The sequence below is a fragment of the Lactuca sativa genome, chromosome 4 (assembly GCF_002870075.4).
Source record: "Lactuca sativa cultivar Salinas chromosome 4, Lsat_Salinas_v11, whole genome shotgun sequence".
NCBI classification, from domain to species: domain Eukaryota; kingdom Viridiplantae; phylum Streptophyta; class Magnoliopsida; order Asterales; family Asteraceae; genus Lactuca; species Lactuca sativa.
The window spans coordinates 178,575,782-178,647,870 of record NC_056626.2 but is presented as its reverse complement, the minus strand read 5'-3'; the positions used below and the strand labels follow the sequence as shown (position 1 = coordinate 178,647,870).

Sequence of the window (72,089 nt, the reverse complement as noted above, 5' to 3'; positions counted from 1 at the left end):
TATGATAACTCACATGGGAAAAATGACTATACGTTGTTTTGCACAAAAACACATCTCTTCAAGCTCTTTTATAAACGAATAAAATTACATATCATTAATTTTAGTATGGTAAAATACTTGTACTTTTGGTCTCGGAATGCTTAAGACTATAGTTCAATTTTATGGAAAATATAAGGTTTCCCAGGATAAACACAATTACTTTACAAGCAAACAGTTTACGATTCAGTTTTATAGAAAATATAGGATTTTCTGGAAACAAATCCGATTACTTACAGCTCATTTAGGACCCAAATTTGCTGATTCTATGATTCCATAGTTTATATAACTAGTATACACTAAGTAATCATAGGAGGAACTAATATGGGTCACATTACTTATATGAATTGTTTACGTTAATTTTATGAATTCAAAGCGTCATATTTCTTATTTTAAACATAAGAAACTTATATATTTTGGTCTTAAGGCCTAATTTTACATTCCATTTTATTAAGAAAATATAGGAATTTCTGGAAGAACACAATATGTGTTAGGATTATCGCCTCTTTCATCGCAACTGGTAACAGTAAATCAAGTAAGATACGTCGTAAAACCCGAACCAAGTAAAGTTTGGACACCAATATTCTGTTTTGGTAACGGAACACTTTTACAATACCTATTTCTACTCACTACCATAAAAACATCACAGGGATGTTGGCTGAAACATTGAAAATTGTACAGCAAAATATGAAAATTATATGTGTATATAAATAGATAGAATACAATTAGAAACAACCATAGTTACTTACAAACTCTTTTCTCACCATGCAACAACATAATGCCTTCACAAGGAAGTAACTAGCTAACCAACGAAACACCAATCCTACAAATAGACTCTGCTACTTTTCAATCCGCGATCACAGCTGCCGTGACAGCCGTCATGGCACAATTCCACACTAACAACACAAACGGAGAGGGAAATGGTGTCGACAATCCTAATTGTAGTAACAACCAAAGGCACCAGCGAGTGACTGTCTACAATTACACTCCAAACCACAAACCTAAGAACAAGAAACGAAAGATCGGGAACAAGAAAAGAGGCAGTCCGACTCAAAGACCGGCCAAAAGACAAACGACAATTTACCTCAGCACCAACAAAACATTATGCTGGAAAACTCCCAAACTGCAACAAGTGTAACTACCATCATAAAGGAGTCTTCCAAGTGTTGTATTGCAATAGGTGCAACAAGAAGGGGTACACCGCCCGCTTCTGTAGGACACCGGCTCAACACATCTCATCAACCACCAATGCCGGTATAAGTCAAGTATGACATACATGTGGTGAAACAGGACATTCCAAGAGAGATTATCCAATAGAGAGGAACGATGGAGGAGAGGTAGGAGCTTAAGAACAAGACATGAAGAAGCAACAAGGAACCCTACTGGGATTTTTGGTACATTTCCAAACAATAATATTTAAATACCGAATTTTCACTAGAACTGGTGCCAATTAAATCATAATCATAAATTACTCCCTCATTCAAACAAATCACATTATTCATATAAAAACTAAGGATCCTTGAAGGTGAGTTGTGATGGCTTAGTATATACATTTGGGTCATTTATAATTAAAATTTTAAGGCTTAGAGTGCGTGATTCCACCTTATTTCCAGCTCCTTGTCTAGTTGTGGATTTAGGGCAGAGTCACTCAGTCGACTGTCTTCTCAATCTTAATTATACAAGACTTGTATAGACCAAGCGATTATAGATGGGCCTAGTAGGGATTATATTATGAAATTTCATCATTATCAATTATCAGAGCACTCGTACTACTAGTACTCGCTTAACAAGGTACAAAATGTTAGCAGTAGTAATAACAAGGATAAAACTGAAAGCACTAAAAACATACAAATAAAAATCACTATCGTTCTAACAAACACTCTTTCCAGTTCGATTTCACACCTAAGAAGTTCTGATGTCGTCATTAAACATGAATTGACTTGGTCCTCACTATACCAATTTCATGTGCTACGAAAAGACCCTTCACCTTAACCGAACGACTAGTAAAACCCTCTTCAAATGATACCGACAAACCCGAGACAAATCTCCAAATTGTCTCTCGCTTCAACCATGTGAGGAGTACCATACCTTTTGTAACCTTCTCGAAGTACCCCTAGCAGACCTTTCGAGAATGTCACTCGTATGGTAGGACAAGTTCAAGCACAGAGGCTAGGGAAAATACGGTTAACCTATCACTACAAAGTATATACGCGAGGGTGGTATACAATTAAGATTCTACGGACTTAGGATGTGTGTTTCCGCTTTACCTCCTGTTCCTTGTCTGATTGTGAATTTAGGGTAGAGTCACCCATCCAACTGTCTTATCAATCTTAATTATATACGTCTTGCATACACGATGCTACAATAGATGAACCAGGTACGAATTCTACCATGAACTTCATGACGAAGCTGCCCGTTACTACGAGTGGACATGCTACCGTTCGGATGAACGTATACAAGTAAGTTGAACCCATACACTCTTTGTAACAACGTAAATTTCCAAACCAAAATTTTCAATTTAAAAACAAATTTATTCCAATAATAAAATCACAAAATGTCACAATGTCAAATCATTAAAACTCATATCCAAAAACTGTATATAAAACTCCAGGATCCTCTCAATCATAACTTAATCTCTGATGTGTGTACAATCAAGTCGGCGCCTTCCCGTGATCCTGAGAAGTAACTGAAACACATAACACATAACACAGTAAGCACAAAGCTTAGTGATTTTCCCAAAATACCACACACAGCTCAATAGCCACTCAAGGCTATAACTCAATAAGACCCTCCGGTCAATGTGTCTCAGTGAGACCCTCCGACCCCAAGTCAATAAGCTCATAAAAATAATACTCAACATAAATCACAAAGACATAATGCAGAATATTAAGAGACACATGTAAGCACAATAAATAGCCCAGTCACACAAAGATACCACTGATGGTAAGTATAGTGAGAAGACTCGCCTCGTAAGCTAGCAAGTAAAAGTCTCGTACTCAAAAATATCGAACTACCATCCGCCTAACACATTGGATAATTGTCTCTAATTAATACTCTACTCGTACTCAACTACACTAAAGGTTGTTCTCTCATTCTCACTAACTCTTGAATGGGTAAAAGACCATTTTACCCCTCCATGGTCTCCATTACTTACGTTAACCAAACCCTAAAGAAAACAGAAGTCAAACTCGAGTCAACAGTCCAGGTTTGACCTGACTCACCGAGTGCACTCATGTGACTAGTTGAGTCCACTCGTTCTTCATAAGTCTAACGAAGGTTTAGCTCATCGAGTTAACCCCTAACTCGTCGAGCTATCGCATGGTCCAGCCCATCGGGGCAAACCCTAACCGATTCGTCGAGTCATCTCATGGACTCGGCGAGTCTCTCCGATCTGATTCTCATTCAGACGTTTTAAGGCAGATCTATCATGCCACATACTAGATCTACCATCCTAAAGCTCGATTGTCATGTAAAGCGTCGATCTTTACGGTCATGCATGGTGGTTTTTTCTCCCATCCACCAATACATGTTCTCACAAGGTCTTAAACACCATACTCCTTGTATGGATGAATAAAGTTGGGACCTTTGGGCTCTAGGGACCTCACAAGGTCCAGATCTGAGGTCTAAACCTCTAATAGTTAGTATGCTCTAAGCCCCCAAATAAAATGAGATGAAAACCCTAATTTCTCAACTCATAGGATCTAACCAAATAATAGGGAACGATTCAAGATTTTTACCTTCCTCTTGAAGCTATAGACGAAATGGCCTGAACCCCAACAGCTCCTTCTTGTTCTGTGCTGAACAAACTCATCTTCCTCTTCAAAGATGCACTAAAATCCTTCAATGTTAGCTTGGATACTCCCTTAGCTCACTACACTCGATTAGGGTTTCACACAGAAAGGTTAAGCAGTTGATGAGACTTAAATGAGGCTATAAGTGCCCTTATATAGGCCCCAAACCCAGGGATTTAGAGTTTCACTGCCCATCGTCTACTCGACGAGTCGACTCTCTGACTCGTCGAGTAGATCATTAATCCCATATGGCACAACGCGACTCTACTCGACGAGTTGTAGCACCAAATCGTCGAGTTGCTCAACAGTCCTCAAAATAAATAAATAAACAATATACCTGGAAGTGCGAATGTTGGAATTCTCCCCCACTAGAATCAGACTTCGCCCTTGAAATCATGCTCTGGAAATAGCTCTGGGTACTCCTGTCGCATCTCAGATTTCGGCTCCTAATTCAACTTGGACCCTCTCCCGATGTTGCCACTGGACCTAAACCAAGGACACCTCTTTGTTTCTCAGAACCTTCACCTTTTGATCCAAGATCGCAATCGGCCTCTCAATATAATTCAGGCTTGCATCCACCTGAATGTCCTCTAAGGGCACCATCGCCATCTCATCGGCTACACACTTCCTGAACTGAGGCACGTGGAAGGTGTTATGGATCTGACTCAACTATGTAGGTAGCTCTGACCGATATGCTACCTTACCCACTCTGGTGGCAACTCTGAAAGGACCGATGTATCGGGGCCCCAGCTTACCCTGTTTCCTGAATCCCATCACCCCTTTCCAAGGGGATACCTTCAGGAGTACAAAATCTCTGACCTAAAACTCCAGCTCGGATCGTCGCATGTCTGCATAACTCTTCTTACGACTTTGGGTCGTCAGTAACCTTTGTATGACCTGTTGAATCTGCTCAGTCATCTTCCGCACTATCATAGTGCCACCCATCACTCGCTGCCTTACCTCTCCCTAACAAATGGGAGTCTGATACCTTCTCCAAAAAAGAAGCTCAAAAGGAGGCATACCAATACTTGAATGATGGTTGTTGTTGTAAGAAAACTCAACCAAGGGAAAATAAGTGTCCCAACTTCCTCCAAAGTCCATACCACATGCATACAGCATGTCCTTAAGCGTCTGAACCGTCTGCTCGCTCTGCCCGTCTGTCTACGGATGGTATGTGGTACTAAAATGCAACCGGGTAACCAACTCCTCATGAAATTTCTTCCAGAACCTGGAAGTAAAGCGCACGTCTCGAACTGACACTATCGAGGTTGGTACTCCATGCCGAGCTACCACCTCTCTCACATAAATCTCGGCCAGTCTCTCTGCAGAAGAACTCTCACTGATAGCGAGAAAGTGAACGCTCTTCGTCAGCCGGTCCACAATCACCCAAATCGCGTCAACTCCACGCGCAGTCCTCGGTAACTTGGTGATAAAGTCCATAAAAATCTATTCCAACTTCCACTGGGGGATCTCCAGATGTTATAATGGACCTTGTGAATGTTGGTGCTCTGCCTTGACCCGGCGGCAGATCAAGCACCTCTCAACTACTCAGGCAACATCCCTCTTCATACAAGGCCACCAGTAATCCCTCTTTAGGTCCAAATACATCTTAGTGGCCCCGGGATGGATCAAGAATCTCGATCTATGTGCCTCCTCCATTAGTATACGCCGAGCTCCACCTATATAGGGCAACCAAATTCGCCCTCAGAAAGTAATAAGCCCACGACTGTCCGTCACAAACTCATACACCTAACCAATCACCCGCTCCCTCTTGCGGTTCTTTGGTCTCACGACCTCTACCTAGGCCTCTCGAATGACATCTAAGACTGGAGTCATCATCGTCATCCTCATACACACATCTCAAATCGGAGCACTCTCGGCTCAGGGCGTCGGCTACCATATTAGCTTTGCCCGGATGACACAAGATCTCGCACTCATAGTCTTTCACCACATCCAACCATCTCCTATGTCGCATGTTTAGGTTGGGCTGATCCATGAGATACCTTAGGCTCTTGCGGTCTGTGTATATGGTATACCGAACCCCGTACAAATAGTGGCGCCAGATCTTGAGGGCAAACACCATCGCCACCAGCTCTAGATCGTGGGTGGGATATCTCGTCTCATGAGGCTTCAATTGCCTTAATGCATACGCTATCACGTGCCCCCTCTGCATCAGCACTGCACCCATCCCTGAAATAGACACATCACAATAGACTATGAAGTCCTTCACTCCTTATGGAACGGCTAACACCGGAGCTTCGCTCAATCTCTGGCGAAGAGTCTCGAATGATGTCTGCTGCTCAGGCCCCCAAACAAAAGTAATGCCCTTCCGGGTCAATCCGGTGAGAGGAACTGCAATCTTGGAGAAATCTTTGATAAATCTCCAACAGTAGCCGTCCAATCCCAGAAAACTCCTGATCTCGGATGGGGATCTCAGCACCTCCCATCGCATAACTGCCTCAACCTTGGACGGATCGACCAATATCCCATTCTGATTAACGATATGTCCCAGGAACTGGACCTCTCGTAACCAGAAATCACGCTTGGAGAATTTGGCATACAGCCTCTCCGACCTCAATACCCCAAGAACCTCTGGTAGATACTCCTCATGCCACTCTCTGGATCTCGAATACATAAAGATGTCATCGATGAACACGATCACTAATCGGTCCAACATAGGCCTACACACCTGGTTCATCAGATCCATGAACGCTGCCGGTGCGTTGGTGAGCCCAAAAGGCATCACCACGAACTTGTAATGCCCATAACGAGTTCTAAAGGTCGTCTTCTGAATATCCTCCTCACATACTCTCATCTGGTGATATCCAGATCTCAAATCAATCTTGGAAAACCAATATGCCCCCTGTAATTTATCGAACAGATCGTCGATCCTCGGAAGTGGATAACGGTTCTTGACCGTCAGCTTGTTCAACTCCCGGTAATCAATCCACATCCGGTGTGAACCATCCTTTTCTTGACAAAAAGGATCGGCACTCCCTACGGCGAGCTACTCGCCCTGATAAATCCCTTCCCCAGCAGCTCCTGGAGCTATGAGGATAACTCCAACATCTCTGGAGGCGCAAGACGATAAGGTACCTTGGCAATAGGCGCCGCTCCCAGAACCAAATTAATCTGGAACTTTACTTGCCTCTCGGGTGGCATACCCGGTAACTCCTTAGGAAAAACATCCATAAATTCACTCACTATCAGAACCTCGGCAATAGAACTCGGTCTCTTGGTAGCAACCCGCATATCCATCACATACGCTAGAAAACCCATACAACCCTGCTACAAACTCTGCCTCGCCCTAGCAGCAGAGCAGAAAGCTAACCCAGATCTGGTACCCTCGCCATAAACTATAATCACTCCCTCACTAGGATCTCTTATAGTCACCAACTAAAACTCGCAATCGATCACTGCTCCAAAATGGCTCAACCAATCCATTCCCACGATCACACAGACATCCCCCATTGCAATCGGTATCAGATCAATTGGAAACTCGACACCAAATATCTCTAGCACACATCCTCGGAACACATCAGTAGAGAAAACTGCATGCTTGTCTCTTATAGAAACCCTCAGAGGTCGACTCAACGTTTCACATCGGACATAGATGTGATGACTAAAAGCTAAGGACACAAAGGATCGACTCGCACCCGATTCAAATAACACCAAAGTAGGTACATAAATCACAAGAAATTTACCTAAATACAACACAGAATAAGCACAATAAATCTAAAAATAAATAAATCAGGAAGTACATACCAGCCACTACATCAGGTGCTACACGGACCTCCTCTGGTGTCAGCTGAAAAACTCTCCCTCGAGCCCTCAAAACCTCAACCTTCACCGATCGAACATCAATAGCATGCAATACCGCAAGAGTGGAACCCTGGTCTGATCCCTAAACGAGCTGAGGATACTAGGCCTTCCAATGGTCGGTCTGATTGCAGTGAAATCAGACTGAAAATCCCTTGAGGCAATCCTTCGCCATATGCCCCTCCTTGCCACATTTGTAGCAAATCCCCTCCTGGCAAGAGCCCTTAAGACTCTTGCCGCACTTGCCACAAGTACGACCCTTCTGGCCTCCTGATCTCGAATCAGCGGGCTTAGCCCGCTTCGCTGCCGGCTGCGACTGCGCCGCCCTCCGATCTCTCCCCTGAGACTCCACATCCTCCCTGGACTAAGTCTCCAGCTCGATCTCCCTCCTTTTGTCATTTTCCCAAAGATCAGCAAATGTACTATAAGACGATTTCGCCACGAACTCTCGAATATCCCTCCTCAGAATACTCAAATACCGACTCATACGCGCCTGCTCAGTCAACACATGCTCAGGGCAGAACAGTGCCTTCTCGTGAAACATCCGTGTAATCTTAGTCACCGAATCTATCTTCTACTTGAGAGACAGAAACTCATGGGCCAACCATTCCCTCTCCATCGGGGGAACATACTCATCTCATAACATCACAGTAAACCTCTCCCAAGACACTACAGCATGCTCTGCAGGAGTAAAACTGGCCGTCACAAACTTCCACTAGTCCTTCGCTCCCAAGCGAAGCTGCTTCAGCACGAACCGTACCCTCAAATGCTCTGGACATGAACAAGTGTAGAAACACCCCTCGATATCAGAGATCCATCTCATTGCAACAATCGGATCCTGAGTCCCATCAAACTCTGGTGGCTTCGTGTTGTTGAACTCCCGATACAGCAACGAGTCACCTCACTATGGCCTGCCAACAACGACAACTATGGTGGCTACAGCAACAACCGCCTCATAAACTGCTGCATATCGCTCGTCAAATTTCTCGATCAAAGTGGTCTTAATAGACCCAAACATCTCCGAAATAGCCTCTCATATGGCTGCGGCCACCTCGTCGCAAATCATCCTATGAATCTAATCATCGCTAACTCCACTATGGGGTGTGGCGTGTACCTACCATGATGTCTCATTAACACAACACAAAAATCATCTGAGACTCGCTTGAGCATACTCACACTTGACTACTCATCCCTACCTGTTCCTTAGCATCTTAAGGATTCTTACTTGGATTACATACAGACCGGGTGCTTTCACTAGTATGGGCCCAATACTACCTTCCACACCCCACACGTAGTCACCGCAAGTCCTACTCCTAGGATTCTAATTCACAAATACTCTATATACGAATCACAGACTACTCTCTCAGAAGACTCCTATCAAGCTCATCTAAGTATCTCTTCCTAGATTATCTCCTGACTCAGGACTCAGCACATACTCAAGCAAATAATAGATGACACTGATCAAAGCATCTCCTAGGCTAAGGCATCACAAATCAGGAAACTCTAGCCTTAGAATATGAAATACAGAACCTACTCTCTAGCATGCAGTTCTAATAAAATATCTCATAACACAAAGGTAAGGGTATTTTTAGGAAATCACCGTTCGGGCTCTGGCTGATTGTACACACTGCTCCAACTCATTTTCTTTTAAAACTATTTCTTGTATTAGAAAAATCATTTCTTTTGAAATTTTTTCTCAAATCCTCAGTTTGAGTCCAAACACACCCGTAGGTGCATCCGAATCCCTTAACCCAAGGCTCTGATATCAACTTGTAACAATGTAAATTTTTAAACCTAAATTTTCAATTTAAAAAAAACGTTTATTCCAATAATAAAATCAAAGAATGTCACAATTTCAAATCATTAAAACTCATATCCAAAAACTATATATAAAACTCCAGGATCCTCTTAATCATAACTCAATCTATGATGTGTGTACAATCAAGCCGACGCCTTCTCGTGATCCTGAGAAGTACCTGAAACACATAACATATAACACTGTAAGCACAAAGCTTAGTGAGTTCCCCAAAATACCACACACAACTCAATAGCCACTCTAGGCTATAACTCAATAAGACCCTCCGGTCAATGTGTCTCAGTGGGATCCTCCGGCCCCAACTCAATAAGCTCATAAAAATAATACTCAACATAAATCACAAAGACATAATGCAGAATATTCAGATACACATGTAATCACAATAAACAGCTCAGTCACACAAAGATACCACTCATGGTAAGTAAAGTGAGAAGACTCACCTCATAAGCTAGCAAGTAAAAGTGTCGTACTCGGAAATCTCTAACTAGCCTCCACCTAACACATTGGATAATTGTCTCTAATTAATACTCTACTCATACTTAAATACACTAAAGGTTGTTCTCTTATTCTATCTAACTCTTGTAATGGGTAAAAGACCATTTTACCCCTCCATGGTCTCCATTACTTCTGTTGACCAAACCCTAAAGTCAACAAAAGTCAATCTCGAGTCAACAGTCCAAATTTGACTTGACTCGCTGAGTGCAGTCATGTGACTCATCGAGTCCACTCGTTCCTCATAAGGCTCATGAAGGTCTAGCTCATCGATTTAACCCCTAACTCACAGAGCTATCACATGGTCCAGCCCATCGGGACAAACCCTAACCGATTCGACGAGTCAGCTCATGGACTCGGCGAGTCTCTTCGATCTGGTTTTTCATTCAGACGTTTTAAGGAAAATCTATCACTCCAAACACTACATCTACCATCCTAAAGCTCAATTGTCACGTAAAGCTTCGATCTTTATGGTCATGCATGGTGTTTTTGCTCCCATCCACCAATACATGTTCTCACAAGGTGTTAAACACCATACTCCTCGTATGGATGAATAAAGTTGGGACCTTTCGGCTCTAGGGACCTCACAAGGTCCAGATCTGAATTCTAAACCTTTGATACTTAGTATGCTCTAAGCCCCAAAATAAAATGTGATGAAAACCCTAATTTCTCAACTCATAGGATCTAACTGAATAATAGGGAAAGATTCAAGCTTTTTACCTTCCTCTTGAAGCTATAGACGAAATGGCCTGAACCCCAACAACTCCTTCTTGTTCCGTGCTGAACAAACTCATCTTCCTCTTCAAAGATGCACTAAAATCCTTCAATGTTAGCTTGGATACTCCCTTAGCTCACTATACTCGATTAGGGTTTCACAAAGAAAGGTTAAGAAGCTGATGAGCCGCAAATGAGGCTATAAGTGCCCTTATATAGGACCCAAACTCGGGAATTTTGAGTTTCACTGCCCAGCGTCTACTTGGCGAGTCGACTCTTTGACTCGTCGAGTATATCATTAATACCACGTGGCACAATGTGATTCTACTCGACGAGTTGTAGCACCAACTCATCGAGTTGCTCAATAATCCTCAAAATAAATGAATAAACAATATATCTGGAAGTCCGGATGTTACACTCTTTACTAATCAAAACAACAGACAAAATGGTAAAGATCCGCTAGAACATTAAACGGAGATCTAAATTCACTTAGGAACGAGAAGATCAAATGGAACAGAAGTATACACATCTTTCTTCAAACCTTTGATGTCCCACTCAGAATGTAAATTTCGGGACAAAATTCCCTCAAATGGGGGGGCGGGGTAATGTCACAACCGGAAAATTTTGGGACCAACAAGGTCAAAACCCTAACCAAGCACAAGTGAACTCACAACATAACTTGATGTAATGGAGCTTTGAAAACCAAGATAGCATGCTTATACAAGTTCATATGTATATACACTTGTGATAGTCAAGTTATAATGAACCTTTAAAAGGCAAATGAAGTCAACAAGCCATCAAGGACTCAAAAAGTAATAAGTCTATATACATATTATTGTATATTACTTAAGGTTTTTGATTTTTAGAATGTTGGAAAACTATTAAACCAAAATCTCTTGTTTATAGAATGCTAGGACTGAAATCAATCCCATAAAACCTACCATGACCGAAAACACATTCCTAAAGCCCATTAAGGCCGAAATCCTTTCAACTAAGGACCGAAATCTATATCTTGAAGAGTAAACAAGGTGATTTTGGTCATGATAGACCGAAATCCCTTCCATGTTGGCCGAAATCTCCTTTAACAATAAGATAAGGTGCCACGTGATTCACCAATTCAGCTTCCCAATGTGTTATGATACATTTGCCAATGTAACTATCATATCAACCTCCTACCTTTCCTTCCAATTTAAGATACAACATTATAATCATTCTTATTCATTTCTCAGTAAACTTTTCACTCCATATTTGCTCTCAATATCGAATCCATCTCCAATAAAACCAAATACTCTCAATTCTCTCAAATAACTTAAGCTTTACAATCCAGAGAACTCTTCTAAGTTAGACTACAAGTATTGTTGTAAGTTCCTTTCTTTTTATCTAGTAGTTATTCATCACATAAGTTCTTGTTTCATCAAATATTCACATATTAATATGTGTATAAAACCATTAGGATTACGACATCCTTCTCGTATTCTAGCCCGAAGTCACCTTTTTTGTCTCATTACCAAACCACGACTACACACAAGGTGAGTTCATACCCCTACATTTTTTATAACTTTTTCTATGTTTTGATCGCGGGGGGGGGGGGGGGGGATACAAGGAAACGTGTGTAAATATACAAACCATTATTTATAAATATGAGAAACAACATTATTACCAACTAAATAAATATTTACATGCAAACTATGTTAAAACACAATGGTTTTCATTCTCAACTAAACTTATAGTTTAAACTATAATAGGTATAGTTTAAGGAACATTCACATTATTCTATCCTTTTGGGGAAAAGAAATGATTATATAAAAATACGATTATTTTTATATTTTATAAACATAACAAAAAGGGTAACAATTACACACACGAACACTTTCAGTTCAAAAACACATAAACTCGATGGATAATGGTGTGAGTTAGTGTCTTCGTCGTACCTACCAAGGTATACAAGCAAGTCCTGTATTATAACCCGAGTCTACTTCCAGAGAGCATGATAATTGTGTATAGATCTATACGAGATTCATGATCCCGCACCCTGGCTAATAGCTAAAGCTAAACCGGCAGGTTGTGGGTCACAAATATCAAACAGTGCGACGCATGAAGAACGTCGAGGCGGGCAAATCATTCGTTAGCACGATTATGATAACTCACATGGGCAAAACGACTATACGTTGTTTTGCACAAAAACACATCTCTTCAAGCTATTTTATAAACGAATAAAATTACATATCATTAATTTAAGTATGGTAAAATACTTGTACTTTCGGTCTCGGAATGCTTAAGACTACAGTTCAGTTTTATGGAAAATATAGGATTTTTCGAGATAAACACAATTACTTTACAAGCATGCAGTTTAATTCAGTTTTATAGAAAATATAGGATTTTCTGGAATCAAATACAATTACTTATAGCTCGGTTACGACCCTTATTTGTTGATTCTATGATTCCTTAGTTTATATAACTAGTATACACTAAGTAATCATAGGAGGAACTAGTATGGGTCATATTACTTATATGAATTGGTTACGTTAATTATTTGAATTCAAAGCGTCATATTTCATATTTTAAGCATAAGAAACTTATATATTTTAGTCTTAAGGCCTAAGACTACATTCCATTTTATTAAGAAAATATAGGATTTTCTGGAAGAACATAGTAACATTTTGAAAGAACAAGGAACATACTTTCTAAAACAAAATTCTTATGAACTCACCAACTTAAATGTTGACACACTTTCAAAATCACTTGTATTCTCAAGAAAACCAATAGTCAGGTACACGCGCAGGTTTTGTGAAGACGGTGCATAGGAGCGTTACGTCTTAGTTTTTGCTTTATACTTTTGGAGTCAATCAATCTATGCTATGAACATAATGTAAACACTTTATCATCAATATAAAGTTTGTTGTTGCTTTGATTACTATTATACATTTGTTGTGATATTGTACATGATGTCCTCCGCCTCCGAACGTTTCCTCCATTTAGGTTTGGGGGTGTGACCTTTATGCTTCTAATAGGTACGTTCTTAGTGAACTCTTTGTCTAATCTTGTGTTATTTGACTCAAGAGCGATTCGTTCCTTTGTGTCTTGATCTGTTAGTATGGATTTGGGTATGCCCCTTAGTGACTTGGAGTCCGTTGCGGGTTTCTATCACCAATGAACATAGGGTTTCTGCATCCAGAATGTATCGGGGTTGTGTATTGGAGATTTTTGGGGTGCCCTATCCAATTTATTTCATCCTTATCCCTATGGGGGATGTGTGCGTTATAGTGGGTATGGATTGGCGGAGCAGGTTCGGTCTTATAATCAATTGCGAGGGTCAGTGTGTGGTAGTTTGAACTGGTTATCTAAGGAGAGAGTACCACGGTTGGTTCAGGGTTTTGTTCGGGGGCTAGGGCTCGACAATATATTCAGAATGAGTGTGCAGGTTACCTTGCTTATGTGGTTGATACTCGAGTCGGGGAGCAGACTTCGATTTCAGAGGTGCCATTTGTCAGGGAGTTTTCTGATGTTTTTCCGGAGGAGCTACCCAGTGTACCTCCCTAGAGGGAGGTTGGGTTTAGGATTGACTTAGTGCCAGGTTCGACTCCGATTTCCAAGGCACCATACCGCTTGGCACCGCCTGAGATGCAGGAGTTGTCCTCTCAGCTTCAGGAGTTGTTATGCAAGCAGTTCACCGTTGGGAGCACCAATATTGTTCGTCAAGAGTAAAGACAGTTCACACCATATGTGAATTGATTGCTGATAGTTGAACAAGTTAACGGTGAAGAACTGTTATCCCCTTCTGTGGATTAACGACCTCTTTGATCAGTTGTAGGGTGCATCTTGGTTCTCCAAGATCGATCTGAGTTCCTGGTATCATCAGTTGAGAGTGAGAGAGGAGGACGTGGAGAAGACCGCATTTCGGACTCGTTATGGGCATTACGAGTTCACGGTGAAGCCATTTGGACTCACCAATGTGTCTGTCGTGTTTATGGATTTGATGAATCGGTTGTGCAGGTCGATGCTCGACCGATCTGTTATAATTTTCATTGATGATATCCTAGTGTATTCCAAGACCATGGAGCAGAACGATGAGCACCTTCGAGAGCTTTTGGGAGTACTAAGACGGGAATGGCTCTATGAAATGTTCTCGAAGTGTGAGTTTTGGTTACGAGAGGTCCACGTTCCTGGGGCATCTCGTTAACCAGTATGAGATTTTGGTCGATCTGGCTAACATTGAGGTTGTAATGCAAAGGGAGGTTCTGAAATCTCCCTCAGAGATCAGGAGTTTCTTGGGTTTGGAAGGATACTATTAGAGATTTATTCAGGACTTCTCTAAGATCGCGGTGCCCCTTACTCATCAAACGAAGAAGGGAGTGGATTTCCGTTGGGGCCCTGAGTAGCAGATGACATTTGAGACTTCGTGGCGGAGGTTATGTGAGTCCCAGGTGTTGACCCTGCCAGAGGGTGTCGAGGATTTTGTCGTATTTTGTGATGCATCCATAACTGGTATGGGGGCGGTCCTTATGCATAGGGGATGAATGATTGCTTATGTATCGCGTCAGCTGAAGCCACATGAAGCGCTATATCCTACTCATGACCTGGAGTTGGGGGCAGTGGTGTTTGCTCTCAAGATTTGGAGACATTATCTTTATGGGGTCTATTGTAATATTTACATGTATCACAAGAGTTTGAGATATATTATAGATCAGCCGCACCTGAACATGAGGAAATGTAGGTGCTGGGACGTGGTCAAGGATTATGACTGCGAGATCCTTTACCATCTAGGTAAAGCGAATGTTGTAGCAGATGCATTGATCCACAATTCGGCTGGGTCTTCAGTTGGGGAGATGTGTTTGAAGATATCTGTTGATTCTCCGCTTTTGGGTTTGATCAGAGAGGACCAAGCAGAAGGAGTTCGGAAGGGTAACTGGAAACATGAGAGGATTAGGGGTGAGATCGACATGTTTGTCATCGATAGTCAGGGGTTGTTGACCTGATGCGGTTGGGTTTGGGTTCCAGTGTCCGGTGGGATCAGGCAGATAGTGCTAGAGGAGGCTCATAAGTCTTGTTTTTTATATACACTTGGGAGCCACCAAGATGTGTCGGCATTTGAGATTGAGCTACTGGTGGCCGTGTACGAAGAGGGATATAGCCCGATATGTCGAGAGGTGCTTGACATGTAGGACAGTCAAGGTCGAGCTGATGGGTTTTGGTCCTAAGAACATCCTATGTGCTCATACAAACCCTAATGCTTGGATCTAGGTTTCTCTATTGTACATGCAAGTTATCCAAGACTATAAACCCTAATTCTAGCATTTAAGTAATCATATTAACATGAGAATAGGTTTAAGATGTTACCTTGATTGTTATGTAGCAATAACAATCCCAAATCTCCTTGTATTGACTTTAGAATGCTTAGAGTCACAAATGTCACTCCTCTAATGGTTCACAAACACCATAAGCAAGAGGATGAAGAGGAGAGAGGATGGAGGCTGCCCAAAACGTGTTCTAACCCTAGAATAAAGCTTAGCCACGTTTTTAGGTCATAAGGGATGTGTATATATATAGGAGGCTATTAGGGTTATCTAACAAGGAAACACTAAATTAGATGCTTAAGCCCTAAGCAACCCATGGACTCCTTTAATTAAGGCCTTGGACGATTTCCCCATGGGTTTCCCATAGAATTCGTCCACTCCTTAATTTAAGACAATCCATAGCCCATACTGCAATTATCTTATAATTACAATTCCAGTCCCTTAAGTTTAATTAATCTCTTTTAGTCACAAAACTAATTACCAATTAATTCTTGACTAATATTAATTAAACAATATGATTTCTCCTTTAATATATTATTCTCATAATATATTAATAAATCATATTTAATCCTTTCTCTCCATAATTCATCCTATCAAGTTGCTTTGGTGAAGGCAACCCAAAAGGACCATGCACCATCGGGTCAAGTACATACCAAAATAGTTATGGACTTAGACACTAATCCAACAGTCTCCCACTTGGATAAGTCTAATAAATATTCTGCGTATGACTTCAGATCCTGATCTGCAATCATAGCTTTCCAAAGCTGCTGTCAACTTTGATCCTATCAGATACGCGTGTCCTTTAGATAAGGGATCATATATTCCTCCATTCTAGATATCATATAAGACATGATTTCAAATCATTCTCTTTGTACTATTTCTCGAATTCCGATTTATGACGACTGACTAATTGAACAAATCAAATTAGCCCTAGCCCGGCCGAGCATTTATGTTTGTCATCATTAAATCATCGAGGGGCCCAAAGATATCGCTTTTATCCTACTTTGGATAAAACGAACGGATAAACTTTGATTCAATGCTCGCTTGTACTCACTCACCGAATCACACACAACAATATGTTTTATGACACCAAGTTACTGGTGCGTTTACATATTATCAATGTGCAACCGATTTGCAAGATACAACTCACACATCTCGGTTTCAAGAATATAAGATGTTATCGTCTCACCAATCACTCGTGACACAATCCATGGAGTGATCCAAGTGAGCGTGGGTTTGATCCAATGCTCAAATCATATTCATAAGCCCTCATGAACGTTGCAGCAAACATTTGCTTATGTCTAATGCTCTTTAGACAATCCACACACCAATTCACGACAATCTTCATTCATACTTACTTCCAACATATGAACGACTGTGGCCCGTTCGAATAATTCGATTATTCTTAATAAACTCAATTATTCTGGAAGTCAAAACATGCAAAGTGAAACACAAGAATAATACTAATCCCATATGGCCTCAAACCTTTGAGTATAAATAAAACTCCTTTTATTTATCACCATACCGATTACTCATTATTTGTCGTTTCGGGTAATCAACTTCTTACTTGAATTATTACACTTGTCCCATGCTCCTAGCATGCACACAATGTTTACCTATGGTTCTTACTTTGTGAAATAGACCAAATTGAGCACATTTCCAATCATTCTCATTTCACAACTCCAAATCCTTTTTCATAAGTGAAAGAATATCAAATTCTTGCTACTTACAGAATATGTTAGATTCTAATATTCTATGCAACGATCCTTTCGCAATGTCACTGCACCAAAGTCACAAAGACTATTGCCAATGATATTACAAAGTCTTCTATCGGGGATTGTTACAAGACAATTCCTTAGATATGATGTCTCTCACTCAAAGTACATTCCTTTGAACATCCTTTTGCATAAAAGTTTCTAATCTAGTCATAGATTTTTCAATATTCAATTCCCAATATGGATACATTTCCATATTTTCCATATGACAACTTATTCTTAATAGAATCTTATCTATTCATAATAATGTCGATATGGTCCATCCAATATCACACTTCCAACTACTCACAAGCGACCAATCCCCGACGAACTTTGGATTGTCCTTTGATAGTTGTTTAATAATCTTAGTCAAAACCGATTCTAGTCCTTTTTCCCTCTAAATGCGCTAGACATTTGGAAATTTTAGAATGGTCAAATATTATAGCATTTGCAATTGATCCTATACCCGAAGCGTATGGGACACAATACATAAAGATTTGATACTTCATCAATCTTCTGCCATAATATTTTATTTGCTATGTTCTCAAAATTCGAATTGTGAAGAGGGATGTCGTAATCATAATCGAAATTTTGAGAACACACTATGTACCTTTGACTAAATTTATTAACATTTCTCAACCTAAGCCTTTAGATTTGAAATGAAGCATAATATTTTCTCCCTTAATTATAGCAAAACAACTTTACAACCCTTACGACTTTGCAAGGTATAACTCTTGTTTTCTATAATTAATATTGCCAACTTGCAATACATGCCTTAATAATCATACAATCATAACATTTATGCTCCCACTATCATGATGATTATTATAAACATAACACTTATGCTCCGACTAGCTTTGACATGTATTCAGAAACAACTTAACTTTCAGAAAAACAATGCTTATTGAATTTCTTAAGTTCATGTTTCTAATACTTAGTGCTTTGATAGTCTTTTATCAAGGCTTCTTGAACTTATACACCTTTGCCTTAGATAGTTCATATGTGTGTCCAAACAATTGCCAAACCTCACAACTCAAATTATGGAAAGGGATACCGTAACCATAATCGAATTCGAGAATGCAATTTTACAATCACTATCTTCTTAAAATCTTTCTTAGTGAAAGTATTTCCTCACAATCATTTTCATGAAGGAGGAAATATTATGACACTTAGATTTAAACAGTGTATTTGTTCCTATCCATGTGAATTTGTTAAAACCAAAGTTTACGACAAATTCAAACTCATATGGACCGAACTTTCTTAGTCTTGATTTCTTGCCTTATGGTAGCACAGCTGCCCACCATGTCTTCTAAGTAGTTAAGCAGCTCACCTTTTCTTATCAATGTACTTTCCATTGATCAAGGTCCTTGCCTTTTATGCATTCAAATGAGAACTCATAGGGTTCACATGCATAACTAACACAATTGGAACAACACAGAAACAAAATAATGTCAACACGATAGGTTGTAAACCTCAACTCGTGTGCTAGTGATGATCGATAAGGTTTATTTGATTTGTTCTTGAATCCTTTAAAGACCATTAAGACTCCCGATGACTCCTTGACATATATGATTCTCTTGTTAATAAACATTTCTTGACAAACAATTATTCAAGAGTTAGCGTAGTTTTTATCAAAACATTTCATAAATTGGTCCTAGTTGGTCTTTGTCTTATCCAAGACATCACAACTTTTCCATATTTGATGAATGCTATAAACCTTCTTAATACTTATCACTCAATATCACAATCTTAACTCTAAGATATGTTTTGGAACGAAGTATGATTGACTTTCTAATTTAACCATTTCTTCAATTCTTGATTCCTCTTCTTAGACATACAATTGTACTAAGACTCACTTAGAGGATCAATTGAGATATGGTTCTTAATTATTAAGACCTATCATAAAGCATAAAAGCTACTCTCCCTTCTTCTTAGAATGGAGAAACTTTTATCTTTCTGCCTACATGATTCTTCTTATTCGTTTTGCTATTGATTTAAACCTTTTTAATCAATTCCAAATTACACTTAATCTTATAAGTACAATCATATTTACTAAACTTTTAATAAACCATGACGAATATCTTGTTACTCTTATGGTGAACTTGATCAACACACAACTTTGTGTGATCGATCTCCTAGTCCTTCACTTGACACTTTGTCAATGAATTATTCTAATTTCCAAATGTGAAATTTCTCATTCATCATGCAACCAAGTTGCGTGATTCCAAATTTCTGTCTAATTGAAACTTGGGCGAAGAGAAACTCTCCCTATTTGGTAAATTCTCGACTTTCCATAAATAACATAATAAGAACCAAATCCATTATTGCTAATAATAGAAACATTCAAATATCAATTTTTCATATACGCCATTGCAAGGATAAATAAATAATATAAAATCAAATTTTATTTTATTGCGGAAAAATTTGTCCTTACAATGCAATTCATTGAAAAACTATGCTAATACATCTTTCTTAGCAATCTAATTCTAACTCTAAGTAGCAGCTCGAGAATCTAATCTTCAAGTAATGCGATCGAAATCCATTCCTTGTGATTAGATTCATCTTGCTCTTTCATCAAGCTTCCTTTCCTTTCACCGATCCTGCAAAACATTCAAATGCAATCTTATCACATCATGTATTAAGAATCAATGAATAGGAACTTTATGGAGTTAGATAGTGGATTTTACCTGAAGCACAACCATACTCTTTGACTCTCCCATCTTTGGAATCTTCAGGCTCTTAGGGCAGACTTCTATCCAACGCCCTTTCTTTTGGCAGCAAACGCAGGTCGGTTCTCCTAGAACGTCCTCGGAAGTATGGTCGGTTGACTTTCCCAACAAATACACTCCATTGCTTCGCCAAATCATTTCTGATTCAGCAGCAATGAGCATGTAAGTTAGGTCAATGAGGTTGTCGTCATAATCCATCATATAATACTTTCTTTTGAACTCATTATATGATTCAGGAAGTGACTGCAAAACCCAATTCACAGCCAACTCATCTGGGAATGACACACCCAACATTATCAACCTATCAATGTGTGATTTCATCCCTAGGACGTGTGCACACACTGACTTACCATCTTCATGTTTCATTTCCAATAGGGCTTTAGTGATATTGAACCTTTCAATTCTTCAATCTTGTGGGTTAGGGAGAACAATTGGAGGAGGAGGAGGAAGTGAAGCATGATCTCTTGTTCCTCGATCGAATCGTGGAATATCATCTTCATGTGGAATGCTTGTTCCACAGGATTTGGGAAGACCATAGTTGTCGAACATTGACATCTACAAAACGGGAGAAAACGAATTCAAGTTAGTTGATTGATTGAGTCCTTAGTAAATCACCCAAATGAGATACTAAGGCTAGGACCCAACACAATATTCTACAACTCGGGAGAGGGATGTCGTAACCTAATTTGCAGAACATTTGAAGGTAAGTGAATGACGATTCACTAATTTCCACCACGAAAAACGAAGAAGAAATTTAAGTTTTAAATTTATGAAAACTCCTAGATCCTATGAGATTCATTGAACATTTCAATGGCATGTTTAAATCTCGATATGCCCCTCTTGTTTGTGACTGGGATGCCGAAGATCACAAAGCGGGTGTGAATAACCATGCAAACTTACATGGTGCCCTCACATGTTACAGTCACCTATTCGATGTGCCGGTAAACCACACACGCTCCACCGAACTATGACAAACATTGAGTCACCCTTTGCTACCTTTGCTTAGAACCATTTAGTGTGCCGGTAAACCACACACGCTCCACTAACGTCTTCGCAAGGGCACAAAGTGTAATTTCATGGAATTGCATCAATTCACTTTTGCCTAAAGTAACTAACATTGGGAATTAAAAAAATTTTAGTTACTTTAGTAATTCATTATACTTATAATGGAAGGTTTCGTCCTATCCTACCCGTTCGGCTAACGACCCTCCACTAGTCAAGAGTGCGGTGGGTAAGAGTGGATACCAATTCAATCGCCATTTTATAGGCAATTTCGTTAAACACCCCTTATAGACCAGCTTCGTGAATGCGGCCTACTAACAGTAAGACTGACTTTTACTCATACATATATATATAATGTTAGACTTTTAATGTTATATATAGTATAGGGTGTATTTTACACTTTTAAAATATTAGGTGGTCAAATTTAACAATTATACTTTTAATTCAATTAAATTTTAAACCAAAAACTTTATGGATTTATTAAACCTCTTTTAATTATACACCTTAATTAATTAATAAAACCATAAGGGTGTGATTTGAACTTTTTCAAAACAATACTAGGGTTTTAGAATTTAACATTCCTAATTAAACTTTTAATCAACTTTTAAATTCCAAAACTTGAGGGCAAGTTTTGAAACATTTCAAAACATTAGGGTTTCAACTATTTAAATTTCAAAACAACAAAACTTTTGGGTTCAAATTTAAACTATAAAACCTAAAGGGGAAAATATGAAACTTTTCATAACACAAGGATCAAATAAAAATAATCTAAATTAACAAGTAATCACATAATTATCCATATTTGATTTATTTAATGATTTCTTGCAAAACAATTTATCAATTTAATCAAAATGATTCATCAATTATCACATAGGGAAACAAATATTTTATTAATTGATAAATATCTTCAATTAGATCAAGAATATAGTCAAATATATCATAAAATCGGATTTATATTGATCTAATATGATAAGGCAACTACCCTTAAGCAAAAACAGCAAGAAATCCCGGTTTTCCCTCCTTCTGACGAGCCGACTCGCCAAGTCAGGCATGGACTCGTCGAGTCAGCATGGACTCGGTGAGTTCATCTATGGACTCGGCGAGTCCAGCCTCCAGAACCACAAAAATCGAATTTTTCAATCATACAATGCATCAATACACTAGAAACCATTCTAGGCTCTGATACCACTGATGGGTTTTGGTCCTAAGAACATCCTATATGCTCATACAAACCCTAATGCTTGGATCTAGGTTTCTCTATTGTACATGCAAGTTATCCAAGACTATAAACCCTAATTCTAGCATTTAAGTAATCATATTAACATGAGAATAGGTTTAAGATGTTACCTTGATTGTTATGTAGCAATAACAATCCCAAATCTCCTTGTATTGACTTTAGAATGCTTAGAGTCACAAATGTCACTCCTCTAATGGTTCACAAACACCATAAGCAAGAGGATGAAGAGGAGAGAGGATGGAGGCTGCCCAAAACGTGTTCTAACCCTAGAATAAAGCATAGCCACGTTTTTAGGTCATTAGGGATGTATATATAGGAGGCTATTAGGGTTATCTAACAAGGAAACCCTAAATTGGATGCTTAAGCCCTAAGCAACCCATGGACTCCTTTAATTAAGGCCTTGGACGATTTCCCCATGGGTTTCCCATAGAATTCGTCCACTCCTTAATTTAAGACAATCCATAGCCCATATTGCAATTATCTTATAATTACAATTCCAGTCCCTTAAGTTTAATTAATCTCTTTTAGTCACAAAACTAATTACCAATTAATTCTTGACTAATATTAATTAAACAATATGATTTCTCCTTTAATATATTATTCTCATAATATATTAATAAATCATATTTAATCCTTTCTCTCCATAATTCATCTTATCAAGTTGCTTTGGTGAAGGCAACCCAAAAGGACCATGCACCATCGGGTCAAGTACATACCAAAATAGTTATGGACTTAGATACTAATCCAACACGAGCATCATAGGACGCATGAGAAGCTGTAGCCTTTAGCGTTTCCAATGTGGAAGTGGGAACAGATCACCATGGACTTTATTAACAAGTTGTCGAAAACGGCCAAGGGTTTTGACGCTATATGGGTCATCGTGGATCAATTGACCAAGAGTTCCCACTTTTTGGCCATCCAAGAGACCTCTTTGATCGAAAATTCGGCCGGTGTATATGTCCGGGAGATTGTTGCTTGTCATGGAGTCCCGTTCTCCATCTTTTCGGACCGAGATGTTCGGTTCACTTCCTGTTTCTGGCAAAAGTTCCACAAGGACTGGGCACGAGACTACATTTCAGCATTGCTTATCATCCGCAGATCGACGGTCAGAGTGAGCGGACCATCCAAACCCTTGAGAATATGTTGCGGGCTTGTATCATAGATTTTGGTGGGAGTTGGGATACCTACCTACCTCTTGTGGAGTTTTCCTAGAACAACAACTATCACTCCATCATTGGTGGCCCACCTTTTGAGCTCTTGAATGGTCGGAGATGCCATACTCTGATATGTTGGGGAGAGGTTGGTCACAAGGTCATGGGAAGGACCAAAGTGGTCCTTTAGACCATAGAGCTTATTCAACAAAGCAGGTAGAGACTGTAGATAGCTTAGACTCGGCAGAAGAGTTATGTCAACTGACGCTGATCAGAGTTTGAATTTCAGGTCGGCGATATGGTATTACTGCAGGTATCACATTGGAAGGGTGTGATTCACTTCAGGATGAGGGGGAAATTGGGCCCCCTGATATATTGGGTCGTTCCATGTGATCACCAAGGTAGGAAGGGTGGCCTACCGGTTGGATTTGCCGAGTGAGCTCAGTCAGATCCACAACACTTTCCATGTCTCTCATTTGCGAAAGTGTGTGATGGACGGTGAGGCAGTGGTTCCTTTTGGTGATATTCAGGTCGATGAGTCCCTGAATTGTATGGATAGGCTAGTGGTTATAATAGAGAAGAAGATGAAGGTCATGTGCAATAAGTAGATACCTTTGGTAAAGGTTCGGTGGCAACATCGTAGAGGCTCCGAGTGGACCTGGGAGCGGGAGGCTGAGATGCGGGAACATTATCCAAAGTTGTTCGCGACGACCGACTTCGAGGACGAAGTCTACTTCAAGTAGGGGAGAATTGTAACATCCCAAGGTTGAGGTACTTCTAAATTTGACCCTATAATTGAATTATATGGCATTTTGGTCCCTAAGTAAAAGAAATAGTGAATAGGGGCCCAAAGTGGCCTTTTGGTAATTTTGGACTTTAGGGAGTACGCTAAGTGTACGTGTGTACGTTAAGCATACTAGAGTGCGCCTTAGTACGTTGGGCGTACGTGAGGATCATGAAAACCCTAATTTTTAGGGTTTGGTTCATATTTAAACCACATTATAGCCTCACATCTCCTTCTTATTCATCCTCCCTCTGTGAGAATCGACCCCCAAGCAAACCTGTGACAACCATGAAAATTCGAGTCGGTTCTAGATTTGACTAAACTTAGTTACACATATAGGCATGACACATACTAGACTTAGTAACTAGAAGCTAAGTTATAACTTACTAGAAACTTGGAAACAAGTAGAATCGAAGGATAGTGTACATAAATTTCACATTGGTATGTGAATTCTACAACTACTTAACTGTATTGACTATCCATATTCGGGTCATTCTTTGACTTGAACATCTTTGCATGAATCATGTAGACACATCATGCACTTGACCTAATGGTATAAATTAGGTCTGAGTCTCGTAGGAACTTAAGTTAAAGTTGAAATCTAGGGCTAATATACTTGATTCCTCAATTTCGTTTGAATCTCGGAATCACTACATACAATGTCAATAAATCGATAAAAATAAATTACAAACATTATTTCTAACTTGAACAAGATTTAGGAAACACAAAAATAATTTGAAGTCTTAAAGATTCTATTTATTTCAATATCCAAAGATTTACAAACTCTTAAAAACCCTAAATGCCCTAAAAACGTAAATTTATAAAATTTAACTCTAAATTTTTTATAAAAATAGTTATGAACCTTATAATATGATTTTATAATAATTAAAATTATGAAAATGCATTCAAGGAAAATAAAATTTAACTCATTAACATTTACCTTTAATTTATAAATAAAAAAATCAAGATTTTTATGCATAAAAAGTTAGGTAAGTTGCATATTTTATAAATAGTTGATATTTTTATAAAAGATTTAAATTTTATAAATAAAAAAATAGAAAAAGATGGTAATAAACCTCTTAAATTCAGATCTCTCTCCTCTCTCTCTTACTTGAAAATCCTAATATTCTATTTCCCCAAAAATTTAAATCATTTCTCCTTTTCTCCACACTTCACTCTCTCTCACACTCTCTAACATCAACTTCATTCTCTATCTTCTCCACCCTCTAAACCACGAAATTTCCAGAGCATAGGACTCAATAAAACTCCTTAAACTCAAAATCTTCACCATCTTGTGGTGTTCTTGAAGGTAAAATCGATTTCTACTTCACTTTTCCTTCAAGTTTTGTTATTTTTCTTACACTTTCTTCTTTTTCTACTCCATTCTATTGTAAAATCATGAGCACTTGCACCTACTCACGGTTTTGATGATGATGGTGGTAGGATTTCATCCAAAAACAACATTCATGTTGTAGATGGTGAAGTCCCATGACCTAAACCTAAGTCAAAATCAAGGAAATGCACTTTTCTACATGTTTTGGTGGAAAAACACCACATGCATCCAAAGTTTTCTTTCAAAAATGAATTTTGAACATTTCAAACTCATGAATGATCTTCAAACCAACATGCATGTGATGATCTTCAAGCTTAGATGCTAGATTATCAAAGTTTATTGTTAAAAGCGTTCAAATATGTTCATAAAGGATTTATTCTCAAATAAATACCTAAAACTCTTTTCTGATCAAATCCGATTTTTCAAGAATCCCACTAATAAAATAAGATGATCTGTAAATTTTCAAAAAATAATTCATTTTTCTCGAATTATTATAATTATTGCAATAAAGTAGGGTAGCAAATCATATAAAATACTTTCTGAGGTCTATAAATCCTAGGTAAATTCGTGGATGGCCCCTAATGTAAATGATGACATCTCAATGAGTTTCATCGATTTTGGTTACCGTCTGGTATGGTTTTGAATTTTCTTTTTCTTTAATTAAAATAAATCATAAAACCTCTTTAGGGAATATGAAAAGGCTATCGAAGATTTTTTGCAAGTCCTACCTTATGTGTAATACATAGAAAAATATTTTCAGAATTTTTCATAATGCATACTTATTTTTCCCCGATTTTTGTATTTATAATGGACTAATAATAGGAAAATAGTTCTGCTCATTCAAAATTCATGAAAATTTACGAGAAGATCTTATAATATATTAGAACTCTAAATAAAAATTTGGATGATTTTTCTATTCAGTATGCTATTTTTCTTCTATTTTATAAGATTAAATACACTTAAATCCACAAAATCGGATTACAGTATATAAAAACCACCATTGGTATTTTTCCCGGATTATGTACACTGTAAGTGAATTTTAAAAAAGTTTTGGTAATTTACTTTAACTATTTGGTAATTATTCACCAATTAATGATTATTCAAGAGAATAAAACAACGAAAAATAGCAAGACTAAGTGAAAAATATCTTTTATATTTTTCACAGCTTCTATATATATATATATATATATATATATATATATATATATATATATATATATATATATATATATATATATATATATATATATATATATATATATAATAACAGTGTTAAAAAATGTTTGGGCAATTTTGGAAACTGTTTTCTATTTATTTTCATTTTTGTTAGAATAAAAGCACAAAAATCATAAAATCAGGTTAAACTATTTAGAAACTATTTTTATATTTTTCCCAACTTACGCATATTTAATGGCAGTATTATAAAAATTTCGGGAATTTTTATCAGCTGGATGCTATTTTTCACGAATTTATATTGTTATGAAGGGTTAAAAATTTGGAATAATAGTTAATAACATCAGAAATTCAAGAGAAAATTTTTGGAAGACCTCTACTATATTTAGAACGAAAATGTAAAATTTGATGAATTTTGGAAACTATTTGATAATACTTTTAGATTTTTAGGAGTTTAAAACACCTTTAAATGTGTTGAAATACTCTCAATTAATATTACAAAAACTTGGAAAATAATATCTAGAATTATCTTAATCACATGAGTTATAAAATATAACTGTTTCAGAAAAATGTTTGTAACTTATCAATATTAAATTTTGACACAATATTAGCGTAACTCTATTGTAGTAGTAAATATATTAGTGTTAGATTTCGATTAGAAACTCACTAGTATGTACCATTATTGTAGGAATCGGTAGTGGTACAAGTGGAATGTAGTTCAAGGCACCATTTTGCATCATATCAATGCATTGTGAGTATTCACGCATTCCCCGATTTTTGGTTTTTATGTTTTGGGGTGGAAAAGCATGTCCGAAAAACTGTTTATTGCTCGTTGTATTTAAATTGATGTGTATCAAACATGATTGTTATATTTTTCTATGTATGTCTATGCAACTTAAAAAATGAGGCCTTATCGTCTTAAGTCTCTTCCCTTATACTTTACTCCAACCATTAACTCTTTGAGCCAATAGTCATTATAAATAGCGCTAAAAGGAATTGGCAACTCCTCACTCGCCCGATTGCTTGAGTGCATGATACCATATAATCTATGGAACGATAAGCATAAATCTTGATAGGGCATCAGTTATAGGCTTGGTTATGAACTCATTGTTTGCTCATCACATACAAACTCGCTTATTAATTATAGCACTGAACTTTGTTTCTCTTTATAGCAATGAACTTTGTTTCTCATTATAGCAATGAACTTTGTTTCTCATTATAGCAATAAACTTTGTTTCTCATAATAACAACGGACTTTTGTTACTAGAAACTTATTTACTTGTCTTAGTAACGAACTTGTTTGCTCATTGTAGCAATGAAACATGTTTACTCATTTTAATAACGAACTTTATTTCTCATGAGAATATGAACGTTGCATCTCCTTTGAGCAACATACTTCATCTCTCATGATGACAATGAGCTTGGTCTATGCAAACTTATTACTCATTTTTGTAATATATTTCTATTTATGGAAACTTTATTACTCGCTTTAGCAACAAACTTTTATTCATGAAAACTTATTTACTTATGTTAGCAATGAACATTTGTTTATGGAAACTATTATCAATATTCTGATTATCATGATTTCAAACTATATTATGTTATAAACTTGTGAGTACTCACCAACTATTTTTATAGTTGACACTCGTTTTACATGCTTTTTCAGGAATCATCGAGTAAGTGGCACTTAGGGACACTTCACTTTTAAGAGCATTCGCATGTGTTGTATTTCAGTTTACATTGTAATTTCTTTTAAAAATTTGTTCAAACTCATTGTAAATTTGAAATGAGTTTTAATACTATGATTGGTGTTGTCTTTTAACTTTTGCTATGAAACCCTTTATACTGCCACGCCTTGTATTTCCGCTTTAGCGGGGTGTGACAAAACCCCAAGTGAAAGAGTGTATTTTTGGAGCTTTTGGAGTGTTAGAAGTGTTCTTGAAGAAGAAGTAAGTGGTGGAAAGTGCTTGGAGCTTGGGAAGCACCTTCGATATGAGATTTCCTCCTTGTTAGCAAGCTCTAGAAGGTAAAAAATTTGCATCTTAATCACTCCATCTTGTAGATTTAGACATTTCACTTCTTTAAGTCACTTTTTTGTCCCAAAATGGTGATTCTTGAGAATAGCATGTTCTTGACCCATTAAGCCATCCTTTCAGACCTTAGGAAGGGTCTTGAGTCATAAAAATGTAGTCTTGATGGTTGGTGTTGCTTCATGTATTCTTTAAAAGGTCTTAATGCATTAAGATGTTAAGTTAAACACTTAATGGACATGCAAAGTCATAAAGTTGGAAACTTTATGATTCCTTGCAGTATTTTGGCCTTGGATCTGAAAGATAAACGTAAGAGCTTAATGCCTTAAGCTCTTAATGAAGTTTTGAGAAGTCTGGACGTACGCCCTACGTAACCTTAGTATGCAACGCATACGCGGTTAACCCTCCCGTCTGCGGCCAATATTTTAGTATGCATCGCATACGTGTTCTGTGTTGATTTGTTAGTTTTGACCAAATTGACCAAGGGTAATTTAGGAAATTGTGATTATTCTATTACCGGGAAATGTTTGGACATTTAGGACTTAGGTGAAGACGGTATTCGGGGTCAGAGTATTGGTTAGTTTTCTTCGTCGGGATGTAAGGTGAGTCTTCCTCACTGTAATTACGGGTCAAAGGCACCAAGGTCGACCCAATCGATTGTATATCCTGTTACATGATAATATGTTGTTATGATGTAGAGATCTGTTAGATCGGTATCCTGGTATATAGGATGTTAGCATGCAGTAGTGATCCATAAATATGTCTGTTTTTTTTATGCCTATATATATGTTTATCTGTTATGTGTATGTCGACATGTTATGGTTGGTTGGGTTGAGGCGGTCCTGCTTTGTGCTGAAGGCCAAGATACCCAAGGCGGACCGGATAGACTGTAGGCCCATGCGAGGCGGTCTAGTTAGGCAGAACGCCCGACGAGCGGTCCGGATAGGCTGTAGGCCATGAGAGGCGGTCCAGTCATGTCGAAGGCTCTGGAGCGGTCTAGATAGGTTGTAGGCCATGTGAGGCGGTCCAAGCAAGCTGAAGACTTGATTATGTATGTTGTTGTTTGATATGTTGAATGTGGTGGTTCTTTAGGGTAACTCACTAAGCTTTGGCTTACAGTTTTAGTTTATTGTTTCAAGTACTTCTCATGATTGTGGGAAGGCAAAGACGTGACCGTACACATCCTCCGTTTATGGCTTTATGATTGTGGGATACTCTGATGATGATAAACAATTTGGAAACAATGATTTTGTAAACAATTGATAAATATGGGTTGTTTTTAAAAGTTTAAATTTGTTGTGATTTTTTTGACGTTACATCTCTCTATGTCTTTCCCAACATATTCTTGCATTTTTGTGATTTTTTTCATATTGTGGTAACACGTATGCCTTTACACAAGTAGTGTAATTAGTATCCCATCACAATAGTAACCATGATTGCATTATCTTCCACTCACCGTGAAAGATATATCAGGTGCTTACCGATCATATTATCGTTTAAAATAGGGGAACTACTAAGGGGCTGTTTGGCAGGATCTGGATTTTTAAGATCTGGATTTTTAAGAGGTTTGAATTTCTAAGAGGGTCTGAATTTTTAAGATCTAAATTTTAAAATGTTGTTTGGTTGGAACATCTGAATTGTTGTTCTGGAAGATAAAAATGACCATTTTACCCTTTTGTTTAAAAATAATAATAAATATTAATAAAACCACAAAAAATTTAAAGGAAATCAAAACTTTTAATCCACTACATATGTTTACAGCTTTTAAATACAAATTCACCAAAAATTCCAAATTAGGACAATAAAACAAGAAATAATCCGTTACAAACTCAACATATAGATTGTACACTTTTAATGCAGAAAATTACAGAAAAATCCCTTTATAGCTAAAATACCATCCATCCCTTGTTTGATTATTTCTTTTGATTCCTGGAGCAAACTGGCACTCTTTTGAAGCTTCTCCCTCTCTACAGCCATTAATGATGCTTCACCATTCTTTTCAACACAATGTTCCAGTAACCTTCCAACTCAAATTCAGCTGGATCAAAGAAATATAATTTCAATTCAGCCTCATAATCGAGGACAACCTCCAAAAATCTATCCCGACTCTTACCCATTAACTTGTTCCAAGTAACATAATCAGGGTCACATGTGTTTACAATTATCATCAAATTTCATGAAAACAACTTCAAAGTCATATATGAATAACCAAGAACTAGTTCAACCACAAAGGCCAAAAATCGAAACTGGAGGGGCAACATGGGGGACCACTTTGTAGATTATGTATAACATTGGAGAGAAGTGTTTTGCTAAATTGGTGTAACAATCAGCATCAAGTAATTAACTGCAGTTGATTGTGGATGTGATTGTTACTGATTGCATTAAAATCACTACCAAAAACAAACATGATCCAACACATCAAATGCGCAACTGATAGCATAACAATTTCGGTTTTTTATGTTAAAGTTTGAGGGCAAAGAAGAAGAAACAGTGAATTCGAGGGGAAAGAATGAAGAAACAGAAGAAGAAATAAAAGAATACCTTGCTGTTGGCTGCTGCGGTCGGCGGAAGAACGAGACGGAGATGGAGGCGGCGGAGGAAGGCGACGTTGCTGGCTGTAGCGTTGTCGGCAATTAGAGTGGGCGGCAACCTGGCGTCGTCGGATGCTGAGGAGAAAAGACGCGAAGCAAGCAGACGCAGGGGAAGAAAAGAAGAGGTGTTGATCTGTTTAGGGGCAAATAGGGCATCTGAAACGCGCGTCTCTTTTTTTTGTTTTCAGACTTTGTTTATTCTCTGAAAAAATAAGAGGTATTTCTCATTTTAATAGGCCAAAAATAATACACAAACAAATGGTCTGAATATGAAATTTTAAGACATTGCCTCTTAATTATAAAATTAAGAGGTAAACAAACAGGACCTAAGAAGAACATTATGTAGTTATTGGACCTTGTATCCCCCAAAAAACGCATGTTAAATCCACAAATCATTAGATGCAATAATTTTAGTATCAAAGACGATGCAACAATATCACCTCGGGTAAATTGACCTCGCCATGCATTTGGATAATTTTTCTACTCACAATGCATATAGTCAAGACTACATATCAATCCTGGTAGACCATGCATGCTTTGCTTCATGAGTTGCATACAATCTCTTAATGTCACATCTAGTAGGTTTACGTAAGTATACTTTGGCAAAAAATTCTATAACATATGCACAAAAATACTCAACACACTCTCGTGCGGTTCTCCCATATATTTTCAAATACTCATTCGTTGAGTCATAGATAATTCTATAACCTAGATACCTATGTGTCGCCGTACATTTCTGTATACAACTAAAGCACATCCGACCTCTAGCGCCTGGTCTTTGCTAAAAATACTCATATCTTACTAAAGCGTAAAGATACCTTTTTATTTAAACAAAAAACGACCCTCAAATGCTTCCTCATTATAAATACAACTATCATAAAGTAATCATGTAGCAAACACTCGTTTGCTTCTTGACTACCTCAATTCACAATGGCTCTTCTATGTGTAACATGCATGGACTCTTCATTGACAACATTTGTAACAACATTAAAGAGTGTTGTGTCAAACTCTCTGTCTCTCGAATCATATTCTTCTGAAAATTCCATAAAGTTCATGTTTATAGTGTTATAAATGTTAAAAAATGTGTGTGAAATTGAATTGGTATATATAGAAAAGATGGGTATGCATAAATTTGATTGTTTTTTTTTAAAATTATGCAACACCTGTTGCTTTGAAAATCAGCCAATTGGTTCGTGACACACGGTGCCACTCTCCACGAAAGGCTACGGTCGTGGCACTGATGCCACATAGGCACGGATTGCTCCGTGAACATTATATATTCCATAGGGCCATAACAAACGACTTTTTCCAAAGCATAGGGACCAAACGTAAACTTTTGTGTGTTTTTTTTATTGTTCGTTCAAAAAGTATGAAGATTCCCTGGCAATCCCTGGATCTGTATTTAAGCAAGAACCCTAGTGGGATTATTAACAGAGATTGAAGTTTCAAAAATGGATGAAAAGGGGAAGTCGAGTGTGAGCGAGAGTCTGGCGAGAAGCATAAGTAGGGGTATCAGCATGGCTTCCCCGGGTTGGCGGATTGAAGATGTGTTTTCCCCCGGTAGAGGTGGTAGTCATGACGGACGGACAAGTCGTAATTCCAAGGAAGACGAAGAGGCCTTGCGATGGGCTGCTTTAGAGAAACTTCCTACTTACAGTCGAGTACGAACCACCATCTTCAAGTCATATAGTCCGTTAGGTCAGCAGCAAAAGCATTCTGATCATAATCAGATGTTGTTGGATGTAAGAGCGCTTGACTCAAATGCTCGACAGAAATTTATAGACAAGATTTTTATGGACCCTGAAGAAGATAACGATAAGTTCTTGAAGAAGTTCAGAGATCGAGTTGACAAGTAAGTACTCCTTCTGATCCATCATCCAAATTTAACTGCCCTATTTTTGTTTTTTGCTTTCACGTCTACCAAAATTCTATGTATAGCCTCAAGTAGTCCATGCATTATAAGTCGATTTAAAATTTTTTGATAGGTTAAAGTTCGGATCTTCTGGTTTGATATGAAAATATATATCCATGAAAAGTTCAATACATTCGGTTTCTAATTGTTGCTTAGTATGATGAAATGGGTATCCAAAAGGTTAGGAGTTTTTTCTAAATTAGTTAGGCAAAAAAAAGACAACTTATATTCATCTATATTGTAGTCATATGTAAATTATACCATTTATTAATATTTTTATTTATCAAATTATATACTTTTATGTTTTTATAAGGTTCATCCGTAGAGAATAGCAATGTTAAACTACTCACTGGGAAGTTCATGGTTCCAACCTCGAAAATTGGGGACAGTAGTAGGTTGCATGGACAACCCATGTTTTTTTATGGTTCTGCTAAAAAAGTCATTTATTTTCTATTTGTACACCCTATATCATTTTTAAGGTTTTTTTATTGGTTGAATTTGCATATTTTTTGAAAAAATAAATTATAAATAATTTGGTTGATTAAAAAGACATTTATGGGTATTCATAATACTACATAATTTAAGTTGCAATTATCGACAAGGTTGGGTCAATATTACAAGTGTTTAGTAACTAAAATATTGTTATATTGGCTAATCTTAGGGCTGGAATCACACTTCCAACGGTTGAAGTTCGGTTTCAAAATTTGTGTATAGAAGCTGATTGCCATGTCGGAGATAGAGCACTCCAAACGCTGATAAATTCTGCCAGAAATATTGTTGAATCCTTTTTCGCTATTGTCGGGATCAATTTTTCACAAAAGGCTAAACTTCATATTCTTAAAGATGCATCCGGAGTTATCAGACCATCAAGGTATATACTTTCCAACATCTGATAGCGTGACTATTATTATTCTAATTATGAATTGGAAAAAACCGGTATACATAGAAAATACACACTGTTTTTTATCCCAAAATAATAATTATATGAAATCTCTGAGAAGATTCTAGTATTACCCTTTTAATCAAAAATAATAACATGTCATTTTAATTGACTTTGTGGAAGAAATTTAAAAATTAGACGATGCATATGAAAAAAACGACTCATCACTTAATGGTGTATCTGTCCTAATCATTGAGTATCTTTCTAATAATTCGTTGAAATAGGTTTCACAAAATAATAATAATAATAATAATAATAATAATAATAATAATAATAATAATAATAATAATATTATGTCATAACTTATATATTATATTTTTTCAAGATTAAACCTTAATTATTATTTTTTTCCATAAAATATTTATTATTATTATTATTATTATTTAGCAATTTCATAACTTATCTTTGGATTTTAGATACACTTTATAGAAAAGCCACAAACTTTCTTTTTTTCAAAAAAACCCTCGACATTCAACCCCCCCCCCCCCCCCCCCCCCCCCCCTCCCCCCCCTAAAAAACATCACATATGACATTTTTTTAATCTAATTTTAAACGTTTATGTTTTCCCAATTTAAAAAATTTCAATGTTTAAAATGATTTGATCTATGATAATGACATTAAATTCCTTTGACTCATTTTTTGTTTCTATTTGAATATATTTTTTTGTTTTGATTTATAATTCTCACATTTTTTTGTTGTTTTATATCATTTTCATCGGTTTTCATCATTATAAAAAAACATTTGACAGTTTCGAAACCTATTAAAAGGTCCAACTTGGAAAAATAAAAACCATATTAACTTTTTTGGACAAAGAATTGTGTTTTAATCCAAAATAAGACTCAAAGGTGTTTTTATGGTATTAACTTTATATTTAGACTTTGTGTCATTGTTTATTCAAAATTATATTACACATAGAATATGTACAAAAACTTGTATTGTCTTTATATATAGCATCCCTTCACCAAATTATATATCGTCAAGTGGCATATTAGTCGGATATAATTTTTTAATGTTGTTATATAATATGGTACTATTGTCTCCTTATGCATGTGCAACTTAAAAACTCATAAAATTTTGTCGTTTGATGCTAGTAGCTATAACTACGGACAACTTAAAATATTCTTCTTAACCGTATTAATAAGTTCTCAAGTTTGTTTATAATTTTTAATCATGAATTACATCGGCTCTTTATTTATTTCTACCAAATAACTTGATACTATACAAATATAATCTTACTAATCTAAAAATAAAGATTTACTACACAAGAATTCGTTAAAAACTCATTATGTTGTAAAATCACAAGACCCCATATGAAAATCTAAATCTGAATTATTATTTTTTTCCTTGTAATTTAGAGACCTCATAAGCATACCTCTACCTACATACATACACACATGGTTCTCTATCTATCTATATATATATATATATATATATATATATATATATATATATATATATATATATATATATATATATATATATATATATATATATATATATATATATATATATATATATATATACCCTAGTTGGTGTTTGAGATAATCATGAAATTTCTAAAAATCTTGAAAGTAAATCAGGTTTTGAATTAATTTTAAGAATTTTGTACGATTACAATTTATATATATTACAAAATTAATGTAATATGATGGATTTATATATCTAAGTTTATATACATTGTCGTAGGGTATATTCAGTTCTTTCTCTTTCTCTCTCTCTCTCTCTCTCTCTCTATATATATATGTATATATATATATATATATATATATATATATATATATATATATATATATATATATATATATATATGAGTAAATTACATGAATGGTCCCTATGGTTTGGTGTAATTTGTGCGTTTGGACCCTAACTTATTTTGTTAACTCGGAAGGTACCTATTGTTTGTTTTTGTTACGCGCTTGGTCCCTTTCTTACTTAAAATGACTATTTTGCCCTTGATTTTTTAATTTATTTAAAAAACACACTCCTAACCCCATCCCTCACATCACCTTATCTACCTCATCATTTTTTTCCTATTTAAATAATAGTATTTTTAGATAAGACAGGGACCAAACACGTAACAAAAAAACAGTAGGGACCAAGTGTGTAATAAAAATAAATAGTAGGGACCTTCCGAGTTAAAAAATAAGTTAGGGACCAAGCGCGCAAATTACCCCAAACCATAGGGACCATTCGTGTAATTTACTCATATATATATATATATATATATATATATATATATATATATATATATATATATATATATATATATATATAAGAATAATTTTGTCACATGTTTTTTTTTCATTTAATTGACCACATTTAATTTTGTCATAATTTTGAAATATATTTATTTTTCACTTGTCAATTCCTTTATTTTTCATTTCCAATATATCATTAATTTAGTTTCCATAAATTAAACCAACCATAATAACTATTAATTTTAAATTTTAATTTTTAAATTTCAATTTTAATTTCTAATTAATTTACAGTTGAAACCTTTGTGTTAGACATTTTGTTATAATTAACCCGTTTAATACACGAGTTTGATAACTAAACACAAAATTTTAATTTATTTATTTTTTGCATGTTTTTTTTTCTCATAATTTTCAAATTCAAAAATACACTTCCCATTTAATTGTTCCTATTTAACATTTTTTTTAATCAATCCATATAATATACGGGTTTCATAACTATTTTATATATATATATATATATATATATATATATATATATATATATATATATATATATATATATATATATATATATATATATATATATATATATATATAAACATTGTTATATCCCTAAGCTTATATATAAAAACTTGCCAACTATATAGCTCATATCCAATCTTTCATTTACTATTCTTCCTAAATTTACATAGACTCCTTTACTTTAAATTGTGTTCCTTTACTTTAAATTGTCTGTGACCCAAAAATATTGAAATCCATGATCAATACTAAAGGTGACCAACATTCAAATGAAAAGGACCGAGTAGAAATAAAAATTGAATACAAATTATTAAATTAATGTTTTCGTAAATGCATATAGAGTAGAGTTTCTCCATCTAAAGAAGAAACCTTAACTTTTAACTTAGTCTTTTTCTAAAAAAGACCTTACATTCTAATATCAAGGTTTTTCTCATTAAGTGCTATGCATACCACAATATATCCGCGTACGAAGCGAGTTTTGTACTAACACACAGTACTTTTTAAAAGTATTTATAAATATTTAGTAGTTTCAAATATAATTACCAAAATATAGTATTTTGATATTATATAAGTAAATATCACGCCATTTTTTATAATAAATTTACTTACAATTTAAACTATAGATAATATCCATGATACATCTACAGTAACTTTTATGTATTAATTATTTTCATTTTTTAATTATAACATAAAATTAAAAGAAAAAATATCATATCACTATTTAAATCTTTTTTTTTTTTTTCTTAACTAGGAGCAGGTTTACTCGTAATTAATAAAAACAATTGTAAGCTTAAATCAAGTTACAAATACTAAAGATGTATTTTTTTAATCATTTTATTGACGTCCAATTAATTTTTGATAAAATAACATCTTTGATAAATTAACATCTGATTTTTTATTTTCTAACATTTTTTGAATAAAAGCATATACAAAGAAATAACAAAACTAAAATAGTGATAATGTTAATGTCATTAAAATCCAATAAACTTTTGACAAAAGATCTTTAATTAAGTAATTAATTATTATTATTATTATTGTTATTGCGTATTATGGACAACGATCTTTATATACATCTCACTTGCTATAATATAACTTTTTTTTTGAATTCAACTACTTGTATATTTTGCCTTTTTGAGTAACCATCTCAAATATTTTTTTGCCTGATTATAAGATTTCAGGGTATGTACACTAGCTTTTGCTATTGACGTTACTTGTTTCACAACCATTAGTGAAGAAAATACAAACAGAATCGTAAACTAAAAACTAAATTTGAATTAAGATTACAATGGTCAAGGAAAATATGAACTATTGGTGTAAATAAAATGAGATGTTATTTTGTCAAAAAATTAAATGTACGATTTACACTAAAATAATTAAGAAAAAAAATAATATCTTTAATATTTGTAACTTGATTTAGTTTTAAAAATGTTTTTAACAACTTTAGGTGATTTTATTAATTACTCGAGCAAACCTATGAACGATTTAAACAACAAAAAATAATATAATAAATATATGATTATTTTTTTCAAATTTATATAATAAAAATAAAAATAATTAATATATAAAAATAATGGTAGATAGATACTATCTATAGCTAATATTTATTCTAAAAATAGTTTAAACTGTTAGTAAATTAATTATAGAAAGTCACACGATATTATTTACATTTCCCTTAAATTAAATGGTGATAAATACTAAAATACCATGTTTTAATAATTATGTTTGAACTAAAATACCATGTTTTAATAATTATGTTTGAAATTACAATACATTTGTAAATAGTTTTGAAAAGTACTGTCATGTACAAAACTCCGTACGAAGTTCGTGTATGATCCATGGGAATGGATGATATTTAACGCCCAATAACGACCATAAATACTTTTAACCACCCGCACGTGTAACGCATTCTATTATTGTAGAAATCTCAACTTCCACTTTTGAAAAAACCGCTTTATTAAAAGCATATAAACTTCTCGATGAGAACCCAGTGGCGGATCCAGAACAAAACTTAACCGGGGTCCATTATACATAAAAAATGTATAAAAGTGGAAAATTCTGAAAACGCAAAGTATTTTTGAGGTTTTTTCAGTAAAAACAAATATCAATGAGGGTATTTTCTGTATAAGTGGGTGCCAAGGGGGGGGGGGGGGTTAGTAAAAAAGTAGAATTTTTGGAGGTTTGTTTAGTATAAAATATAGTGGGAGCCACTATCAAGTGGGGCCATACACCCCACTTGAAAGGCCTGTATCCGCCATTGTGAGAACCCACCATCTTATTTACTTGTCATTACATTTCTCGACTTGATCCAAGTAAGCTTTCTTCCACCCGGCTCAATTTCCACAAAAATTATTTCTCTACGATTCAAGAGTATCGATGGTTTTTTAGGAGCATGAAAAAGTTTCATAAAATACATCACAATGCTTGCAAGAATAGATTTTATTATCGTGAGATGGCCGCCAACAGAAAGAAGTTTCACTTTCCAATTAGTAGTAGGTCTGGCAATCGTATCGTGTTCGGGCTAGCGTGTCGCAGGTTGGTGGGTCAAAAATATACCAACCCAAACACGACCCATTTAAATATGCAAGCTGACGGGTTTGTAACATAAACACATTTATGACCCGCCAACCCATTTATTTATACGGGTTCACAGGTTTGCGGGTTTGTGGATCAAATTTCATAAATAAAATTGACAATTAAATATGAATAAATTCTTCACGGTTGATGCAAACATATACGGATTTTACACACTTAACTACTTAAGTCTTAAACATCCAAATGAAAATTAAAAACATTAATAGAAACATGTTCAAACTAAACATTAATACAAACATAGATAATACTTATTAAATATTGATACTTGATACATAAATATATTTAAAAATAAAAAATATATATATATTTTTATTAAAAATATAAACGGGTTGGCGGGTCAAACAATTTATTTTTTGAGAAACTCATATATGACCCGTTTAATAAACGGGTTGGCGGGTTGAAAAACTCAACCCAAACCCATTTATTTCGTGTCGTGTTGCTGGTCGTGTCGCGGGTCGTATCGAGAATTGTCATCCCTAATTAGTGGGTCTAGCCATGAACTTATCCACGACTTCTTTTGAAATTGCCCTTCTAGTGATATTAGAAACAGTGGTAATCCCAAGATACATGAATGGAAAGTGTAACACTGAAAAACCAATAAGATTAGCCTAGTGTTTCACCTCATGAAAATTAACCCGGGGGCTATCAACTTACTTTTTTGTAAGCTAAATTTGAGGCTCAAATCAAGAAAAAAGTAATGAAGAATCCGCACAATGTTGGATGTATTTAAGAAGGACTAATCACCATAAGAATTACGTAATCCTTAAAAAGGAAATGAAATATTTTAATTTCCTCCAAGCCAAAAGTTGCACCACAAAAGAGTGAGTTTTGCTTTGCTACTTTAACTTTCGTGTGCAATCATTTCATGGCAAAAAAAAAAACAAAAAAAAAAAAAAGGAGAAAGTGAAATACCTAATCGAAGACCCTACTTAAGATGAAACTCAAAGGTGATGACCCATTAACCAAAGATATCTCAAAAAAATGATTTTTTTTCTAGGTGCTTCTTCTCCTTTAGTCAAGCTAAGCATAAGACTTTCCTTTTCTAGCCAAGAAAGGTTGTAGTGATCACATTGATTAGAGCCAAAAATGATGTCATGGATGTGACCTGTTATCTAGGATTCCATTGTAACATCTCAAATTTTAGACCAAAATTTTCAAATTTTAAAACTTTCAAAATCAGAATTTTACAACAGGATCAAATACAAATCATTTCAAAACACAAATGACATAGTTATTAGAGTACAAAATACCATGTTCCAGTAATAAATTCCCAGTACGTGTGTGCAATCAGACTTTCGTCTTCCCGCGGTCATGCGAAGTACCTACCACATACAAATTAACTACTGTACGCACAAAACTTAGTGAGTTTTCCAAAATACCATATACAACACATCATAAAATAAACAACTACGAGTTATCAGCAACCCTAAGACTATCATCAGTCCTGGTGAGCTAACAACATGCTCGGTAGGTTATTTGCAACCCCCGGTTGGCTAACAGTGTAACGCCCTGAACTTGTAACATTCCAAAAAAATTATGACATAAAAATTTTTGTTTTTAGATTAATAAATCATTAGTACAAACAAATTCCATAAAACCAAGGGAATTCAGAGTTAATCAAAACATCATCAATTAGAGTAAATCATGGAATGTAGAAACTTGTGGTGTGTGCTTTGCAATCATACTTAGCTCTTCTGATTGAAACCGAAGTACCTGAAACATAGACTGGAAACCGTAAGCACAAAGCTTAATGAGTTCTCCAAAATACCATACAACATACAACCACAAATAATCATGCATTACACATATAGTTGTCATGGGCTCCGTCATGGTCTTTATCTAGTACGTCATGGGCTCTACCCATGGTTTTTACATGGAATGCCATGGGCTCCCTCCCATGGTCTGATATCCAAATGCCACAGATTCCCCCATGGTCTTCCATGCAAGTATCACAGAGACAACTAGCATACCACATAACACGTAATGAGCCGACTTTGGTGCCTTCAACCAATGAATATTGTGAGAAGACTCACCTCACGCTCCCAATCACACAGATGAACCCCGACTGTTGGCTGACAGATCCCTAAATTGCCAAACATCAAAACAACACTAAATTAACAATTAGGTGTCAATACATAACCATAAATCCATACTTGGGGTAAAAAAACTATTTTACCCCTAACCTAGCTTAGTCCAAGACCAAGGCCCAAACTCAAACTCTGGAGGTCCACAAGCCAAATAATCAACCAAGGCCCATTTATGGCCCAATTTTCCAAATTAGGCCCAAAACCTTTACATGAGCCTTACCCTAAAGCCCATTCAATTTTCGTAGTCCATATACTTGTTCTCAGATGCCCCATCAAGAACCCAAACACCTAAGCCCAAAAGAAAGGCCCAACTAGAACCCCAAAACTTATATCATTTAACTTCTTATGGCTAACACTGACAAATTATTACGGATTTAGGGCTATTATTCAATTAATAATTTTATCTATTTATTTATTTTAAACGGAATGTTACAACCAGCAGCCTTAGTTATAACAATTATCATATCAGCACATAACATAGCATAACATAACATAACAGCTAGACCCAGTTGGTCATAATATTACAGCTATCCTACCACACACGTAAGAGTAAGTGATGAGACTCACTTGATATTGATGACACGGAAACCTAGCACCCGAACTGCTGGAACTAGACTCCGCCTAGTTAACAAAATAATTCACCTCAATTAAAATTAAGGTCCAAACCACTCACGAGTCCAAGGTCCACGGTTAATACTTCTAGAGGCAAAAAGGACCATTTTGCCCCTCTCTAGGTCCAAAACCCTAAACTTTGACCAAAAGTCAACACCCAACGAGTACGTTGGGCGTACTATCAGACTAACCACTTGATGGGGATCCTCCAGAATACGATGCGTGTAGCTATGAGTACACACGACGTACTCCACATACTTCCATTTCCACACTTTTAGGGTCTTAATCCATTAAGACAACCATTCCATCCATAGATCTAACTAATTTAAGACCTCTTAATCCATAAAGTCATGGGATTTAAGCCTTTTCATGGCTAGGAGAGGCTAAAACACCATTTCACTCATTCTATAGTACTTTACTCATGCATGAAGTCAAAATAAGGATCAAGCAAGCATTTTTATTAACCTAGGAGCCTTAAGATACATGAAAGGACAACTTTAAATCTCTGGAGAGTCTCAATACTCAAAAGGTCCAAACTTGGGGATTTCAACTCATGAATCTTACACTAAGAGATCTAGAAGAACACCAGCCACCGTATAAGCTTTATACCTGAAGTGATGAACAAAGGTGAGGAGTTTTTGGATCTCTAAGCTGGATGGCACCTTCTTCTTCTTCTACAAGATTCAAGAACCACTCAAAACTTGCAAAAACACACACTCAAGCTTCACACACGAAATTAGGGTTTTAGAGAGGGTTGGAGGCTGATAAGGGTGGCAAGAAATGAGACCATAATGTTCTTTATATAGGAACCAAAATAAATATTAGGGTTTTGCATCTGAGCCTAGTACGCCCAGCGTACCCTTTGGTATGCCTAACGTACTAGGTGACCTCCGTGATCTGCATGGTGCATAAGTACGTTGTGTGTACTCATGCGTATGTCCCGCGTACTGACTTGCCAACTTATCATATTAAGGAACTGATTTTGACATAAAATGAAAAATTCAAGAATGATAATTGCACCTTATTTCAGGATGTTACACCGTCCCCACCGTTTATCACCAAACCCCAACTTTTTAACATATCATCTAAATAACCCCCCAACACATAGAGTCGTGCGCCTTTTTAAAATCAAATTTGAAAACCAAAAAGTAGATTGAAATGTTTTTTCATGTCAAGCTACATTCTTGTTCAACATTAGTGGCTTATTTAAAATTTGCCGACCTTTTATAAAGGCCGATTGCTCAAGGCTAACAATATCACTTTTCATGTCATATAACCAGTTTGCTAGCAATTTTCCAATAATTTTATATTGACAACCTACGAGACTAATCGGTTTATTGTTATTTATTTCTTTAGTATTTTACACTTAAGGAATAAGAGTAATAAAAGACAAGTTGCATTTTGTCGTTTAGTTTAAGTATGTTGAAAATGTAAAACTTTAGCCGCTACATCATGCTTGATTAGCTCCCATTATGCATTCATAAATTTAGATGTAAATCCATCCAAACCGGGGTATATCCTTACCATAATTCCAAACGACATGTCTAACTTTTACTCTATTCAACAGCTTGTCTAATTTCTCTTCCAACTTAAACCCTTTCCAAAGGTTTAAATTCCAAGGCGTAATAATTTATTTCACCTTTCACAAGCGTTCTTTTGGAAACGTCGAAATATATTGAATAAAAAGGCTCACGATTAACAAATAGCTAAAAGGTAGGCTATCAAACAAGGTACATGTTACAAATTAAGATGGTTGAAAGGTGAATAATTCCAGTCAACCCAATTCCATTCTTGGAGCCTATAATTACACCAAACATAAGAATGTGAAATCACATTGTTGTAATTCTAGTAGGGGAGTTAAACACCTTAATGTTTTTCGCCATCCAAGTGTTCCAAAGAAAACAATAAAAGATGACATTAATTATATTTCATTTACATGGGCAATTGCCCCAATTAGTTGCGAAGTCAATGAAATCCATTACAAAATGCCGAGAAGGGATATTGCACCAAAATCCACTCTATAGCTGACTTAGCCATCTGACATTTGATCAAAACAAGATCCATCTATTCTGAAACATCAGCACAAAAGTTGCAACTAGAGACTCGAGAATTAATATCTCTATAGGACAAAGGACAAGGTATAGGCTACTAGAATTCTACCCATCGTAGCTCTCCAAATAAAACACCAAACCTTCAAAGGTTATCATCCATTGCCCATCCACCATGACACCTTGGATTGCCACTTGCCCACATTTTTTCTTCAAGATGGCATGATGTTTCATCGCGCACCCAGGGTAACCTTATCCTTTTGGGGTAAGTCCATACCTCGAAATGGTCAATATCCTCTTGTTTTTTAAGACAAGAATCCTAATCAGCCACATCATCTGTGGAGGCCATTCCATCCAATTTAGCGTCATAGAATTTGATTTTAGCAAGAAGCTAGATCACTTTTGGTTGTTTTTTTTTTTTTTTTTTTACTATTCCAAATCCAAGCTCTTATAGTGCTATGAAAGACCTAGGACACTTAGATATTTATTGGTGGTTTTCGTTACAAAACACAAACACTTAATACACCAAAACATAAAAACATAAAAACGCAAATTGAACGAGCTGATATATGGCTTCTTGAAAACCATCAACTACACCTGTTGACACCGATTTAATGTTAAGCTCCATATATAGCCGACGATCCATTTCCTTATCCCATATTTTGTTGAAGCCTTGTTTGAGCCTTACCATGTCTCACATTTACTTGCAGATGTTTCTTAATCGGTGCAACATATTTGCATTTGTACACATTATCCATGAACATCACCTACGATCGCCTTATTCTATCTTATGTATTACATTAATCCAAATCCACCTCCTCGAACCTCCTTTTCTATAACGATGTCGATTTCTAGCTCTAGGAGAGGTGAGTTTTTACATGTACCATCATGGTACCACTTAGCTGATGTATTTACCAAATGATTTCCATGGGTTCTTTTTGACAATTTCCATAATAGTCGTAATAGTCTCACTATTCAACTGTCTCCAGTTTCGAATGCATGGGACCATTAGACATATTTATCTAGCTTGCATTTTTATATTTGTTATTTACAACTGTATTTATCATAAGTTTTGTTATTAGACTAGGATAACATCTTTCTATATACATGGTTATCCTCATGTAGTCTGTATATGTTGAATGATTGTAATGCAAAAAAAAAAAAAAAACAAGCATATTATTATTCTCTTTTATCTTCTATCGTCTATCTCTAGCATGCGTTTTGTGTTATATACGTCTAACCCTAACTATTTTCCTCTATTTATAAGTTTCATGTCTCTGATATTGTCCACTTTTGGTGACGGATTTGTACGGATTTATTATAACACATATAATTAAAATTATGTGCTTATTTATTTATATATTCTTTTATAACTTTTTACTTAATATTCTCCTTTTGATTGGTTTCAAGATTTATTTGCACACATCTTGTCAGTTTTCAGTATGTTTTATGGTCATTTTGCAAAGATTTTCCCTTCTTCCATACATTCAGGCTGCCATTGTTGGGTGACCAAGTGGATTTTGTTGTTTTCCAAGTGGTTAACTGTAATTGTTGTAATGTTATAGGTTGGCACTTCTATTGGGTCCGCCATCTTCTGGTAAGACAACCCTTCTGTTGGCTCTAGCAGGAAGATTGGATAAAAACTTAAAAGTTGATGGAGAGATAACTTACAACGGTCATAAGCTCAATGAATTTGAACCACGAAGGACAGCAGGATACATTAGCCAGAACGATATTCATGCTGGAGAAATGACTGTGAAAGAAACATTAGATTTCTCAGCAAGATGCCAGGGAATTGGATCTCGTTTAGGTAGCTTACATTTTGTTACTTAGATATATTAACTATTAGCTTTCTCAGCAAGATGCCTACATTCCTCTCCAAAAGAGTCTTTAGAGAAAAAGTGATATCCAACATTTATAGAGATAGATCGTACCATATCTAGCCAATGCGAGAGACTAACAGTTCCCGATATGAAGACTTATGTTTAGATATCAGAAAGTCCTAGATTTTCTCTCAGAAAACTACAAGAAATCAGGTCAATAGGGGCGACAAATATCGCTGCTAAAGACCCGATGCGCATCCAGTTTGATGTGGCTGCTATAGCTAGCATTTCTTGTAGTGAAAAGAGTCTTAATTATAAAAATGAAGAATTTTGTATATACCCTCCTTAAACATTAGAATATCATATTTGACCAATCTAATTTCTAAATATTATATTTACCCTTCACAAACTTTCAAAATATTATATTTGCCCAAATCATTATTTTTAATATTTCTAAACATTTTATAATCAATTTAAATCCTTAGCTATTATAGATTGGCTATTATAACGTTTAACGATCAACTGATAGGTTATGGAATTCGAAGTTTAAGAGTAGTACATACATGGTACATGTGTTGATTCATCAAAGTCAGATGAGCCTTCAAGTTCTTGATACACTTCATGATTATCTTCAACCAAAAGAGAAACTACAATGATACACTCTCGTGATGGCTTTTATTTTTGAATAAGAAATCCCCAACTCCTTAGTCAACCAATATGATAAGAGGGGTATACAAGTCAATTGATAATAAGTAATGATTTAAATTTATTACAAAATGTTTAAAAACATTAAGAATAAGAATTTGGACAAATTTCATATTTTAAAAGTTTATGGAAGGTATATATAATGTACGAAATTCTCCTGAAGAAATCTAGGTAGAACTAAAACATATATAGAGGCATGTGTCTAGAAGATATGGGACACTAACATTTCAAATTCTTGAAACAAAAAGACATGAGTTATAACAATACATTGAAATACAGAAATGCTAACTGAGCTTACAAGAAGAGAAAAGGAAAATGGGGTCAACCCAGAACCTGAAGTCGACTTTTTTATGAAGGCCACTGCCATTGAAGGAGACGAGAGCAGTTTGATTACGTACTACACTCTAAGAGTAAGTATAACTTTGGTATTGTCAAAATCTTTCCACACCAAAATCAAAAGATTTGTAATTAGTTAGATACATGGAGTTTTGGATTTTCATTCTAACATATATAGAGACAGATGGGATGCATGTCTTGCTGATACTGAACACTAACAATATTCATATGACTATAACAGATATTGGGCCTCGATGTATGTCGTGACACGTTTGTTGGAGATCAAATGAGACGAGGTATCTCTGGAGGACAAAAGAAGCGTGTAACCACAGGTTAACTGTCTCTGCTCGTTTTTCTCTATTTATTTTTTGTTTTTTGGGTTTTTTTCCCTTCAAGTGTTGTATGCATAAAGTGCTGAATGGATAAATAAATACCGGGTTCAGGTGAGATGCTTGTGGGACCCGCAAAAACTTTGTTTATGGATGAGATCTCAACAGGTCTAGATAGTTCAACTACGTTTCAAATAGTCAAGTGCTTACAGCAAGTTGTACACCTCACCGATTCAACAATCTTTATGTCCCTACTACAACCTGCTCCAGAGACGTTTGATCTATTCGATGATATTATCCTACTATCTGAGGGCCAAATCGTGTATCAAGGACCACGAGAATATGTTGTTGAGTTCTTCGAGAGTTGTGGATTCATGTGTCCCGAAAGAAAGGGTACAGCTGACTTCTTGCAAGAGGTAATGAAACACACAACAACAATCTTATAAATTAGAACAAAGATAGATATATCCCAGAGACGTTTGATCTATTCCATTTATTACAAATTAAACATTTTGTATCTTTATGATTACAGGTGACCTCTAAAAAAGATCAAGAACAATATTGGGCAGATAAAAGCATGCCATATCGATATATACCAGTCACTGAGTTTTCCGAGCGATTCAATCGTTTCCACGTGGGGGAAAATTTGAAAAAGGAGTTGTCAGTTCCATACGATAAAAACAAAAGCCATAAAGCAGCTTTAGTTTTTGAAAAATACTTAGTCCCTAAAATGGAGCTCCTTAAGGCCTCATGGGATAAAGAGTGGCTACTAATGAAGAGAAACGCATTTATTTACGTTTTCAAGTCTATACAAATCGTGTTTATAGCATTTATTTGCACGACCTTGTATTTTAGGACAACCATGCACCACAGGAATGAACAAGATGGAGTTATTTATGTAGGGGCACTTTTAAACAGTTTGCTCATAAACATGTTTAATGGGCTTGCTGATCTTTCATTAATTATATTGAGGCTTCCTGTAGTTTACAAACAAAGGGACCTCATGTTCCATCCTTCATGGGCTTTCACTCTTCCAGCTTTCTTGCTACGTATTCCTATATCTATGCTTGAGAGTATTATGTGGTGTGGTATATATTACTTTGGCGTTGATCTTGCCCCTGATGCTTCCAGGTAATTAATTTGTTTATTAATAGTTTTTGTTAGTTTAATAAACTTTGGTATTTTAATTTGATGTTATATATGCTAATGGAAATATGGTTTTTACAGGTTCTTCAAGCATTTGCTGTTGGTTTTCTTGATCCAAAATGTAGCAGCGGGACTATTTAGGCTAATTGCTGGGGTGTGTAAAACAATGAACATTTCAAACACGGGTGGATCTATCGTACTTCTTCTTATATTTCTGTTGGGTGGTTTTATACTTCCTAAAACCCGTATTCCAAACTGGTGGGAGTGGGCGTATTGGATTTCACCTCTGTCTTATGGCTTGAAAGCGTTCGCCATAAACGAGTTTCTTGATCCTAGATGGACAAACAAAAGGGTATGTTCGTAATTCTTATTCAAAATCTCAAAAACTTACAAAAATAAGAATTTAAAAAAAACGGTATATTTTTGGGCAGTTTTGTATGTTAACCATACTTAAAAATAATCCTACATAATAAATAAAGAATGTTTTTGCCACATGTCATTTTCTTCTTCATTTTGACACATTACATTTTCTAGAATTTTTAAATTTTCTATTTTCTACTTGTAATTTTATTGTATTTTTCATTTTATTAAATTAAAATTCCACATATAATATGTAAGGTAATATATATGTAAAATATTAATTAGAAAGGGTTTATATATGTAATGTATCCAATACATTAAAGTCTCATTAATTTTAATAATTCAAATTTTTTCTCAATTTTCTTATAAATTCAAACTTTTCAAATTGTTAAAATTTTATATTTAATTTTTTTAAATAAACTCATGTAATATGTGGGTCTCACACCTAGTTTCCAATAAAAGAATAGAAGTTAAAGAAATTAAATATCCTCATATTTATTCTTGCTATCTATCTTCCTACCACTTGTCACAAAAAAAAATTATTAATTTTATTAAACATGACTAGTGTCACAATCTTTATAGTAAAGGAATATGGTAGAAGAAAAAAAGTAAGTAGGAGGATATTTGATTACTCTTCCAAAAATTATGATGCTTTGATTGGAAAAATAAATTATCTGTGGTTAATTAAATTAAACCACAAAACTGCCAAAAATCTATTGTTTTTTCTTAGTAATTTTCCCAACAAAAAACTAAAAAAACTCTATATATTTGGCAGAGCACAGACAATACAACCAATATGGGGTATGCAGTGTTAAGGAACCTAGACGTCCCAACTAAAGAGAGCTCATATTGGATCTGTGCTGCTGCTCTTCTTGGTTTTGCATTTCTCTTTAATATCCTATTTACTATAGCTCTCATGTATTTAGAAGGTAATTAAGTTTCAGTTGACTCTCCTAATTAAAGTCGATTGATATTTTCCCTTACTAACCTTCATGAGTCTTTTATTTACTAACTAGCCCCTGGAAAACCACAAGCAATTATCTCCAAGGAAGAAGCTGCAGCCATGGAAGGTCAAGATACCAATCAACAACCAACATCACATCCTGTTGATGGAAATAAACGCACTTCCAATGCTAGTAGTGTTGCTAAGAAGGGAATGATTCTTCAGTTTACTCCATATTCCATGTCATTCGACAACGTGAGCTATTATGTTGATATGCCTCGTGTAAGTTCTAATCTTTAATTTGTGTTGCTGCTAATTAATATTCACAGTGTAGATATAGATACTAATGGGCTGTGGAGACTAAGGGTGTGTTTGGTTGGTTGGAACGGAATGGAAATCGGTGGAAAAGGATTCCAATTCCACCAGATTTTAGTGTTTGGTTCAACTTTGTGTGATTGAATTGGAATCCTAAATGAGAAAACCTTCCATCAAATAAAAGAAAACACTTTCCATCAAGAACATGATGAAATTAATTCCATCCTAGGAACGAAAGTGGCATTTTCCCTTATTACCCTTGTTTTATTTTACAGCATAACCTCTACCACCATCACCTACTCACACCCACCACCACCGCCACCTACCACCTACCACCACCACCTACCACCGACATCGCCTCCACCACCACCTACCACCTACCACCGACATCGCCTCCACCACCTACCACGGACACACGCCGCCACCACCACCTACCGCAACCGCCAACACCACCAACCACCACCAACACCACAAACCACCGCCACCACCACTACCACCACCCACCACCTACTACCGCTACCGCCATCGTCATTGCTTCCACCAACCACTTACCGCCACCGCCACCGCCACCACCACTATCACCTACCACCACCGCTACCACCTATTGCCACCGTGACCCACCACCTACTACCGCCACCACCACCACCACCACCTATCCATGCCACCCTCACCATCACCACCACCCACCCACCTACCGGCACTGCCACCACTATCACCCACCACCACCAACTACCACCGCTATTGGCACCACCACCCACCTACCGCCACGGCCACCTCCACCCACCTACCGCCATAGCCACCACCACCCACCTATTGTTACGGTTACCACCACCACCTTTGCCATCACCTACCACCACCACCATCACCACCTACCATCGTAACTACTACTACTACCACCACCCACCTGCCGCAACCATCACCACCACTACCGCCACCATCACCCAACGTCACCGCCACAACCACCCAACACCCTTCACCACCACCACCACTTACCATCGCTGTCGCCACCACCACCTACCACCGCCATCGACATGAATGCTCAATTAACAAAAAAAATTTTTACTATTTTTATAGTTTATGTAATATATCTTACATGTAAGATAGAAATCAAAGTAAACTTAGCATATGAGATTAAAAAAGGGCAATTCTGTCATTTTACATGGATTCTAATTTCGTTTCATGCCAACCAAACAGAATCTGGAATTAATTCCAATTCTATTTTCTACCAACCAAACAATATATGGAATTGGATTCAAATTCCCGACAAATTGCTTTTCCAATTTCAATTCTTTCATAAACATTATGCGAACCAAACAGCACCTTAGAATTATTATAGTAGCTAGTGAGCATAGGTGTGTAGTGGGATAGCAGTAGGGTAGTAGAATAGCATTGGATTTTTGTTTCCTTTTTCTTAATAGGGAAAATTATAGAAAAAAAATGATGGTTTTACCATAACATGACATTTATCTATGTATATACCCAAAATTTGCACAATTTATGTCATAAATGTCATTTAGCACGTAAAACACCCTCTAGCCTGTAACCAGCTGCTAGAAGGTGTTTTACATACTAAATGACATTGTCACATTGATGTCAAAAATCATGTAAAGTTGAGGCATCTATGGTACATAAATTTCATGTTAATTAGAGTGAAACCATCATTTTTTTTTCTTTTGACAATCTAAAGTTTTTTTTCTATAATTTTCCATTTATTTATATGAGTTTCTTAGTATAGTATTTATCTGGCATTTGTGTCCCTCTTTCTATTTTGTGCTCTATTATTGGTATATGATTGTTATTTTTGATCTATTGTTTGTACTTGCGTACATACATGAATGTTACTTTCTACTCCGTTTCTTGTATCTGCTTGTGTACCTTCTTGTCGCCTAATGCTCTCTAGCATCCACATATACACACTTTTCTCTTTGGCACATATTTCTTTTTGCTAGAGATAGGCAATGGAAGCAAACTCTCTACCTCCTGGTGGAGGTAAGGTTGTATACATCTAACCTCCCTTACCCTATTTATGTTATGGGATTTGGGTATTATTGTCATTGTTGGTTTTTTTTTTTTTTTTTTTGCTTTTTCTAAGAGGGCATGAGACCAATGAATTTTTGTTAACTTTTTTCTATAAGGTATTGATATAATACTTCTAAAACCCTATATATTTAATATAAATTTATACTTATGTAATTTATTAATTGCTCGTAAAATCTTCAAGCTTTACCTTGTCAATGTTAGGCTAAACTATTATTTCTTGATTAACAGGAAATGAGAGAGCAAGGGGTGACAGACAATAGGTTGCAGTTACTTACTGATGTAACAGGTGCTTTTAGGCCTGGAGTCCTAACTGCTTTAATGGGAGTAAGTGGGGCAGGTAAAACTACACTAATGGATGTTTTAGCAGGAAGAAAGACGACTGGTTATATAGAAGGGGACATAAGAATATCAGGATTCCCAAAAAAACAAGAAACGTTTGCAAGAATTTCTGGGTATTGTGAGCAAACCGACATCCACTCTCCCACAATTACTGTTCATGAATCTTTAATATACTCTGCTTTCCTCCGTCTCCCAAAACAAGTCAGCAAGGAAGACAAAATGGTAAAATGAAAACAAATATTACCAAACAAGATATCAAAAAGAAGCATAAAGTGTTAATCATATTACGTTTCAGGTTTTTGTGGGTGAAGTAATGGAGCTAGTCGAACTAGACAACATCAAGGATGCAATAGTGGGACTTCCAGGAGTTAGTGGATTATCAACAGAACAAAGAAAGAGGCTAACAATTGCAGTTGAACTTGTTGCAAATCCTTCAATTATTTTCATGGATGAACCAACTTCTGGACTTGATGCAAGAGCAGCTGCCATTGTTATGAGGGCTGTAAGAAACACTGTGGACACAGGGAGAACGGTTGTTTGCACCATTCATCAGCCAAGTATTGATATATTTGAATCTTTTGATGAGTTGTTACTATTGAAAAGAGGAGGAAAAGTTATCTATGCGGGACCACTAGGCAGGCATTCTAAAAATATCATCAACCACTTTCAGGTATTTCACGAGCATAATATATAAACTAGAATTCCAAAAAAAAGACTTAAATAAATTGTTTTTATATCATTAGGAAGTTCCTGGGGTTCCAAAGATCCCTGAAAAATCCAATCCTGCGACATGGATGTTGGAAGTCAGCTCTGGTGCTGCCGAGATGCGGCTCGATGTTGACTTTGCTGACTACTACAGTGAATCGCGGGTCCAACGGTAAGTCTTTTTTAATTTTGGTGATAAAATATATGTTGGGTTTATGGTCTCAAAGATTTCAAAAAACCCACCCATTGAAAAATAATAATGGACACATGCATGATTTTTTTTTTTTTGAAACTGCAAATATATTAAAGGGGAGACCTCACCTAGCAAGTAACTAGATGAGGGACCAAAGCAGTATACAAAAGTGTTTAGATGATTACAAGCCTATAAAGGGGGACACTAACCATTCGTCCCAATTACAAATTACCCTTTTACCCCTGTGTTTTACACTAATAAAAGGCCATAGTTTTAATACACTAGTCCCTTGGAGCAATAAAATTCCTTCCTTTTGAAATAGTCCTTTGTTACTGAACCCCCATAGATTCCATAACATTCCATAACACTGTTGGTTCAAGCTCCCACAAAACACACAGAACACACACTAAACTCACGTAATGTATGAAGACAGGGAGAAGAAACTTTTTCTAAAGTAATAAATTAAATGAGCTCTGAAAAGTAAAGACCAAAACTCACTGTTTTATTATTCATGGGAAAAGAGGCTATATATAGCCTTACAAAATTACCAAACGTGGAAACACAAAAGAAAGAATAAAATACTTAGTCTATCCTATCTATCCTAAAATACAGGTAAGTGGGTGACTTCTTCTAATACCCAACGTGTACACCTCCAACAGCTCTAACGTACACCTTGTGAATCAGTCAAATCCACTGCCCACTTCTCTTTATTAAACCTTTAACTAAAGTAAATTAAATCGAAACATCTAAAACCACAAATACTAATTGATTGCAGCCATGCATCACTGTGATACCCAAGGTTATTCCATGCAAACTCAAAACCAAAATAATCTAAACGTGACCAATAGCACTTGTGACTTAAACCACCTGATTAATCCCAACAAACACATGATGGCTAGCCGTTTCCTTTTCTTAGACAGCTTCCCCATGCAGCAATAGCGTGAAGAAGATCTCCAGTATTCCTTATTGAATTTTGATCAAGCGTTACTCCACACCAGCTCATAATATTTTCGACGCAAACGGGCAGTCAAAGAGAACATGGTCTACACTTTCCTATTGACCAATACACGAACTACACAACAACAGCGAATTGACCTTGATACCCCTCATCTCCAAGGCAACAGCTACGGGTATTCTACCTTGTGCGGCTCTTCAAATGAAACATAACAGCTTAATTGGGACCACCTTACACCATTGTATTGTCATAGGGCCCGTGGTGATGATGGGATGTTTGTCTATAATTTTTCTAACTGAGCTAACAGTGTACATGCCATCACCCGTTAGCTTGCATCTACAATGGTCAACTCCTTAAACTAGGCGAATGCCAGAGATGTCATTAGTAAGCGCTTGGACATCTGACCCTAGTCCAAGATCAGGAGGGTGAGACTTCCAATTCCATGAGATGGTTGGTCCTGAAATTCTGTCAACAACTGAACACTTTTTCCTTGTTTCCAAATCAAATAGGGAAGGGTATTTGGCTTTTAAGTTCCCTGAGCCTAACCATGAGTCGTACCAGAATTCCCAGCTTCAACCACCATCTTGAACACATCATGAGCTCCCAATCCATGCTTCAACAATTGCTTTTTGATTCCTCCAATGGTGCTCCATACGCCACTGCCATTTTGTCTAGATAAGTAGTTCGAAAGGCTTATTTGACAATTTGTGAATCCCATATATTACCCGAGCCCAAAGAGAATGCCTCTCATTTTTTAAACGCCACCACCATTAATATTTCACGAGTAGCCCGATGTTTAAGGCTTGTATGGAGCCCACACCTAGTCCCCCATCATTTTTAGCTGCTAAGATTTTATCCCATGCCACCCAATTTTCTTCTTGTCATCACACCCACCCCATAAAAAAAGTTCTTCTAATTTTTTCCATCTCGTCTAGTGTACCCTTTGGGGCCTTGAATAATGATAAGTAGTAGGTGGGAAGATTGCCAAGAACCGACTTTATTAACGTTAACCTACCCCCAAACTAGAGGGTTTTGGCCTTCCAGAGTGATAGTTTGGAATGGAATTTCATAAGTATGAGCTTCCAGTTTTTTATAAGATTCATGTTGGCTCCGACCGGAACCCCAAGGTAGTCGAATGGGAGAACTCCAACTTTACATCCCAATAAGCTTGCCCAATTCGTTGTTTCATGCAAAGTGGCGCCTATACCAAAAACTCTTGATTTGGGGAAGTTTACCTTGAGGCCCGATGATATGTGAAAACACCTTAGTATTCGCGTAAGGTTTTTGAAATTAGCCCGAGACTACTCACCAATAAACAACACATCATCCGCATAGAATAAGTGAGATAGAGTTGGACCGTTTCCAAGGATTTGGATCCCTTTAAAAATCCATTTGTCACAGGCAGATTTGAGAGCTACATTTAAGCCCTCCATGGCGATAATAAATAAGCATGGTGAGAGAGGATCCCCTTGCCTAACCCCTTTAGATATAAAGAATTCTTTCGTTGGAGAGCCATTAATGATGCCTGATGACCTAGACGAATTCAAGCAACCCCGAATCCACATCCTCCATTTGTTTCCAAACCCCATCTTTGCAAGGATCGAATCTAAGTATTCTTAATTCACCGAGTCAAATGCTTTCTCAAAATCTACCTTGAAGAGAAGGACTTTTTTCTTGATACGCTTAGCCCATGAACAAATCCCGTTAATCATAAGGGGGCCATCAAGTATACAACGTCCATCCATGTATGCCGACTGAACTTCATCAATTATCCCACCAATGACAGTCTTCATACTAGTTGATAGTATCTTACTAATGATCTTACTCAAGCATCCAATAAAGCTTATTGGACGGAAGTCGTTCAAAGAAAGTGGATCCTTGATTTTGGGAACAAGCGTAATGAAAGAAGAGTTACATCCAAGAGACAATGAACCATACTCTTCAAACCGGAGAAAAATCTGATTAGTTATGGGAAACTCTACAAACCGGAGTTACATCCATGATTAGTTATGGGAAACTCTACAAACCGGAGAAAAATCTGACAAATTATTAAAATCACATAAACAACTTTTAAGCGCTCTAAAACTAGAGAAGAATAAGAAGAAAAAAAATCAAATTGTTTAAATTTATTTGATTTGGGCACTTTCGCACCAAAGCCTCGGATTTTTTTTTTTAACTCTACCAATGTGGGACAAATTTTTTCTTTCATGTTAACGGATATCTCAACAAATTATAATCATATAAAATCAGCAACGACTTGTAATTATAATATGTTTGTATACATGACAGGAGGAACAAGGCATTGGTGAAGGAGTTGAGTGTACCTACACCAGGTGTTGAAGATCTTCACTTTGAAACACAATATTCTCAAAATATATGGGGACAATTCACTTCTTGTTTATGGAAGATGTGGTGGAGTTATTGGCGAAATCCCGATTATAACCTTGTTCGTTTCTTCTTCACTTTGCTTTGTGCACTCATGGTCGGGACTGTATTCTGGAAAATCGGAAGCAAAAAGTGAGTCTTAATTTGCTTCTTTTGAAATGATCCATTTACAACATGGTCAGAAACTTCATATATTTTATAAAAAATTTCAGGTCAAGCAGCAATGATTTGAGCACAACAATTGGAGCCATGTACGCTGCTATATTTTTTGTTGGTATTAACAATTCCCAAACAGTGCAGCCGGTTGTTGCAACAGAAAGAACAGTCTTTTATCGTGAAAGAGCAGCTGGAATGTACTCCTCATTACCATATGCCATGGCACAAGTAAGTAAATTTTTTGAACAAATATATAATTACTTAATTACAAACTTAATGACCCTTTTCTTTGAATAACAGGTTATTGTTGAGATACCATATGTATTCCTTCAAACTACATACTACACTCTTATAGTGTACGCCATGGTGTCATTCGAATGGACAGTACCCAAATTCTTCTGGCTCTTTTTCATCAACTTCTTTTCGTTCCTTTACTTCACTTACTATGGAATGATGACTGTTTCCATTACACCAAACGAGCATATCGCAGCCATATTCGCAGCTGGTTTCTACCTACTTTTTAACATCTTCTCAGGGTTTTATATCCCACAACCCGTAAGTTATCATCTCTTTAAATCAACTCATTTTTGGATAGTTGTATTCTATTGTTTAATGTTTATTCGATTTCTTAAATTTTAGAAAATTCCTGGATGGTGGGTGTGGTACTACTGGATCTGCCCCATGGCATGGACTGTGTATGGTTGCATTGTTTCTCAGTATCATGATGCGGATAACACGATTAAGGTGCCTGGCATGGGTATTGACCCTGCTCTCACATCGTATATCAAGGACTACTATGGTTTTGAATTGGATTTCATGGGCCCCGTTGCTGCGGTTTTGATTGGTTTTTGTGTATTCTTCGCCTTCCTGTATGCCACTTTCCTTAGGTTTATGAACTTCCAATTGAGATAGAAAAGTAAGTTCTTAAGTACGTGATGTTTACGGATTTTTTGAAAGATCAAGTAAAACTTATTTTTTTTTTCTTTTCCTTATTCAATAACTACTATCAGATTTGTGAATTGTGTTGTAATTTATACGTTTGAATTGTAGCAGGCCTACAATAAATTTTGTGTGACATCAAGGAATTGTAACCAACTATTAAATTTGTTCAAAATCGATCACAAACGTTATTTTACACAATATAAGGGTTCTTAACGTTGAGAAATTTGTTTAAATTGTACCAATGTGGCTTCTTATTGCCTACCCAACTATATTTGGCGCCTAATTGTACCAATAGGCATCAGGCTTGTTGCAAGGCTTGATGCAGAGCATATAGAAAACTTGGCTGAAGCATTTATTGACAAATTTGAAAAGGAAACTATGGCTGTTTTGATCGATTTCTCACGGCTTCATTACCACTGCCTACTCTTCTCAAGCAAATTCACGGAAGGTTTCGCTCAATCTTCATGCTCTTTTCTTTGACAACAACGAATCCACTGCAATGCAATTGGAGACAGAACTTAGAACCATCTCCATGGGCGATCTTTCGATTCAATCTTACTGTGACAAAGTGAAAAAAAATATCAGACCTTCTTCAAGGTCTTGGCGAACCCATCATGAAGAGGAACCTAGTCATTCATGCTCTCAATGGCCTGCCGCGTCGCTCCCAAAAGTTTAGTTGGGTCTTCATTCCGCAACCCGGATCTTCTCAGTAGTATTGGGCTTGCTACAGTACCTGCCCAATGAAACTGGGTTGTGCCTTCCCAAACAAATCAGCAGCAACAGCGATATCAGTGGGCAAGGCCCATTTCTGGAGGACCAGGACTTCTCGGCAGCAGGCCTGCTGCGGCGCAACACTCTTTTTACTCCATCCCACAAGCTCACATGTAGACTCGGTCACCCCGAACTCAAGTCTTGAAGTAGTTATCTAGTAGTAATTCTATTTATTGTTGTTTACCTGGAAATAATGTAACCTATCATACATGTCAACTTGGAAAACACTCTAAACTTCCCTTTTATTTGTCAATTCTTATTTATGCACCTTTTGAGATTATTCACTCTGATTTATGGACATCTCCTATTTCTAGTAATAGCAGTTTGCGATATTACATTTTGTTTTTGGATCATTATACTCATGATTTCTAGGTTTATCAGTTATACTCTTAAACAAAAATCAGAGACCATTAATAAATTTTTACACCTTTCAAACATAATTCATAATCCATCAAACAATTTCAATGTGACAACGGAAGGGAATACAACAATAAAAACTTTCATGACCATTTTGCATCTAATGGTATTACATTGCGTTTTTATTTCCCTCACAATTCTCAACAAAATAGACGGTCTAAACACATGATCTGTACCATCAATAATATGAGGCAGACTCTTCATTTTCATTCCCACCTTCTTCCCACATTTTGGCCTGAGGCTTTTCATATGTTAGCCCACATCCTAAGCATATTACCTTCCGCTTCCATCTCTAATAACATTCCTCGGTATCGTCTCTTTCAGCGATACCCCACATATAATCAACTTTATGTCTTTGAATGTTTGTGCTTCCCCTGCCTTCATACCACCCACAAACATCAATAACGCTCCACCCCGTGCATATTCCTTGGCTACCCCTCATATCATCGCAGGTTCAGTGTTTTGATCTCTCCAACGATAAGATCATCATCTCTCGTCATGTCACTTTTGACGAGTCTGTCTTTCCTTATGGATTGGTCAACCGCATAGAACCCCCATCTTTATGATTTTCTATCTGATTAAGCTATATCCTCAAATCTTCGGTACATCATTGACCACACCTCGACTCCTGGTCCTCATCCCAAGACTAAGGTCAATACTCTTACCCCTCCACCCTCTCCCACTCCTCCTCCTCCTCATGAATATTCTCCATCTCCATCTCCCCTCATATGTTGTCTTCTGTTTTTCCTATGTTTAGTTTAATGTTATATATATATATATATATATATATATATATATATATATATATATATATATATATATATAAAGAGAGAGAGAGAGAGAAAGAAAAAGAGAGAGAGAGAGAGAGAGATAGAGATATATTCAAATGTTTCTATTATCTATTGTGTGCATATAGGATTGATTGTGGACCAATCATTTTAGTTATTTAAAGAAAATAATTAATACATATTAAATGTTGAAGATTTAATTAATACTCATTATATCTTCAACATTTAATATATATTAATTATTTTCTTAAAATAACTAATATGATTGGTCCATAATCAATCATACATGCACACAATAGATAGTTAGAACACGATAACTTACCTATATGGTGAGGTTCAATAGAGAACCATAATTAACCAAGGAACCAAGCAGCCAATCTTTTTTTCAACATTTAGAGTTTATATATATATATATATATATATATATATATATATATATATATATATATATATATATATATATATATATATATAAAATTTATTTTTTAGCATTTACAATGTGATGTTATTAATTTAGAAATTTTTAGTTTTTTTTCGATAAACAATAAGCTCTAAAATTTGAAAAAAAAATTGATTCTTTATAGAACCAATAATTATGATTATATATTTAATTTTTTTTCTCTCTCTTTATATATATATATATATATATATATATATATATATATATATATATATATATATATATATATATATATATATATAGAGAGAGAGAGAGAGAGAGAGAGAGAGAAAGAGAGAGAGGAGAGAAAAAAAGAGAAAGAGGAGTGGTTCAAATAGGAATCAAACATTGTAAAAAACTAGAGGAATCATTTTTTTAATTTCATTAAAAGCATTTTGAATAAATTAAATTAAACAAAATAAATTCTATTTTCCTATTTTTTACAATGGAAGTTATAACACAAACAAAAGAAAAAGATAATAATATATAACATATTTTTTCATCATACCACAATAAACACTCATTAATAAATTTATTATTTATCTTATTAAAAAAAGATATTATTAGTTAATTTTATTATTTTTGCTTGGTGTATTTCAATTAATGGTAAGCAAATGAAAATATGCCAAAACAATAAAATAATATTAAATAATTGATATGAGCACAAAAAGTACAAAACTAATTTAAAAATCAATTGTTTCCTGTTACAAAAAAATCACATTTAATGATTCCGCTTTTCATATTTTCTACTACACCTTACTTATTTTTTACTTTCTAAACTAACTTGTAGACTTTGATTTATCACTGCTATTTTCTTTATAGAAAGTATTACTTTTCTTATAAATATCCTTAACTACTTTGGTTTTGTTTTTTTCTGCACAATTGTCCATGTTTAGTTATCCATGAAAGTCCATATTAAAATCATTATATAATTTATATAAAAAGTTATAAAATCATGACTGTCCATGGACACCCTTATGTCCAATGTAGCCCCACATCGTACCTATATTTCTTTCTTGAAAGCAATTTAAAAGTTTGGTTCTACTAACTCGAATAGTTAGGTTAAGAGGTACCATCGATTCATTGGAAAAGTGTTGTCGTTTATGTGACACGTCAACTCCACTGCATGTTCACTACCAAACCACTATCTCTTGAAAATAGTTACCATTCTATATTATTTATCTTTTTTTACATTATATAAATTAAAAAAAATTATTAAACATAAATAAATATTTTACATTACTTAAAAATACATTATATAACTTAAATTTAAAACCTAAACTACTAAAAAAAACATAAAAGGATAGGAATTTAAAACCTAAATTACTAAAAAACATAGAAATTTAAACCTAAATTACTTAAAAAACATAGAAAATAAAACATAAATATTAAAAACCTTAAACTGAATTGCTATATTTTTCACGGATTTGTTGAATTTTTAGAAACGTAGCAAGATTTTTCGGGTAGAGATTCGGTTAGGGGTTTGTGTTTATAAGTTGAAGATCAGTAAGTGCTATTTTCCGGTGACGAAGAAAACTTAGATTTTTGTTTATTTTTTCTGCAAGTACGTCTTTGCTACTCGTTTTTCCGCTTGAAGATTCTGCTTTTTTCACTTTATCCATTCCCGGAGGTTGATAAAGTTGGACTTTCGATGGACCTTCCCTCTTGGTGCCGTCGAAGTCATCATTGAGATCGATGCTAAAACCCACGCCCGACTTGGAAGTTCTTGGCTTTTTGTTGGAGCTGGTGGTAAATCCCGAATGTGTCGTATCCGGATAAAGGATTCATTTTGGACATTTACGACAAATTTCCCATGATTTTTGGTTGTTGAATGGTTTACCATTGTTGGTAGCCTTGTATTGGTATAATGTGGTTGATAAAATATTGAAATCATTGCTACCACTTTTGTGCATATTTTTAAGATTGTCAAATATGTCATTAAATTGGTGCAAGCCGCTCGTAGTTCACACCATTTTGCATTGATCGCGTCGTACGTCCGGTCTGTTTCCCTTTCTTGAATTAGAAACAAAGTCCTTTTTGGATTGCTCTCATCACCAGTAAAGAATATAATGACTTTTGGAGAGAGAGAGAGAGAGAGAGAAAGAGAGAGAGTCTAATTTGTTAATTTACTATAGGGAAAATGACTCTTGAGGGTAATTAACTTTTGCGTTTGTATTCATTTGGTCCCTTTCCTTTTTTTTTTTGTATTCAATATTCCATCGAACTTGTTGTTTGTGTTCACCATAACCCTTTTGACCGACTTTTGACCTATGATAGCCGGTCAAAGGGTTATGGTGAACTCAAACAACAAGTTCGATGGTATATTGAGTACAAAAAAAGGATAGGGACCAAATGAGAACAAACTCAACAATTGTTTACCCTCCTGAGTCATTTTCCCTTTACTCATTTACAACAAATCCCACGTCAACTCCTACCGATATTAATGACTTTATGAGATTCATTCTTGCTTCTCTTCAAAACATAACCCACGAAAGAACACTATTCATACATGTACAACTTTGTAATGCACTTGAATATTTATTAGGGGAATCTTGACTAAGCAAACGCATTTCATGACTACATTTACATTTCCAATCGAATGATTTATCGTATCATGGATTCTAGACAAGTCTACAAACGAGTGGAATCACAAGTGTTGTGATTTTTTAGTTTACTTAGCTTTAAGATCGAATGGGATGAGATACAACATCAACGTGTACAATATCATGCTGCTTTTGTAGACACATCACCATAATATACCTTGAGGTAAACGTTTATGCTGATAAATATGCCTCTCATACACAATCATATCCTTTTGAAGAGAGGTGTTGACAGCTAACCACAGTAAGCATAGCATAGACTATGTTTTGAAACGCTCTTCATATACGTTATAGCCAAAGAAGGTTGCAGTCTTTGATAATTTTGAAACTTTAATTTTATTTAACTTTTCGAGGAAAATGACTCAGGAGGGTAACCAACTATTGAGTTTGTTCTCATTTGGTCCCTTTTTTTGTACTCAATATACCATCGAACTTGTTGTCAAAAGGGTTATGCTGAACACAAACAACAAGTTCAATGGTATATTGAATACAAAAAAAAGGACCAAATGAGTACAAACGCAAAAGTTAATTACCCTCAAGAGTCATTTTCCCTTTATTATATTATTGATAAATTAATTAGAAATTGAAATAAATGATTTAATAATATATTAATTTGAAATAGTAATAATTAATTAGGAATTAATCAAAAATTAATTGAAAGTATATGGGCTAAGCTGTAATTATTTAATAGTTGAAGAAGAAAGAGTTTCTAGAACCCTCCTAAGGCGGTCGTTTTTAGGGCTTGCTGTTAGGAGTTTCTAGAATGCTCCTTATAGAGAAATAAAGAATTGGATAATTACCTGATTAAGATATTATTTAAATATTCAATTAGGGTTATCCAAGACTTCTTTATCAGCTATAAATAAGACCCTTAGCGTACCTATTTTTCGTCGACTCCTTGTAACGCCCATAAAATTTGAGCCAAATTAAAACATTTTTTCTCATTCAAAAACCATTAAGTTCACACATCATGTTTCCAAAATAGTTTAAACATCAGAGTATCTACCAGAACCATATCATAAAAATCATAAAATATGAGGAGCGGTACGATCACGCCTTCGCCTTACCACGATCTCCTGAAGTACTTGAAACAAAACAGTAAACTATAAGCCTGAAAGCTTAGTGAGTTACCCCCAAAATACCAACCACACATAAACATACTCATAACATATCAAAAATAGAACAGTCATGCACATCGGGTCTACAGTGTGATTGGTCCGCCCGCACGGGGCCTTCAATCCACCTGGTTCACTCTCTGAGTCTACAGTATAGCTGGTCCGCCCACACCGGGCCTTCAGTCGGCCTGGTCCACTCTCCGAGTCTCGGCACGTCTGGTCCGCCCTCTTGGGGCCTTCAGCCTATTCGGACCGCTCGCTGGGCCTTTAGAATATCCGGTCCGCCCTGGGTATGTTGGCCTACAGCACAAAGCAGGACCCACCTCAACCCAACCCCCGTCAAACAACCATATGCACATAAAACAATTAATCGCATAATAATACTTAACCAGACAATCAGTCTAACAGATCACATAGCATATCAGTAACGTAGCAACCATCCTAAACCAGGATGTATCTAGCATATCAGTAACATAGCAACCATCCTAAACCAGGATGTATCTAGCATATCAGTAACGTAGCAACCATCCTAAACCAAGATGTATCTAGCATAACATAGCAACATCCTAACCAGGATTCCGACCTAACCGGTCACTAGCATAACATTACCCTATATACCGGGTACCGACCTTAACCAGGTCACTAATATATCACCATCCAAAATACCAGGATGCAGATCTAGCATAACAATAACGTAACAAAAAATACTCGGATTTCCATCCGATAAAGGGTCAGCCTTGGTGCTGTAGACCCTGTCGATATAGTGAGGATAACTCACCTGCAATTGCCGACTGGAAAGATAAGACCAAGCTGCTCCGACCAACGACACAATCTTCACCACAGAACACTACCAAAGAACCAATTCCATAAATACCCAAAATTACCAAAATACCCTCGGAAGTCAGACTGGTCAACTCTTGGTCAAAGTCAAAGTCCTCAGTCAAAGTCAACCTTCCTGGTTGATCCTACTCGCCGAGTCAACCCGTCGACTCGCCGAGTTCCCATTCCTAGAAACTCTCATAACACAACATAACTCGCCGAGCCGCCCCAAGACTCGCCGAGTCCAACGATCTCTGAGTCCCATCCTGACCGACTCACCGAGTCGCCGACCGACTCACTTAATCCAAGGCTTTAACCAAAAGAGGTTGGGGTCTGTGACCAGACTCGTCGAGTCCAAGAACAGACTCACTGAGTCCATGAACAGACTCGCCGAGTCCAAGGCAATCTTCAACAGACTCGCCGAGTTGTTCTTCCAACTCGTCGAGTCAATGCACATGTTCATACAACTCGTCGAGTACACCCATGTGACTCGTCGATTCTCTCCAGTTCTCAATCCATTCAGAAGCTTTTCGAGCCATGCAGGGGCTCCAATCCATAGATCCACCCTTCTACAATCTAACCCTCACATAAAGTTGCAAACTTTACGTGAAACCAAGGAGATATAGGCCCAAAATACACTAGGGCTTGGGTTTTAGACAAAGGGGCTTCACCAACAACTCAAAGAATGAAGCTTTATGACATTCTAGGCCATCATGAGTCTAGATTTGGAGTAGCAACCCCAGATCTAACTCCAAATCCAAGATAGGTCTCAAAACAAGCTAATGGACTCCCAAAACAACCACCAAGGATGAACCACAAAGGAAAAAGCTTAAGATAAGGGCTCTATACAAGCCCCTTGATGCTATCTTCCAATTTCTCAAGCTCCTTCCAACAATTTCCTCTTCTAAGCCCCAATCTCCTCCATAATGAAGCCTCACACGAAATTAGGGTTTTCTGGAACTCTTTGAGGAAATAAGAGGCTAGGAGGAGGACATAACGTCCTTTAAATAGGGTGCAAGCTGTAAGATTAGGGTTTTCTCATTCCAGCACCAACTCGTCGAGTCCAGCTTCCGAATCGGCGAGTTGGTCACTTAATTCGTGATCCAAACCCGCTCCGACTCGGTAAGTAAGCGTACCTACTCATTGAGTCCCTTCCACTATTTACACTTAGCACCCTTCACTTCTTATTCCAGACTTGGGATGTTACACTCCTCCTCATTCTCATAGAGCCGAAAACTTGCTCTCTCTCCTCTCACCTCAACACTTCCAGTTGCTAGGGTTTTTGTTACACCCCCGGCCGACGGTGGAAACGCCAAGTGAAGGTTCGCGATAGGATACAAACAAGAATAAACACAAGAAAAGATGATATAGAATAACAAAAGAAAAAAGAACAATGATGATCACGAAAATGCTTTTTCACTAAGAAAAATATTCTCACAAAGTGAATAGGTGCACAAAGCAGTCATAAAGACGGTCACGCCACACAAGGGTTCCACACAACTCTCATATTAAACTCTTCCCCAAGAAGATTTAGAGCAAATGGAGTGGACCTTTTGTGGTGACAAACGTGACGGATCATGGTGCCATTGAAATCAAAGACACAAAAGGCGGTGAACCATTCAACGTAAACGAACAAAGACTCAAACTTTACATCCGAATGATAGATGGAGAAACAACACTCATTGAGAAAACAACATTCGATGTACCACAATATTCAAAAACGACTTAGTTGATGTAACCCGTCTAGCTGAAGACGTTAAACTTAGTGTTTTCTGGGAGGCAACCCATAATTTGGTGTGTTTTCATTTATTTATGGCATTTTTTATGTTTTATTTCTTTTGTATCGAGGACAATCCAAGGTTTTATGTTCGGGAGGGTATATTTAATTTTTTCTTAAATTAAAATTTTTTCATGAAAAATACCCGAAAAACAGCAATAAACTGAAACTAGCAGCTCACAGAGTCATTGAAGACGTCGAGAACGCCAATACGTCTATTTGTTTCTGAGTGTTTTTAGCAGGGAAAACATATATTACCAATTTTGAAGTATAAGCAACATTGATACACAGTTGGAGCAACTCAGTTCAGAAACATGCATCTAGTAGCACAGAGAGTTACTAGGACGTGAAATTTCGGATGATACACGGTCGACCTATGGCATGAAAACAAGAGCACTATAGTTGATAAAACTTTCAGTGTTGCCATTTGTCAGCTTTATCATCATGATTACTATGTGGATGTTGCATATTAAGAGAATCATAGACATTATGGTCTGATAACATTGAGCACTCACATTATCTAACATCGGTACTTTACAACTTTGGGGACCCATGCAAGTATCATCCATAATATAAGTATTGGTATTATCAGCTACAACCAACTAGAGAAGATTTTTCACATTTTGACGGCTTTGTCAAGTTAATTTCTAACTACTCTCTACTATGCATACACCATTCGCCCCCTCAATAGACCCTGGTGAGATCATCTTTTGGTTTTTATTCTTATGGTTTTTTGATGAAGACTTTTTATTTCTTATTTTTCTTTTGGTTTTTATTTCTTTTATTTGGGATGAATGTTATCTTCAACTCATATATTATTATTGTTCTCTCTTGGGTTGGTTCTTTGAAATCTATGATGAGTTAGTAGCTTCTCCATGTCTTGAATATAATTCTTCAAGATGGAAAATGATAGCAGTTTCGAACATCGAGTCATAATATATATATATATATATATATATATATATATATATATATATATATATATATATATATATATATATGACCCCTCGATAGCGGGAGTGTATGGGTTGGTCCATTAAGTGTTATTGATCGCGCTAACTATGTTAGTTAACCTTGAAACAGGACTTTGGCAATGAGTTCAACTGATTGTTCATGAGGTTGATTATTGGAAAGAGTTCAAAAAGTAGAGTTTCAAACAAAAAAGTAAAATAAGCATGACATGTATTTTGTGTTTAAAAGTCCGGATAAGCAACTAATAATCCCCAAAATCAATATATTATGCTTATTGAAAATGTTTTCATAAAGTGTATAGAATTCGTGATTCCATTGAGTTTTCTTAGGATAAGAGAGTGAGACTTTGTTGATTATTTTAGGCTAATCTCGGGACGAGTTTGGAATAAAGTTGGAAGGTTTGATCGTTCTATATTTATAGCACAATAAATTGTAATAAATCTAGTTGAATTGATGTGTGATTGCCCAAGATTAAACATTATGTGTAGGTAATTATATAATCTAAAACTGGGCGGAACCTACAAGAAAAACGAGCGAAAGGAAGCTAACAAACATGGGAGACGAATCGCCAAATTAATGAAGAAAAATGTTGCTGGGAAAATTGACAACTCTTCACTTTTTTGGACATATCTCAAGCTTTAGAGCTCCTATTGACCTAGTTCAAGAAGTTTCGGAAACTAGAGACAATTTCCCACAACTTTAATGTTTTGTGTTCTTGCTGATTCTGCGTTTTTTATCACCAAAACGCAGTGTTCTAAAAGGTGCGTCATGGCGTGAGGCGTGGCTTCATCGTTACGAAAAGCCTCATAATGTTGTTGTTAAGCATAGCACGTGAAAAGGCATGATATGGCGTCCCATGGCACTTTATGGTGTGTTATGGTTCGTGTTTTTTCGTTTGAGACACGTTTTTTTGCTCTTTGTTATTTTTTTCTAATGGGGGATACAAGTATTGTGTTTTTTGTTAACTTTTTGTTATTAGTTATTAATATAAAACTTCTAAGAAGTAGTTATATTTAATATAAATTTATATTTATGTGGTAATATAATTATAAATTAATACAAAATCGCCGCCTTACATCACACCTTGAAAAACGCTATGGCTCGCCATGGCTCGTTAAGCTTTTGGCTTGTCCTTGCTGCAACATCACGCTTAACGCCATTTAGAACCTTGCCAAAACGTACCTGGAAGACGAAGGAGGTGGACCAGACATCTATGACGCCTGATAGGATGCCAAGGTTAATCAGGTTAATATCTGGGTAGATTGCGGAGCAGAGGATAAGGAAGGAGACCTCGTCGACGTCCTACCAGGCGTCTAAAACGTCCCCTAGGACGTCATGGCGTTTTAGAGGCGTTTCGAGTTGGAACGGCGTGTTACGTAAGGAGCTCAGATTTGTGAAGGACGTCATATGTAACATCTAAGACGTCTCTTAGGACGTCCAACTTCCCACATCACTAAATTGTTGTTATTTCTTCCACACAATATAAATAGGGACATCTGCATCCATTTTTAGGGTTCCCACTTCCAAAAGTTAGAGTTCTTACCTTTATTTTTGAGGCTTTTAAACCCTTAGAATCATTCCAAAACACAATTTCATTCCATTTCAATCCGGATTTGAGGCGAGATCTCATTCAATTCATCATCAAGCAACGTTTGAAGAGCATTCAACTGGTGATCTCATCAATTCCAGTAAATTTTAGAAACGGTTACTTATTTCCCAAGGTTTATTTGTCTCATTATTTGATAATCATTAGTTTACAATTATTGGATGATTTTAAGTTTTTTTGTTATGAATTTTACTATGCATTTTAATCATTTCATCCAAGTTTGATGGGAGTTAGTGATTGATTAAGAACACGATTCAGACGATAAAAACAGTAAATGGACACAAGATCTAAATAAGATCTGTTTGGCTAAATTTACTGTGAACGAGTACAAGAGAAAATGAGAGTACAAATGAGAATAATGCTGGTTCGAATCTTGCTCCACTCTATGAACCTACCCTATTTATAGGGTACATCAGACTCACAAAAAGTTACAAGGACTACACATCAAAGTGTCGAAATGACTATGACTAGTAAAATAGATAGTGTGTCAAAATCAAACTGATTTTGACACCTTACAGACTCAAAATACATTAAACTTCTCACTATAGACATTCGAGCCCAACAACCTCCCCCTTAGTGAGAGTAGACGTATATTATGAAATTAACTTCATAGCCTGTAGAAGCTCCCTTCAAACATCCATGTATCACAAAAGAATCTTCCTTATCTCTGCCCTATCTTCGACATCATTCTTATTGTAGTTGTTGATGTGAATCAGGATGTTAGTGAAATGGGAATTTGTATATCTTTCAAGATCAATGAGTTGGAACAAAAACTTCGTGAAATTCCCCTTCTTGTTCTTTCCCTAAAAAACCACTACATAAGAATGATGGATAATTTCACCGTCTTCAAATTTGTTGATGTTCAACTTAGCTTTTGCAAGAGATTGAGGCACTTTCGTATTCTTCTTGATAGACAAGGCAAGATCATTATATGTAATGGCTAGGATATTCATTGTAGCTTTCCAGAACAACTTTGATGTGACCAAAGCCAATAATGAAATCATTTCGATTTGAATCAGGGATCTTCGAAACATCCAAATTGATTAAAATCTTGGTTATCGAAATAAGATCATTCATGTTCATCAGTGGAAAGTCTGCAATTGTGAACTCGAACTCCACATTATTAATTCTCACAACTGAATATCGAAAGTTCTGAAGCAGACCCTCAAACAAGGTATCCCTTTCAATTTTCATCACTTTCACTATTTTCACCAACGACCATACTTCATCTTCATTTTTTGCCAAAATAACATGAAAACGAATCTTCAGGTTTCTGTATTCGTTTTTATCTTTGAAGTTATCAACTACTTTGAGCTGTGGTGATGCGAACAACATGTGATTGATAGGAAAATCGAGTTGATTAAAGTCCGAATTTTCGTTCAAATCTTTTCTTCGGCCTTTTAAGGAATTCATCATTTTCCCGTAGAACTACGATCTCAATCTTTTCATAACACCAGTGTTTGTTCGGGTCACATTTGTTCAGGCCTGGTGGATTATTTTCCCTTTGATGAAGAATATTATTGATTTGCTTTGTCGTTCCGTTTCTGCAGCCTGTTGCTTCTTCTTTTCTTCATCCGATTGTTCGATCAGGATGACCTTCCCTTTATCTTTCGGGTCAATTGATGAAGTTGTTTTGAATTGAGCATTACTCGAACCTCCTACGCCTTCCCTAATCAAAATTCCTTTTGTGGAGCTTTCGACACATGTGTTGTTGACATAAATGTTGTCGAAGAAACAGTTATTGGCCTCATGGGAATTGAAGCTAGAATCTAAGTCGAAATGACCTTCCCAACGACTACTCCTTTTTCACCATCAGAGTCTTTAGAAGATTCAACTCCTCTATCTTCCCCTTGCGATAGTTGCGTAACATGAGGATCATTGGTTGGTAAACGAAGTACCAATTTTTGGCTCAATAATCGAAGCCATCTGAGAAAGGGACTTTGTAGAGATGGTTAATTGATTCCAAAGATCAAACTTGGAAAAATTTTCTGATGAATTCCCTCAATCAAGAAGCTTTTGAATTTCATAATCATAGCTCTTGGAATGAAAAACTAATCTTTTTGCTTGTTTTCTGATGAATTCCCTCAATCAACTGTCGCAAACGAGATTCTTGAGCTTTCATCATGTATTCCATTTCGACCCCAGACACATAGTTCTTTCCTCCGATATCTACGACAACTTGAAGAAGAGAATTGATTTTTGAATTAAGAATCTTGAATTGTTTACCTGACATGATCTATTCATCAGGAATATTTTCTTCTTCTGGATCGAATTGAATCTCTACAAAAAAACCATGGAATCTTCATCATCAAATTTGTTTTCTTGATGTGACTTTTCAATGGATTGTGATGAGAAGAGAGTGGTGATTGGCTCTTGCATGACACTAAAAAATGTTGGTGATATAGTAGAAATAGAAATAGAAGTTGTAATAGGTGATGATGGTGGTTGTAAAGTTGTTCATG

At 36.1% G+C, this 72,089-nt stretch overlaps 1 protein-coding gene across 1 annotated transcript; it reads left to right on the top strand.

Moving 5' to 3' along the window:
• Nucleotides 1-32,888: 32,888 nt before the first annotated feature.
• LOC111907934 (ABC transporter G family member 29) lies at nucleotides 32,889-58,681 on the top strand. Its single transcript, XM_023903742.3, has 17 exons — nucleotides 32,889-33,598; nucleotides 34,320-34,529; nucleotides 46,217-46,461; nucleotides 47,459-47,589; nucleotides 47,757-47,847; nucleotides 47,959-48,260; nucleotides 48,377-48,975; nucleotides 49,072-49,342; nucleotides 50,126-50,279; nucleotides 50,367-50,575; nucleotides 52,877-53,209; nucleotides 53,283-53,657; nucleotides 53,731-53,864; nucleotides 57,130-57,357; nucleotides 57,438-57,609; nucleotides 57,682-57,936; nucleotides 58,021-58,681. The coding sequence occupies exons 1-17, from the start codon at nucleotides 33,198-33,200 to the stop codon at nucleotides 58,291-58,293; spliced, it is 4,383 nt and encodes a 1,460-aa protein (XP_023759510.2). The 5' UTR covers nucleotides 32,889-33,197; the 3' UTR covers nucleotides 58,294-58,681.
• Nucleotides 58,682-72,089: the final 13,408 nt, after the last annotated feature.

Excerpts from the sequence above, each read along its gene's own strand:
- LOC111907934 (XM_023903742.3), top strand. The coding sequence starts at position 33,198 with ATGGATGAAAAGGGGAAGTCGAGTGTGAGCGAGAGTCTGGCGAGAAGC. Across the intron at positions 47,848-47,958 it reads AAAGAAGCGTGTAACCACAG|GTGAGATGCTTGTGGGACCC; the intron begins GTTAACTGTCTC and ends TACCGGGTTCAG. Across the intron at positions 53,658-53,730 it reads ATATCATCAACCACTTTCAG|GAAGTTCCTGGGGTTCCAAA; the intron begins GTATTTCACGAG and ends TTATATCATTAG.